We start from the raw sequence: 72,089 nt of genomic DNA on the forward strand, positions 1-72,089 counted from the left end.
GCCTGTAACTACTATAACATGATTTATATATCTAGCTCACCCTTGTTTGTGTGTTTGTGTTTGTTTGGGTATGCTTTTCTCTTGCAATGATCATCCATTTGGATGTGAGCAGAGGCGGATGAGGTGCCTCTAGAGCAGGCTTTGGAGGAAGACAATGTTGTTGCTTAGTTTCATTAGGAATTTAAGTGTTTCCTTATCTTTCAAAACACTCTAGTATATTAAGTTTTAAATTCTTACTCAATTTGAAATGACTGTAAGCTTATCAACTTCATTTACAGTCTACTTTAACTGTCCTCTTTTATTTGAATGTGGACTTGCTATATTATATGCTTCTATATAATCTGGGATGTTATTGTTGTGTTTTTATTTTTTAAATAATTTTAAATTTAAATTTTATTTCATTTTCACATTGAGTTGTTTATATATTTTTGCATAAATTTAGATTTTTTGATTATTTCTTGTGTATCTTCAATTTTTAATATATTATGTATTTTGTATACTTTAAATTTGATTTTGTTGTAATATTTTTAATAATTTGTTTAAAATTTCTATATGTTTTGAAATTGATTTTTATATATTTTTTTAATAAAATAATAAAATTGTCATATATTAAAAATTAAATAAAAAATAAAATAAAATATTTTAAAAAAATAAGGCATCTTAATCGATTTTTGAAAATCAATAAGTTCTTCACCAAAAAGTCGACTAAGGATTTAACCGTTGTAAAAAATCGTTAAAATCATAATTGGTTTTTGAAATTTAGTTAAAGTTTGTTGATTTTCATAAATCGATTAAAGTTTTAACGATTTTTGAATATTTTTAAAATTTTTCAAAATTGGGTTAAATATGTTTTTCGTCTCTTAAGTATCACACGATTTTGGTTTTAGTCCATACTCAAAACTTTGATGGTTTTTAGTCCTCGTAGTTTTGAAACTCTTAGTATTAGTCTTTAAAAATGAATGACATTAAGTTTTAGTAGATGTGGCAAATGGCGAGGCGAGGTTTGATGCCAGCTGTCGTGCCACGTTGATTGTTTTATTTTCCAAGTTAAACTTAACTTCGTCCTCTACCGCGACGTAGAAGCTTCCTGTTTCTACCCTCCACGCCCTCCAGCAGCACCGTGGCCAAACTTCCCCTCCATGGTCTATGCACTATTGAACCTTCACCCTTTTTTGGCTCTTCTTCTGGCAGAATCAGATTCACGGGTACAATTCCCACTTTGCTCCGTCACAATGTATTGGCACGTGCTGAAGATAAAGCCAGGGACCCTACATCTTCTTCGTTTCAAACTCAACAAAGTCCACAGTCACAGGTTTAGGCTTCTTTTTTGTATGACTGAGTAACCAAGTTTCTAGCAGTACCCTTTTAGCCACTGTTTTTATAGTTTACGATATTGGATATCTCCGATGCTGGGGTGCATAATCTGGGTCAATGGTGCCTCACTTTTCCATCAAAGATCGAAATTTGCAGTAGATTGATTGAATATTCAATTCCAATAGTCTTTATTTAAATTAGTTTCTTTCATGTGATGACTATTTTTTATCAAGGAGATAACTTCACCACTGTAGTGTTTAATGGATTGACCAGTTCTTTCAAAAAGTATAAATAAAAATGGTGGTGGGTGAACTTAAAAGAGAAAGTAAATGTAAAATCAAACGGTTAATTTTGGTGATTCAGTCAGTTTACATATGCATCTGCACATTAGTTCTGTTACAAGGTTAGAGAAACTGCTTCTATATGTTAATAATGCTCACACTGCTTTCACTTAAAAAATGGTATCAGAACTTGACACCGGAATCTGGAAGTTGCGATCCCCTCTGTAAAAAATGGTATCAGAACTTGACCACAATTTTAGGAAGGTGCGATTTTTTATTTTTGGAGGAGGGGTAGGGGGTTCAAAAGGTGCATAATTTTAGTAAACTACAGAGGTGATTGGATCAAAAGGTGCAGACCCTTCCTGGCCACGGTGCTGCTGGTGGGCGTGGAGGGCGAGGGGCAGAAACGGGAAGCTTCTCGATCGCCGTAGAGCCGAAGTTAGGTTCAACTTGGAAAATGAAACAATCAACGTGGCACGACAGTTGGCATCAAACCTGGCCTCGCCGTTTGCCACATCTACTAAAACTTAACGCCGTTCATTTTTAAGGACTAATATTAAGAGTTTCAAAACTACGAGGACTAAAAACCATCAAAGTTTTGAGTAGGGACTAAAACCAAAATCGTGTGATACTTAAGGGACGAAAAACATATTTAACCCTTCAAAATTTGATAAAAACTGGTTCACTTTCGAAAGCTGATTAAAGTTTTAATTTTTTTTAAATCTATTAGTTTTTAACGAGAAAGCCAAAAGTTCTTAAAACCTGGTTAAAAGTTGTGTTTTGGAAGAAAGCTTTGTGTGAGAAAAACTTACATGAACACTATAACACTGGACACCACAACTAACTGAACGAATGGGTCACCCAACCAAGGAATCCCACCAAGGACCGCAACGAAATCCAACCAAGGACCATCTTCACATCATGAAAGGAGCAAGGACAAGAATAAAACAAATCAACGAAAAGGACGAGACACAGAAACAGAAAATGAATGAAGGAGGGAATGAAAGTGGAATAGGGCCAAAATTGAAATTTTAGAGGTTGAGAAATTAAAAGTAGAGAAGTGCAGGGAAAAGCACTATTGAAATATTTACATATGGTGGATTTGCCAAGTTTAAAATACTACTTCTAGTTTATAAAAATAGAAATCATGATTTCAATAACCATTTCATAGTTGAATCATTTTTTATTAAAAGCTTAGAATTTGTGAATCAATAATTAGTACTTGACTTGTCTTTCTCTCTTTTATTAAAGTTATAGGAATTTGTTTTGTTTATTCCACTTATTCCTTTTATAAATACATCATAACAAAAAAAAATTATTATTATAATTGTAAAAATACATTTAAATAATTTTTATAATTATATTATAGACAATTAATGTTGTCAGAATGGTTGTAACCCACGAATCAATCTGGTTCATTATGTTTTTGGGTCGGATTAAATTTTAAAAAAAATATAAATTTTTTATGAGAGCTAATTTTCAACCCGCTCATCCGGGTTAAACTCATAGTGAGTCAATTTAATTAAATTATTTATTATTGTGTTTCAATATTATTAGTTAGTATTTTTTTTTATTATATTGAAGATGTTAATAAAAAAGATATCTAAGAAAAATATTATAAATTTATTTATTTAAAATTTTAATATTATAAAAATGAGTGATATAAAAATTATTAATATTAAAACTTATTTATTTACGTCTTTTAAATTTGTATAATTTAACAGAGGTTTATTTATTTCAAATTTTCATAATTAAAGATGTAACCGACAAAACGACCGAAACATTAAATATTTTTTATATATTAGATATTGGGACATCACTTCTTGATTTAACGCTGTCTAATCCTCTACAACTTGTCTATTCATGGAAAAAAAGTTATGTAAATTCAAAATTATTTTTGCCTATTTTAGTAAAAAAAATTCAGAAAGTCCGTACAAGTTCTTTGATTCCTAGAAATGCTTGCACAGACTTCCCTTTCCAGTGATAGTCGCAAGGTCACCCAACTCCTCCTTTCCTCTCACCAAACTCACCGTTTTTATGCAGAAAGAGTGACTCTTTCACTCTCTCGCAAATGCTTTTAGTGGATATGAAAGTAGGGTTAAGGTTGCCTCTTTAACCTTCGCGGTCACAATGGATATCTCTCCTAAGCTTACCCTAAAGCGGCCTTAAAGTTCCCTTTCTTCAATAATCCATGAAAAATATCAACGTTACATCTGAAATTATAGCGACAGTTGAGTTTGTTTGTGTTTTTTATATACTTTTTTTCTTTAAAAGGAAAGAAAGTGTTTTGCTTTATATATATATATTTTCTTTTTTTCTGCAAGAAAATTTAAGCCGCATATTCACATACATAAAGATACAGCGGCAGATAGGTGTGGGCAGATATGGCTTCTGACAAACTCATAAGAACCAGAATAAATAAATAAAAAGACAATAAATAGACGCTGAATCACAAAAAAGCGGTGCCCTGGTCATTTGTGTTTCATAGTCAAAACATTGAAACAGATGACGCCATTAACAAGAAAAGCAGAGAGTATGAGGTTCATGTTGAAGGTTTTTGCAGTTGTAGAATTAGTGCTTCTGATAGTTCACCCTGGTGCTCATGCCTTTAGCAGAGACCAGTTCCCTCGTGACTTCGTGTTTGGTGCATCAACCTCGGCTTACCAGGTTCTTCTGTCTCCCTCCCTCTCTGTTTTTCACACTCTTCACTGTCCTACTTTTGTGATTCTTTGCTGAATTTGTGATTGGCGTTATGTGAAAGGTTGAAGGTGCAGCAAATGAAGATGGCAGGAAGCCAAGCATATGGGACACATTCTCTCATGCTGGAAATGGTACTACCCTCTACTCACTACTCTCATATCTACACTATGCTTCATTTCTTTTCACATATTAAATCTATTTTTAAGCTTTATTGCTATTATCTTTTTCACGAAATTTAATGCAAAGATTTTTTCAGGGAATTTGTATGCTGGTGATGGAGATGTTGCATGTGATCATTATCACAAATATAAGGTTAGTGACCCTGCTGTGTAAGCATATATATACAAAGAACTAAAAGAAATTGTTGTATATACACAAAAGATGCAGATCTTTTATGATCCACTTGCTTTAAATTCGTGTTCAACTAAAAAGACTTCATAGTTTGTTTTGAGTTAATATCCAGCTTTGATTTTCCTGCAGGAAGATGTTAAGCTCATGGCCGACATGGACATAGAAGGATACAGATTTTCCATATCATGGTCAAGGCTTATTCTAGGTGATCATCAAACTGTTGTCAGGGTACTCTTAAACTAATGTCTAAATTAAAATGTGAGAAACTAAGTCGTATTAGATACACGCACTTGGTTTAATTTGGGGGGAATCAGTCTCTCGAAAATCAAAACGTTATTATTTCCATGTTCTGACCATGTTGTTTTCATCTATTACCAGATGGAAGAGGACAAGTGAATCCCAAGGGGCTACAGTTTTACAACAACCTTATTGATGAATTGATCGGCGATGGTTCTTGTGAAGACTAGATTTTAAATTTGATTATCACGTAAGAGGTTGTTCCAAGTTATCTAGTAAATGTATTTTTGTTCTATGATTATCTTAATGTAGGAATAGAAGCACATGTTACATTACACCATTGGGACCTGCCACAAGCACTTGAGGATGAATATGGAGGATGGGTTAGTCGAAGAATTGTGTATGGTTCCCAAACTTGAAGTCTCTAGTCGTGTTACAGTCTTGTCCTAGATAGAGATTGTGCAAATTAAATCTGGCATGATATTGAGAAATGGTATACCATATTTATATATGTATGTTTGTAGGAAAGACTTCACAAAATACGCAGAAGTGTGCTTTAGAGAATTTGGAGACAGAGTTAAGTATTGGACTACTGTGAATGAGGCCAATATGAATATACTAATGGGCTATGATGTAGGATTGGCACCACCTCAGAGGTGTTCTTCTAACCTTATAATGAAGTGTTCCAGAGGAAATTCCTCAACGGAGCCATATTTGGCTGCCCATCATATGTTGTTAGCACATGCTTCAGCTGCTAGGGTATATAAGAAGAAATACCAGGTAAAAATTATATATCAAATGGCCATTCAAGCCACTCTACTATATCATTCGTTAGGCCTTATATTTGCATTTTAAACCATAATCAGGAAAGGATAGAAGGAAAGGTCATCATCATGATGATGTCTTTTGGAAATGGTGATAAGATTTTATTCAGTAAACAATTTATTTTGGCTGCAGGGCATGCGGCATGGCTCAATTGGGTTTAGTCACCTTGTTCCTGGTTTTCTCCCACAACCAAATTCTACTGAAGATTTAATGGCCGTTCAAAAGGTCCAAGACTTCTTCATTGGTAATTTTGTGGACGCTGCGGTGAAGAGATGGAGACGACGACGGAGGCAAGATTAGAAGCACGGTGGAGGGAATGAAGGCAGAGTCGACGGCGGTACATCGCGATTTACAACAAATTATGAAAATGCTGGAAAAACAGGAAAATCACGCGGAGAGTAATTCGGAGGATAGCTCCGTGAATGATAACCGTCACAGAGGGAATGAGGAGACCGGAGGCGGTGGAAGTGGCGAAAGAAGTGGAGCGCAAAAGCCTTGGAGGAAAAGGGTTGAGTTACCCACCTTTGACGGGGACGAGCCACTCATTTGGCTCAATCGGGAAGAAAGGTTTTTCGATATACAAAGGGTGACGAACGATGAAGAAAAGGTGGAGGTCGCCTACGTAAGCATGGAGGGCAGCGCGGCGTACTGGTTCACTTTCTGGAAAGAGAAAGCGAGAAACCGGACGTGGAACGGGTTGAAAGAAGCCATGATTAATCGCTTCGGTGGTGGATTCAGGGGGACCGTATTCGAGCGACTGGCTACTCTGCGTTAGGAAGGAACAGTCGAGGAATTCGTGCGTCAGTTTGAAGTCTTGATGGGGCAGACGACGGGGATTCCAGAGGAACAGGTGATGGGCTACTTCTTAGCCGGTTTACGGGAGGACGTGAAGGGTCAGGTGCAGATCCATAACCCATCGGCGTTGATGGAGGCGATGAGGATTGCGCGTGACGTAGAAGATGCGATGATGAAAGCACAGGGAAGCCAGGCCAATGGACTCAAGATGAACCCACTCGGTGCGTGATCAATGGGTATCGTGACGCGATTGGAATCGGCGAAACCAACGACGAACCCGTTTGGAAGAACCGATGGTGGAGGACCCGCGAGGAGAGAGGGAGCGACGGATAACACTGTAGCGAGGGGGAGCGTTGCGATTGGGGTGAAGGTCGAGGCCTAATGGTTCGAAACTTACCCTACCCCGAGTTTCTTAAGAGAAAGGAGGAGGGGCGTTGCTTCCGATGTGGTAGCCCATTTGCACCAGGCCATTGATGCGTTGAAAGGAGCCTACGAGTGTTATTGATGGCAGAGGACGAAGACGAAGGGGAAGAGGGCGAGGTAAACAGCGACCAGGAGGAAAAAGTTATGGAGTTATCCGCGTGCTCGGTAGAAGGCTGGACCAACCCAGGAACCTTGAAGTTGATGGGGAAAATTGGTGAACGGAGGGTGGTGGTGCTCATAGACAGCGGAGCAAGCCACAACTATATCAGTAAGAGGACCACGGAGGAGTTGTGCTTGTCGGTGATCGATACGGTACCATACGTAGTGAGTTTGGGTGACGGGTGTCGACAGATTACCCAAGGACGATGTGAAGGGGTGATTATCCGACTGGAGGGGGTGTATGTGGAGGAAGAGTTCCATGTTTTTGAGTTGGGGGACGTCGACGTTATTCTGGGGGTTGCATGGTTAGCTAAATTGGGCGAAGTTTGGACGAATTGGGGTAGCATGACAATGGAATATATGGTGGGGGATAAAAAGATCACAATCAAGGGTGATCCAGCCCTATCGCGCCAGCTGGTGAAAGTGAGATCTTTGTGGAAGCTGGGAGATAACGCTGAGTCAGGAGCATTAGTGTGGGGTTTAAGTGCAATAGAGACAGCTGAAGACGGTGAATGGGGAACAGATGTGACAGGGCAGCAGTGATAATGCTAAATTTTACCATTATTTAAGCATCATTTTAGTAGCAAAATCAACTCCTTTCTAACTTATAACTTGTTAAATCCTCTTCTTTTGTCTTGTTTTCTAAATAATTGTGTTTTGGGCTACTTTGATGTAATTTCATCTATAATCCCCTATTTTGTAGCTAATAATGTGCTTGGAAGGGTCTTTAATAATGTCTAAAGTTGAACCAACCACTAGAAGCAAGCAGATCTGCGGAAAAAGTGAAAATGATGCAGTGCTGAAAAGTCAGGCTCGGGCCCCCCTAGGTCAGCGGCGCCTAGCGCCACTTGCACAGAAGCCAGTTTCTACGTGCTGGTCGCGCCCGGGCGTGAGAAATGGGGCGCCCGGGCGTGACTTTCCAGAGAGTCTCGCGCCCGGGCGCGACTGAGAGGGCGCCGGGCGCGACTTTTTTTGATGTGTCAGATCCAGCTTATTTAACCCTAAAATGCGAAGGGGTTTGGGTCTTTGGTTCGTTGGAGGCGCGATTTCACTGAGAGGAGAGCTTGGAGGGCTGCTAGGGTTCGTGGGAACACTCCCTTCTTCCTCTTGGGTTCTTCATCTTCTTCCATGGCCATTTTGTAAGCTTAAAGGCTCTCCATGGGAATGGAGAGCCAAACCCATCTTGTTGGGATTAGTTGTAGCCTTTGAATTCTTGTGTAATTGTTGAATGATTTGATTATATATATGCCTTTTCTATCAATTGCTAGTATTCTTGTTTCCGATCTTAAAGCTTGCATGTAATGGAGACGTTCATGACTTGATTTTGGGGTTTTATGGATTATGGGGACGTAAGATGAAACCTTGAACTGAAATAGGAGTCCTTGTGGGTCATTGATTCTAAGGATGGAAGATGATTCACATGTTGTCTTAGATCCTAGTTCTTAATGCGGGTTTTGCTTGTTAGATTGTCCAAGGGATTGGAGTTTGATAAGGAAAACCTAGGCTCTTTCACCTAAGGGATTAGGGCCAGAGTGTTTTAGTGGATTGACTTTAGTAAATTGATAGAGAGGAGATGAAATTGGTTATACACAAGAGTGCATTGGTGAAAACTAACCTTAGCAATGTCCTTTCACACCATTTCTAGTCTTTCCATTTCCAAGTGCCTTCAATACCAAAGTCCAACCTTGTAATTACTTGTTAATTTATGTTTCTGCACTTGTTTTGTAAATTGATGTTATGTTCTTGAGTCTACATGAGTTGTTAATCGCACAATTCTCTAGTATTACGAGTCTCTTGGGAAAACGATACTCGGTCTTACCGGTTTATTACTTGAACGATTCGGTACGCTTGCCGAAATCGAGCCCAACAAGTTTTTGGACTAACAAGTTTTTGGCGCCGTTGCCGGGGACTCGTGTCAATACTAGACTTTTGTGAGGTTTCTAACTTATGTAGACTTGATTTTGTATATAGAACTAACTCTTTCATTGTAAATAGATTTTCACTTTTATTTGGGCTAATTTGTGGCTTTAGCCTAGTTGTGTCTAAGTGTATGCAGGGAGATGTTATATAAGGAGGTCCGCAGCCTCAAAAGCATCATGAAGACCCTGAGCTTGAAGGAATTATAGGACACAAGGAGACAACTATGTTGAGCATCACAAGCTGTCCGAACTTCTTCCTTTGAAGATGCTCCAAATGCTAAGTGAAAGATGAAGAAAGGGAGAAGGAAAAGAGAAAGACTAGTCACCACCACCCTTTGATGAGAGACAAGGAGCTCAAGCCTAGCAAGCCAAAGTTGATCAAGAGGATTGAGTATTTAAAGATGTCAAGGTAGTGGAAGGGCTAAAAAGAAGAATTCAAGCTATGAGAGTTGATTTGGTGGCTAGAAAGTGGTTCAAGAAGAGTTGGTGGAAGGAGCACACCAACATCAACATTTGCGCTTCAATGAGTAATCCGTCAAGCTAATGACGTTAAACAAGCGCTTTTGGGAGGCAACCCAGTTTTCTTACTTTTTTTTTTAGTGTTTGTGTGATTTTTGTGTCATTTGCATTATTGGTTTATGTTTTGCATGTTTGTGTAGTTTTGCATTGTTGTCATTTTTGAGTTGTGATGTTATTTTTATGGTTTGTATAAGTGTATTAGGTTAGTTTTAGCTTGTTTGGTGTGTGAGTGCATTGAATGAAGGTCTAGAACCAAAAATCACATAGTGAGTGGCCAATTTCGCAGAAATCTGCATTATGCAGAAAACTAATATGGCGCCCAGGCCCCCCCTGCTGAGGGGCGCCCAGCGCGAGCTGCATCAGGGCCATCCTGCACCCAACTGACTGAGTGGCGCCCAGCGCCCCCTGCTGAGGGGCGCCCAGCGCGAGCTGCACCAGGGGCGCCCAACACCAAAAATTCTGGTTCTGCACTTTTGTTTTTCTTGATTTATGATGAGTTTCCCATTCTTTTGCACTCTTTCACACACTCCTTTTGTTGTGTTTTTAAACCTTTTTGTGTTGTGGTACCTTTGGGAAGCTTAATTTTAAGACTTCCCTCTATGTTTATGTACTTTTGTCTTTGTTTGTTTTGGCTTTCATTGTCTTGTTTCTTTGCTTTCTTTTGTGCATTTCTTTTAGTGTGTTTTTGGACCTTTCTCTTCAATTGACTATGAGATACTAATTTTACTTTGAGCTTTCTTGTTACAGGATAAGATCTTCCTTAGGAATTAAAGAGTTCAACACCACCATTTGGGAACCTTTGAGGCATGCGTGAGTTGAGCAACCTTATGACTTGAAGATTTTGCTGCTCGTGTAGCATGGCCTAGGGGCCAGGCCCCCACTGATGGGGGAGGTGGAGCAGTTGCGGAGTATAAGCTATTGCTGGAGGAAGATGTTTCAGATGGAAGTGAAGCTAGTGTTCTACAGTTGTGAAGTTGCAAAGAGTCCACCTAATTCGGTTTTTCAGCTTTAATTTCTAGTTCTGATTTACTTTCAGTTTTTGTGTTTTTGATTTCTTTTTGACTTGCCTTGTGGATAGTTCTTGTGCAATTGGTCTGGTGATTAGAGTGAATCATATGTTAAGCTTGAATTGAATGCAAATCTCTTGTGCTTGCTCTTTATCCATGAGAATTGTTTTGAAAATCTGATTGAGATTATGTGGTTGAGCTTGTTGAACAGAGATTGTGGTTGCTTGTATATGTTTAGATAGATGCTTGGTTTTAATTGTGATCAATATTCTTGGCATGATGTTTATCAAATTCTGGAACCCTGAGTAAACCTGTGAGATGTTGTGCCTCAGAGTTTATTGTTGAATGTTATTACTTTGGAATCACAATTGATTTTGCCTAAGTTTCTCTATTTGAACTAGTTACTTGCATGTTACAAATGATCAAGGTCATCTTGTTCTTCCACCTCTTCTACATTTTGAGCCTAAAAGCCAATGCTAAACCTTTGAACCTTAAAAAGAAAACTTTCTCATTCCCGAAACCTTAAGCTTATTGAAAAACCCTTAACCTCCTTACCTTGAGTAGAGATGAACATATATGTTAGAATGAGGAGAATGGTTTAAGTTTGGGGGAGTTCTTGTCAAAAGGGGAGCATTGAGAAAACAATAAGTTGAGTTAAAAAGAAAGAAAAAGAAGAAAGAAGAAGAAAAACAAAAACATGAATTCAATGAAAAAGAGTTGGGAAATAGGTTGAGAAGTGGGTTATTCAATTTTGGAGTAAAAGAGATACTATGCTATATCATGAATTAAATTGTTTGGTCTCTTATCTCAAGGTGCTTTGTTGTCCAGAAAAACCAATTTTTCTTCTTAGTCCAGCCACAATACAAGCTTCAAAAGGTCCTTGTGATGTAACTTGCTTGTTAATGTGTTTGATATTGTTGAAACGAAAGGCAAAGTTGATTTGTGTAACACTGTAATAGTTGAGAGATAGACACACATCCTTATACACCATTGTGCTTGAGTGAAACACTTTCCTTGGTGAGGATTGGTTCCATGCACTCATTGAAAACAACTTGCCATGTTTGTTGATCTATCATTTGCATCTATCTTGTGACTTTTAATTTGTGAGCACCATGGTTGAAGTTTAGCTTGCTAAGGCCATATTCTCTCTTGAATGTAATTTCTAAGTTGAGCAAGCATGATTGATTTTGTTTATTTGATTGAAAGTGTGCTTAAAGTTGCTAGACCATTGGACTGAATTGTTTGCTAGGTGAAGTACTTTTGCTTGAGGACAAGCAAAGTTGTAAGTTTGGGGGTATTTGATAATGCTAAATTTTACCATTATTTAAGCATCATTTTAGTAGCAAAATCAACTCCTTTCTAACTTATAACTTGTTAAATCCTCTTCTTTTGTCTTGTTTTCTAAATAATTGTGTTTTGGGCTACTTTGATGTAATTTCATCTATAATCCCCTATTTAGTAACTAATAATGTGCTTGGAAGGGTCTTTAATAATGTCTAAAGCTAAACCAACCACTAGAAGCAAGCAGATCTGCGGAAAAAGTGAAAATGATGCAGTGCTGAAAAGTCAGGCTCGGGCCCCCCTGGGTCAGGGGCGCCCAGCACCACTTGCACAGAAGCCAGTTTTTGCGTGCTGGTCGCGCCCGGGCGTGAGAAATGGGGCGCCCGGGCGTGAGAAATGGGGCGCCCGGGCGTGACTTTCCAGAGAGTCTCGCGCCCGGGCGCGACTGAGAGGGCGCCGGGCGCGACTTTTGCTGATGTGTCAGATCCAGCTTATTTAACCCTAAAATGCGAAGGGGTTTGGGTCTTTGGTTCGTTGGAGGCGCGATTTCACTGAGAGGAGAGCTTGGAGTGCTGCTAGGGTTCGTGGGAACACTCCCTTCTTCCTCTTGGGTTCTTCATCTTCTTCCATGGCCATTTTGTAAGCTTAAAGGCTCTCCATGGGAATGGGGAGCCAAACCCATCTTGTTGGGATTAGTTGTAGCCTTTGAATTCTTGTGTAATTGTTGAATGATTTGATTATATATATGCCTTTTCTATCAATTGCTAGTATTCTTGTTTCCGATCTTAAAGCTTGCATGTAATGGGGACGTTCATGACTTGATTTTGGGGTTTTATGGATTATGGGGACGTAAGATGAAACCTTGAACTGAAATAGGAGTCCTTGTGGGTCATTGATTCTAAGGATGGAAGATGATTCACATGTTGTCTTAGATCCTAGTTCTTAATGCGGGTTTTGCTTGTTAGATTGTCCAAGGGATTGGAGTTTGATAAGGAAAACCTAGGCTCTTTCACCTAAGGGATTAGGGCTAGAGTGTTTTAGTGGATTGACTTTAGTAAATTGATAAAGAGGAGATGAAATTGGTTATACACAAGAGTGCATTGGTGAAAACTAACCTTAGCAATGTCCTTTCACACCATTTCTAGTCTTTCCATTTCCAAGTGTCTTCAATACCAAAGTCCAACCTTGTAATTACTTGTTAATTTATGTTTCTGCACTTGTTTTGTAAATTGATGTTATGTTCTTGAGTCTACATGAGTTGTTAATCGCACAATTCTCTAGTATTACGAGTCTCTTGGGAAAACGATACTCGGTCTTACCGGTTTATTACTTGAACGATTCGGTACGCTTGCCGAAATCGAGCCCAACAAGTTTTTGGACTAACAAGCAGCAGGCTGAACTGGAAAAGCTGCTGCAAACCCACTATCGCTTATTCCAAGATGTGCACGGGCTGCCTCCAACACGTCACATACAACACCGAATCAAGTTGAAAGTGGGTGTAGACCCTATAAATGTGAGGCCATACCGCTATCCACACATTCTGAAAGGTGAGATCGAAAAACAGGTGGATGATATGTTGAAGGTCGGGATCATACGCTACAGTATGAGTCCGTTTTCCAGCCCAGTCATCCTCGTGAAGAAGAAGGATGGGAGTTGGCGCTTTTGTGTGGATTACAGAGCCCTGAACAAGGCCACTGTATCGGACAGATTCCCTATTCCGGTGATAAAGGAGCTGCTGGACGAATTAAGAGGGGCCAAGTACTTCTCAAAGATCGATTTGAAATCTGGGTACCACCAGATTAGGATGGAGGAAGAGGACGTAGCCAAGACCGCCTTCCGCACCCACCTAGGACATTTCGAGTTTCTCGTGATACCGTTCAGACTTACGAACGCGCCGGCCACTTTTCAGAGTACAATGAACCAGCTGTTACAACCGTATCTTAGGAAATGGGTGCTGGTGTTTTTTGCCAATATTCTCATATATAGTCCAAACTGCGTGGATCATTTAAAGCAGCTGGGTATGGTGATGCAGCTACTGGAATGAAATGGGTGGGTGGCCAACCGGAAAAAGTGTGACTTTGGAAGAAGGAAGATATGTTACTTGGGCCATCAAATTTTCGAACAAGGGGTGGAAATGGACGGTGATAAAATTAGAGCGGTGGTTGAATGGGAAGAACCCAGAAACTTAAAAGTGTTGAGAGGGTTCCTGGGGCTCACCGGTTACTATCGGAGGTTCGTAGCGGGCTATGGTAAAATAGCAAAACCATTGACAGAGTTACTCAAAAAGGGAAGATTCACGTGGAATGAGCAGGCGAAGCAAGCTATGGATGAATTAAAGGCAGCTATCACGTCGGGGCCCGTGTTGGAGTTACCCGATATCAACCAGGAGTTCCATATTGAGTGTGATGCCTCAGGAGGAGGAATAGGTGCCGTGCTGACCCAAAACAGGAGTCCCATCGCCTTCTACAGTAAGGCCTTGTCGGAGAACACCTTAAGTAAATCGATCTACGAGAAGGAGTTAATGGCTTTGGTGCCAGTCTAGGCAAGTCTTCACTATCACCATATTCAAATGTAACATGTTATTTAGTGGCAATTTAAACCGTCATTTTTTTTTCAGTTAATTAACTGTGTTAAAATTTAGAGTGTATTATAACGTCAATCTATTATATTCATAATTATAATTATTAAAGTGAATTTTAACCGTCTCTAAATTAATATCACCACAACATTTTTCTGGGTAAAATTTATATCTTTGACTGCACTAATAGTAATATCGGTAATAGCATCACCAACAGATATGTAAATGTATTCATTCAAGTTGTGCGTTGTTCCATCTGCATGTATGAAGATCGTGTGAAAGTAAGAAACTGAGAAATATATTCATTATATAAAGTGTATAATTGTGGCTTGCACTATTAATAACAGAGTATTCTTTCACAAAAACAACTACCGAATAGTTGTGTGATCCAATATTGAAAATTGATCCACAGGTTGCCTCGTTTAACTTTTCTTGTTAATAGAAAAATCTTGTCCATGCATGCTAATTACTTAATTCAACAACTTAAGTGACTTGGCGAAATTCACATTAACATGACACAACTAAGATATGTTTGGTTTGATAAAATATTTCCACTTTCTTTTGTGTTTTCAGTATTAATTACAAAATATGGCATACTGCTCTTTTTTCACCTGTTTTGAAATATGTTTTCAAATAAGCTTTCAAAGGTGCTTCCTGCGTTTCATATATTGTCTTTATTATGTGATATATAACATAATAATTTGTCATGTCAAAGCTAAACAAGTCCAGTTTCCTATAGAAATTTCGCAGTCATTACCTTATGCAACTATAGGCTCATGTGGAGGAGGTTCTTCGATACACTTTCCATCAAAATCTTTCATGTTTCTTCTATAGGATGCAAAACTACTAAGAAATATTGGAGCATGCACAACTCAGAATAATGAGATATCATGAGAAACAATTTCATATACTTCACTTTGATAAGCATCTACTCATCAATACCAACTATCAATACATTATTTCATCAACAAAATTGAGGGAACACCTAAAGAAAGCAAAGTTCATACATAAAGTTACATGTGACAAGTCGCAATATCATGGACAAACAAATTTTGACATGATATGAAATGTTTTTGAATCCTTAGAAAATGTTTTAAACATGATGTATGTTACATTAGTCTATAATATACATAATGTTTTTATTTCGAGCAAACACCTTAGAGATACCTAATATTGATGAGATTATTTTCATATGTTGTGTCTAGTAAAAGAACATGGTTTCAGTAAGGGCAGGAATAATGTCGTAAGATGCTGTAAACCATGATATTTAGTATGCAATTTCAGGCTTTCTTGGAGCAACCAATAGTTGTGAAAAATGATTCAACAAATGGACTCGGGAGCTCAAGAGAACTCTCATGAACTGAATGGTTATGAAAAATTGGAGAACAACGAGGAGGCCAAGGTATAAAAACATGGTTTGTGATGAGTATGCTCCAGCAAGTGTGATGGGTTAAATGTAGCGGAAGATGGAAACCAAAGTTTGGCAGCGGAAATGCAGAATGAAATCAGTGGTAGCAGAGGAGGTGCTTAGGGTTTAACAGTAATGTGCAGAGGTGAAACAGTGGTTGTTGATGGTGGAAGAAGAGCTTAAGGTAAAGTGGGTAAATTAGCTCAGGCAGCCTTCACTGGAAGAAAGCTAAGTGGAGGAGGGAAAGCTCAAGTAGAGTGACTTTTGGGCAGAGTTTGGTTGCTGGAAATGCTTCAGCATGATAAACTCTCATTTCATGTTAATAGAAAGACCAATGACAAGATCTTTAGACACTAGCTTGTTCAATTGACCCATGTTAGTATGAGTCAGTCTCTTGTGCCATAACCATGCATCATCTTCTTTTGGACATCAGGAAAACAATAAATTTGAAGGAGGTTTGTCTGAAATCGATTATGTAAATTTTGTTGTACCTTTTTTCTATTAATAATAACTCATCGGTAGAACCATTTCTAATTAAACAATATTTTGGTTCAAAAGTTATTTTTAGCCCTTTATCACACAATTGATTAATGCTGAGCAGATTAACAGACCAAGTTACCATCCATATCTCACAACTTTACTACCTAAAGCCTCATCTTTTCCTTCAAAACACTACCAAAACTTCTAAGTTTTATTACTCAATAAACCTTACAACACCTATTCCAAACATAATTGTAACACCTTAACATTCAATTTCAGGTCAAATAATCAACTCGTACACTTTTCAACAGCATTTTATCACCACATACACAAAAACACTCAATTAACTTGGTTACAACTAGCACTTCAAAGAATTCTCACCCAAAAAATTTAATACTCATATAGAACATCAAATTTACACCATAAACATCAATTAAAGAAAACTCTAGCTTCTCTTACCTCTAAACCAATTGCCCCAACTTCTCAAAACACTCCACCGATTGCTTGCAACACAAGAGATTTCTAAACGAACCTACAAAACACCAATTCTAAAACGAAACACCAATTCTGAAACGAATAGAGTCTTTAAAACTCTAAATCAACCAACAACCAAGAAAGAAGATAAATTGATACATGCAAAACAGTTTCTCTTTGCATGATCAAGGATCAAGAAAATACCAAGAAAAGGAATGAAAACTTACTTGCTCTAAACAACAAATTGATTAATTAGATAGGTAGTATTTGTCATAAGGATCGCCTAGACACCTCCTGATCGTCAAATAAATGATTCAAGAATTATAACTCTTAGAGATAAGGTATAGAACTCTAAAAAAGTGATTTCTAAAAAGATGATACGTTTTAAAATAATGAAACTCGTTTATAACAAAATTATTTTTAAATAAACTATTTAATATTAAAATAACCGAGTCTCACTATATTTAGACTATCATCACTTCTAAAATACCATTTTCTGGAATTTAACATATATTGACCACTATATCAAGTTCTTGCAAACAACTATACTTAAATCTTTTTTAAATATTTTCAAAAATTAAAATTAAAATTAATATCAATTTATTTTTATTCCCTCCCTTAACACTTCCTTCACACACATACGCAAGTAATAAAATAAAATAAAATAAAAATTATTTTATACGATTTTTACATAAAACCTTTTATTTTGTTAATAAAATAATAATAATATTTTCTTATTTATTGACATTTTTACTTATATTTAAACAACATATGAATATAATAATAAATTAATAAATTTACGTTTATTGTATTTTTTTTGCTTTTCATATCAAAATTTTAAAAATATAAATTTATATATTTTATATTACACTTTTTAATTTAGTGATAATATAAATTTTTAATAATTTTAGTATGGATTTGCTAATTTACATAAGGAGTTTTTTAGTTAGTATATTTTAACAAAATATACCAAGTTTTAATTACGAAAAAGTCCTTATTAAAAAAAACTAACTTTAAATTCAAGAGTATTTAATGATTTTAAAATTTAATTTAAAATAAAAATATAAATGGTAGTAAATTATTATCTTTTATTATATATTTTTTTTTATAAAAGTTAATTGTTTTTTAAAATAAAAAATAAAATAAAAGATAATTGTTTTTTAAAATAAAAAATAAAATAAAAGGTAGTTGTTTTCTAAAATAAAAAATAATAACTACTCATACACATGGATCAATCAAAATGATAAATAACTATCTTTTAATTTTTTAATTTTAAATTAAATTTTAAAATTGTTAAAATACCCTTAGATTTAAAGTTATTTTTTTAATAGAGACTTTTTTCTAACCTAAAACTTAGTACAGTTGGATAAAATATATCAACTAAACAAACTCCTTAGTTAAATTAGCAAACCCCTTTTAATATATATCAATTAAATTATTCAGATTTTCTTATAAAAAATTTAATTTTTAATTTTTCAATTTTAATTTAAGTTTTAGTAAATATAATATTTTAAAATAAGATAACAAAACTAATCTCACTTATAAAAATATAACCGTGTCCCATCCCAGCCATTCGAGTTACATCGAGCATAAACGATTTCCGTAGTTACTGTGAGTATAAGAGGGATTCCACATATTCCAGGAGTAACGCACACAGGGATTTCTTGTTACTCTTTATTACCTAATGTCATATCAACTTTAATTTTTCAAAAGATGTTTCATAATTACCGGTTGCTACAATAATCCGTGAGAAAATATCAATGTTACATCTGAAATCATACCCACAGTTGAGTTTGTTTGTTTTGTAGTACTTTTTTCTCTTGGAAAGGAAAGAAAGTGTATTTTATATATATAATTTTTTTTCTTTTTTTCTGCAAGAAAACTTCAGCAGCATTTTCACATACATAAAGATACAGCGGTAGATGGGTGTGGGCAGATATGGCTTCGGACAAACTCATAAGAATCAGAACAAATAAATAAAAAGACAACAAATAGACGCTGAATCACAAGAAAGCGGTCATTCGTGTTTCATAGTCAAAACATTAAAACAGATGACGCCATTAACAAGAAAAGCAGAGAGTATGAGGTTCATGTTGAAGGTTTTTGCAGTTGTAGAATTAGTGCTTCTGATAGCTCACCCTGGTGCTCATGCCTTGAGCAGAGACCAGTTCCCTCGTGACTTCGTGTTTGGTGCATCAACCTCGGCTTACCAGGTTCTTCTGTCTCCCTCCCTCTCTGTTTTTCACACTCTTCACTGTCCTACTTTTGTGATTCTTTGCTGAATTTGTGATTGGCGTTATGTGAAAGGTTGAAGGTGCAGCAAATGAAGATGGCAGGAAGCCAAGCATATGGGACACCTTCTCTCATGCTGGAAATGGTACTGCCCTCTACTCACTACTCTCATATCTACACTATGCTTTATTTCTTTTCACATATTAAATCTATTTTTAAGCTTTATTGCTATTATCTTTTTCTCGAAATTTAATGCAAAGATTTTTTCAGGGAATTTGTATGCTGGTGATGGAGATGTTGCATGTGATCATTATCACAAATATAAGGTTAGTGACCCTGCTGTGTAAGCATATATATACAAAGAACTAAAAGAAATTGTTGTATATACACAAAAGATGCAGATCTTTTATGATCCACTTGCTTTAAATTCTTGTTCAACTAAAAAGACTTCATAGTTTTTTTTGAGTTAATATCCAGCTTTGGTTTTCCTGAAGGAAGATGTTAAGCTCATGGCCGACATGGGCTTAGAAGGATACAGATTTTCCATATCATGGTCAAGGCTTATTCCAGGTGATCATCAAACTGTTGTCAGCCTACTCTTAAACTACTGTCTAAAATAAAATGTGAGAAACTAAGTCGTATTAGATACACGCACTTGGTTTAATTTGGGGGCAATCAGTCTCTCTAAAATCAAAACATTATTATTTCCATGTTCTGACCATGTTGTTTTCATGTATTACCAGATGGAAGAGGACAAGTGAATCCCAAGGGACTACAGTTTTACAACAACCTTATTGATGAATTGATCGGCAATGGTTCTTGTGAAGACTAGATTTTAAATTTGATTATCACGTAAGAGGTTATTCCAAGTTATCTAGTAAATGTATTTTTGATCTATGATTATCTTAATGTAGGAATAGAAGCACATGTTACATTACACCATTGGGACCTGCCACAAGCACTTGAGGATGAATATGGAGGATGGGTTAGTCGAAAAATTGTGTATGGTTCCCAAACTTGAAGTCTCTAGTCGTGTTACAGTCTTGTCCTAGATAGAAATTGTGCAAATTAAATCTCGCATGATATTGAGAAATGGTATACCATATTTATATATGTATGTTTGTAGGAAAGACTTCACAAAATACGCAGAAGTGTGCTTTAGAGAATTTGGAGACAGAGTTAAGTATTGGACTACTGTGAATGAGGCCAATATGAATATACTAATGGGCTATGATGTAGGATTGGCACCACCTCAGAGGTGTTCTTCTAACCTTATAATGAACTGTTCCAGAGGAAATTCCTCAACGGAGCCATATTTGGCTGCCCATCATATGTTGTTAGCACATGCTTCAGCTGCTAGGGTATATAAGAAGAAATACCAGGTAAAAATTATGTATCAAATGGCCCATTCAAGCCACTCTACTATGTCATTCGTTAGGCCTTATATTTGCATTTTAAACCATAATCAGGAAAGGATAGAAGGAAAGGTCATCATGATGATGTCTTTTGGAAATGGTGATAAGATAGTTTAATTTATTCAGTAAACAATTTATTTTGGATGCAGGGCATGCAGCATGGCTTAATTGGGTTTAGTCACCTTCTTCCCGGTTTTCTTCCTCAAACAAATTCTACTGAAGATTTAATGGCCGTTCAAAGGGTCCAAGACTTCTTCATTGGGTGGTAAGTAACAATCCAGGCATGGTATCTCTTTCCAATACCTGTTGACATTCACAAATTTGCATCTTGGAATCGCAAAGGAGAAACATTTCAAAAATAATTTAACTCAGGTGAAGAAACAGGATTTATGTATCTATAACATGCCCCTTCATATAAGAGTTCTTTAATATTAAATCGTGAAAATACACACACCTTGCAAGTCAAATATCACAAAAATGTGACGCGACAAGGAATAAACTCTTAAACCTCTTTGTTTATTTCCCACCTCAAGTCTATTGCTTGTGACACTTTGATCTCTAGGCACTGTGAAACTTTGTAGGTATACTCTAACAGTGGAGTTTATAAATTGTTCATGTACTGATATACTGGTTTTGTACCATTTATGAGATTCATGAATGGTTTTATATCTCAATGTTTTATACATTATACAGTTGGTTTTGTTATGATTTGTGAGCGCAGGTTTATGAATCCCTTTATATTTGGAGATTACCCGGATATAATGAAAAGGAATGCTGGCTCAAGGCTTCCTTCCTTCACTCAAAAGGAATCAAATCTAGTGAAGGGCTCACTCGATTTCTTTGGAATAAACTTTTACTACTCTGTTTATGTTAAGGACAGTCCAAACAATCTGAAGAAGGAGAACAGGGATTACGTAGCAGATCTATCAGCAAAATTTCAAGGTACGTCTCATAGGATATAATATGATAGGTTATAATGGGTAATAGGTGAAGGAGAGAGGAAACAATTTAGGAATTAGTTGTTAATTTGGTTAGTTGGTTGGGGGGCCTTTATAAGAAGACAGGAAACTCTTGTGTCAGGGAACGTTTTGATAATCTTATAGATTAAGCTTTACCTCTTTGTGAAGGGGAGAGACTGCTCGCCTATTCTTTGTGTTCTATATAGTCTATACAATAAAAAAATATTACTATTTTGTCTCTTTTCAACTCTGTGTTCCTATCAACGTCACAAGTCGTTTCTCTTATACATTTTTATTACATACACTAGTGCAGAAAAGGCTTTAGACGTCCGTTCTTTTGGCCTTTTGACGTCCGACCTCCCCCGACGTCGTTGTGGGTGACGTTACTCAGACGTCGGGGGTTCCACATCGGACGTCTATATAGACGTCCGATGTGTCAGGCCCGACGCCTATCCAGACATCCGGCGTACACCCTCGGACGTCCATATAGACGTCCCCACGTGCCCGTCTGACGTCCCCAGAGACGTCTGTCTCCTCCCTCCCCCGACGTCTACACAAACGTCCGAGGTGTATCCCCCGACGCCCACCTGCCTGAATTGTTTTGTGGTAGGGCTAGGGCTGGACGTCCGTTTGTGCACTACGTGACGTCTATAGACGTCCGACAGTGCACTAACCGACATCTACTGGGCGTATTTTTTTAAAAAATCAATTTATTTTTGCAATAAAACCACACCTGAAAAGCAGAAAATTGTCCCAGAATAATTTTGCAATAATATATATATATATACATATATATATATATATATACATATATATATATATATATATATGTGTGTGTGTGTTTCATATAAACAAAGTTCTACTTAATGTAAAATATAATCCACTACCAAAACTATCAAGATAAAACTTAAACTAAAACTAAGCAATGTTCAACAACAAATAAAACTATTCCTAACTCCATCTTTGCAGAAGATAAACGGTCCACTCCTGCCTTATCTGCCTAATTGTGTCCTCTGGTATAGGAGATGTACTCTTGAAGCGCTGCAAAATTCAAGAAAGATTCATTATGGTTTCATATATATGTTTGAAGATGAATTTGTTTTGTAATGTATTCAAGGTATACATCATTACCTCATTTCAGTCATCTGTAATGACAGCTCGAATGATGGTCTTAATCCAACACATCACATAGAAGCCACATTCCCATGAATCTAGCTGCTGGTTACACTAAAATGACAAACTAAATAGTTAAGAATTTAGATAATTCAATAACATAGAAAATGAATTAGAACTATAAATGACTTACAACCTTTGGATACAAAATTTGAACCAGTTGACCACGAGATTTACCAATAACTCTGTACAGATTGAAAACACAAAGTATAATTAATATGACTATATTTATCATAAAAGTTGAAGGTGAACATCAAATTCAAAGTCATTTTTGGAGAAACACTTACCCTTGAAGCATGGTTCTCAAGTCATTTTTCATCCTCCTGTGCAACAAACAAAACCATATAATTTTACATTGTTTGGGAATGATGACCATCAGCTGCCAGTGCGACCTATCACGAAGGACAAATAGTTATTCAACTAATTAAGGAAACTATAATAATGAACTGACCACATATAACAACACATACCCCTCAATGTATGACACAAGGTATACGTCTCTTTTTGACTCATCCATCCATGTTTGCAAATAATGTTGTCTGTTTTGAAGTGTGTTACCAAACGGTTGAATGGTCTGAGGTTCAACAAATCCGTACATGGAAGACCGACCTTGGTCTACAACGATTGTGTCCATGTACCTAAAACAACAAAGTCAAGTTGTTAGAAACTATAACAATGTAAATAAAAGTAATATGAAAGACCAAATTGACTATCTTACATGCACCACAGCTGAATGATGGAAATATTCAACATCCTGTCTCCCCCAATCACCTCCAATGCATCAGAGAATGTGATATAAACTGGCACATGTGGGGGAAGACCAAATACTCTCAAATCCCAGTATAGTTCTAATGATGCTTTCTTCAATCTGGGTAATTTTGTCATTAGCTTTGATAGAGGATCATCCTCCGCTTCAGCCATCTCATCATCTTCATGTATGAATGTATCATGAATTGACTGCTTTTGAGGACGTGTGAACTGAAGATAAGAATTTACGTCAAAGAGTTATCAACAATTATTTGAAGAATAAACATAGAAATACTAAGGAAAAAGACATTATACATGTGGAGTAGCGATGTGTGACATGATCAATGCTCTATGCCAAGCAATAAATGATCCTATGGCCTCCCCCACAAAGTTAATTTCTGGAGTAGGTACAGGCACTTGAGCCTGGGGATCCCGAACCTCGTCAATGGTCACACGCACGTGCTGGGGTAATATGGCAACACCATGAATAGTCTGCCCTCCCTCAAGCACTCGTCCGACAACCACAATGCGTGGGGGATCCCCATCAACCAACAGCTCATATTGACCGCTATACTGAGTGGGGTCTACAGCAGAGCATGATCCTCTAGTGCTGACACGAGGTGGTGTGGGAGTTTCAGCGGCCCCCATGTTGCCTTGCGTCATGGAATGCAGCTTTTCTTCAAGCGCTCTTTGTATTTATTTTTGTTCTTGTAGCTGCTCCATGAATCGTTGCTCCATTGATCTCATGCTTTCGTTGAGCCTTTCCTCCCACTGAAGATCCATCTGCCTCAGTGTCTCCTAACTCATTGATGAGGGGGTTTTCTGTGTAGGGCCAAAGTAGTTACGAAGACCAATCGCCCCAGGAACTCCACGTACACGTCCTGGGTGCTCGGGCCTTCCAATGGCCGTTGTTAGAATGTCGTCCCTACCTTGGCCATCAAATGTGCCCTGAGTCTGCTGCTCAACCAACTCATCCTGCACATAAAAAAACAAAGTTACTTAGAAGACATGCTGTGATAGATACACAATCACAAAACTGCTTATAATTTGAACTTACAATTCTCTATGAGATCAAGGCAGCTGAGGAAGATGTCATGTTCCCATCAGATTTAGTCCGAGCAGCCTTCCACAGCTCGTACCTAGCAGGTGCAGGTGCTAGGTCCGGCGACTCAAGTCCCAAGGCATCCGCTCTAGACTTTCTCAGTTTCTTCTCCAGTTTTGCATAACCAGCTCGTGATAACAAGTGGGGTGCATCGTTTAGCCTTTGTCTTTCTTGGGCGGCTAACCTTTTACCCTGTGAAACCATGTATATAAATAAGTGTAAAATCATAAAAACTCAATGAAAGACGATGTTAAGAAACATACCTTCCATTGCTCAAACTCTCTAGATGCACGAAACTGCATCCAATCCTCCTCTGTGAATGTATATTGCTGACAGGGATTTTCATGTTGCCTGTCTCCAAAGACATATAGTCGTGTCAGCCTTGTCTTGAAATCCCTCCATCTTATCGCTATATGCGATAACACTTTCTTTCTAATTTGTATTGTATTTGGAATATCAAAATGTTACTCTTTAAAACAAAAAACATGTTATTCCAAAAGAAAACATAAAAGATAAGTATATCACAAATTGAATGAAGTATAAACATACCTGAATATCTTGCCATAAGAGGTTCTTGTCGACCTCTAGGACGTCATCCCAACATGCATGAAGGATAAAGACATGACTTTTTGCTAACTTACCCAGATAACTCTTAAACCTATCAGCATTTGGCCCTGATGGATGACCTGATCTGGGGTCGATGTCAACATGTATCCTCTGACCATCCACGCGTCCGGATGTCACATCTGCCACTCTGGTGACGCCTCGTCCACGTCTGGTCTTTCCCGATCCTGAGTCTGAGGCCGACATACCTGAAAAATTATACAAGGTTAGTAATAATTCAATTATGATGAACATGCATATAAAGTCAATAAAAAACAAAATATCAACCTATTAAGATATTGTTTTTTCCCAAATCCCTTCATTGTGATCACTACGAATTGCTTGGATGACATCGACAACGTCATCAACTGGGTCTTCAGTTGGTCTAGATGCAACAGATGTTGTCTCAAGTATATCAAGAGAATCGTCATCATCATGTCCATGCATGTTTTTTTCCTTCTAAAACCACTGACCATTTGTTATTCGCTGGATCATTTACGTAGAATATCTGTCTTGCTTGACTAGCCATGATAAATGGTTCATCAGTGTAATTCATCTTGTTCAAGTCTACCAATGTGAAACCAAGGTCATCTATCATGACATCAGAATTTATATCAACCCATTTACACTTGAAAACTGGGACTCTAAAAGTGACGTAATCAACTTCCCATATTTCTTGTATTATTCCAAAATAACTGATGGATGTTGTGATTGGATTTTTGTCTTTAGAACTAGCAAAGTGCACAGCCTCAGCTTGTAGTGTGACGCCACTATTTTGAACTCTGTTTTTGTCATCTTCTACCTTTGTCTGAAAAGAAATATTGTTTATATAGTACCCACCATATGTAATGACATCTGTGTTTGGCCCAGGAGATAACCTCAATAAAGTTTCAGAAACATGTGGAGTTGCATAAATCTTTTTCTTAAACCATTGCAAGAAGGTTTTCACATGTTCATTAAGATGCCATTTTTCACTCATTTTTGGGTTTGCTGCCTTTATTTCATTAATGTGGTCAGAAATGTAAGGAATCACATCAACAATGTTGTTTAAGACGTACAAATGAGCTTGATCAATTTCTTTTCTGCTAACACTTTGAATTCTCACACCTCGAACACCCTTACCTTCACATTTTCCTTCATGTCTGCTCTTGGGAAGACCGACGGGTTCACAAGATGGCATATAACTTGAACAAAATTCAATGGCTTCTTCTGCAACGTATCGCTCTATGATTGAAGCTTCTAGTCTACACTGATTCTTGACATATCCCTTTAAGATCTTCATGTATCTTTCAACTGGGTACATCCACCTTAAGAAGACCGGCCCACATATTCGAATTTCTCTAACTAGATGAACAATAAAATGTACCATGATGTCAAAAAAGGAAGGTGGAAAATACATCTCCAATTGACATAGTAGTCTTATTCCCTCATTTTCCAATTCATCTAAACCTCGAGGGTCAACAACTTTCTTGCAAATGGCATTAAAGAAAAAACTCAGACGTGTCAGAATACCCCTAACAGAAGGAGGTAATATGCCTCGAATAACAACAGGTAACAATTGTTGCATCAATACATGACAATCGTGAGACTTTAAACCAACTAGCTTTAAGTCTTGCATAGACACAAGGTTACTAATATTTGAAGAATAACCTTGCGGAACCTTCACACTTCTTAAACAGTTACAAACACTTTGTTTTTCTTTTTTGGAAAGTGTGTGACAGGTTGGGGGCAGATAGGTGCGTCTTCCTATTATCTGTGGATGTAACTTAGACCGGATTCCCATGTCAGCCAAATCTTGTCTTGCTTTTATTCTGTCTTTGCTCTTCCCTTTGACGTTTAATAAAGTTCCGATGACACTGTCACAAACATTTTTTTCAACGTGCATCACATCAATACAATGTCTAACATCAAGTTCACACCAATATGGAAGCTTAAAAAATATTGATCGTTTCTTCCAAATGTTCTTTGCAGAGGTACTTTTATGATGTTTTCCAAACACAATGTCAATGTTTTTGACTTCGTTGTACACCTCTTCACCATTCCGGAGTCTGCACACAACCTCATCCTCAGCACTTCCATTAAATGCTTTTTTCAATCTACGATAAGGATGATTACGAGGAAGAAATTTTTGATGTCTTGTATATACCGTCTTTTGACCATGCTTCAACTGAAGGTAACTAGTGTTTTCTTCACATATGGGACATGCAAAATGACCTTTAACACTATAACCGCTCAAGTTTCCATACGCTGGAAAATCATTTATAGTGCAAAACAACATTGCACGCAAATGGAACTGTTGCTGAACATGTGAATCAAACACGTCGACCCCTTCTTCCCACAACAATTTCAAATCATCAATTAAAGGTGCTAAGTAAACATCAATGTCATTTCCAAGTTGTCTAGGATCCGATATCATCATGGACAACATCACATATTTTCTCTTCATGCACAACAAAGGAGAAAGATTGTAAATCATCAACATAACTGGCCACGAACTGTGTTTGCTACTTAAGTTTCCATAAGGATTCATACCATCAGTTGCAAGTGCAAGCCTTAAGTTTCTTGGATCTGCACCAAATTCAGGGAATTTGTCATCAATCTTTTTCCATTGTGGTGAATCAGCAGGGTGTCGAAGAAGTTTATCGCACTTTCTTTCGTCAAAGTGCCATTTAAGGTTCTTTGCATCTTCTTTAACAGAGAACATACGTTTGAACCTAGGTATTATAGGCAAATACCACATCACCTTAGCAGGTGCACCATCATTACCTTCATTACCAGTGACTCTGTCAGATTTCTTTTTAAAACGGGATAAACCACATGTTGGACAATACTTTAGCAAAGCAAACTCCTTTGTGTACAAAACACAATCATTAGGACAAGCATGTATCTTTTGATATTCAAGACCCATTGGACATAAAAAAATTTTGGCCTCGTAATTACGAATAGGTAGAGTATTATTTTCTGGAAGCATCTCCTTCAATAACTCCAACAACTCGGTGAAACTTTTATCGGTCCATCCATTCCTTACTTTTAAACTAAACAACTTTAAAGTTGAAGACAGACGTGTAAAGTTCGAGCATCCTGGGAACAACGGTTGCTCTGAATCATTAATAAGAGAATCATACAAATTAGCTCTTCCAAAATTATCTTCACCGACATCACTTATCATGTCCTCTAAATGGTCACTCATCCATTCTTCCACATAATCCGTTCCTCGTGACGTGGTAGGCTGGTCCAGTACTTCTACATGCCAAGTCCAAACGGTATAAGTCCTCATTATGTCATACATGAATAGATGGTCACACACATTCCCTAAGTCTTGCCGTATTTGATTAAGACAACGAACACAAGGACAAAAATATGTCCCGTTGACAGACTTAGCATTTTGTTCAACATATTGCAAGAACTTCGAAACACCCTTATCATATTCTTCACTGATGCGACGTTCGTTCATCCAGCTTCGATCCATACTATGTTCGTAAAATCATCAGTTGAAGTTTTTTAACTCTCACAAGGTTAGGCCCTACCCATTCAAAAAAATTAATTTTCATAATTTGCTCAGACACGTGCATTGAAGTCTACATCATAAAATTGATAAGATTTCGGCAGCATTTCGCATTGGTCTCCGAAATACACGAAATGAGAGTAGTCAACGATGACCACAATCAAATATGCATCCGGAGAACAACACAAATACTGAACCAAAATTTTATCAATCTTATCCATAAACTCCAATTGACATGTTATTGCAAATTATGAAAATTAATTTTCTCAAACTGTCCAATCGGACAATTCAAAATTTAACACAAACGATTAAAAGATTAGTCGTTTGTGTTAAATTTCAAATGGGAACGAAGTGTCACTCAATGATTTGATACTTATAATAACACAACTAATACATGCATATTCAAAAGCCAATAACACATGCATACCTTAGAGTAAAAAACATGCATACACAAAATCCAATTACATGCATACAAAAATTTATCAACGAACAAGCTAACCTGAAAAGTAGATTCCAAATGAAAGGGAGGGAAATCGAGGAGGGAACGACCTAAAACGTAGCCCAAATATAGTCAAAGAAGCCGCCCAAGAACACGCAAGAGACTGCACCAAAACGCACCGAAAACGATTTTTAATCGGTTCAAATCAAAGATATTTCATCCCAGAGCAATGTAATCGGATTGAAAGTAAATTTAAACGGTCCAAAAGAGAGAAAATGCACCTGGAAAAGCAATGGCGCAGATAGCGTTCGCGGACGTTTAGTAGGCTGACAGGGGAGTTGAAGCGTTCATTTCTTCAGCCTCTTAGACGTTCGTGCCCCTCCCACGGACGTCTATAATATTATAGACGTCCGTCCTCCCCCCCTCCCCCCCCCCCCCCCACAACGGACGTCTAGAGTTTCACTTATTTACGAATATGCCACCGGTCAACTATTTACGTTGGGGTTTTTGTGGACGGACGTCTATGGGGGGACGTTAAAAGCCAATTCTGCACTAGTGATAACCAATTCTATATCTATGTTGAACAAATGTTTCTTTATTGTGAGATGTACTATCCTACAGTTTAAGAATCAAATACTTGTCACGAATGGAATTGGACTTTATTCCAAGATCCATGGAATTAGACTTATTGACATGCTATTTTGAATTTGGGTTAAATATGTTTTTCGTCCCTTAAGTATCACACGATTTTGGGTTTAGTCCCTACTCGAAACTTTGATGGTTTTTAGTCCTCATAGTTTTGAAACTCTTACTATTAGTCCTTAAAATTGGACAGCGTTAACTTTTAGTAGATGTGGCAAACGGCGAGGCCACGTCTTATGCCAGCTTGCCTCTTCAATCTCTGCCACATTGCTTTTCTTTTTATCTGGCCAATAAGAATCTGACATGTGTCAGCTCCCTTCCACCCCAAATTAGGGTTTTCCAGATTGGGGAAACTTGCCCCTACACCTCCGCCATGGTAGAACGAATCCAGTATCAAACGAAAACCTGCAAATTTAATGGAATCCCGAATTGTAATTGTTGTTTAGGGGGTGGACAGGCAAGCATTATTATAATGTAATGGTCTGTTAGTAGCAGGTGGAGTTGGTGCTGGTGCTGGTGCGCGAAGATACATTAATTCTTCCGGGAGGTTTCGAGGTACCTGATTAAGTTAGGAGGTGAATAAGGAAAGGAAGTCAGTTAATGATGGATGGGATAAATGTGGAGTGGAATGGGAAGAATCGGACCGCGAAAGGAGATGGCGATCTGAGAGTTGCAGTAGACTTAGCAGAGTTCCTGGAGAGAGATAGAGGCGGGGGAGCAGTGCAGCCAAAACCTAGATCTTCGTCGTCGTCGTCGTCGGCAGTCTGAGAAGCCATGACCTGAGCGAGGCGCTGAGCAGCGGCTTTGGCAGCAACATTCTGAGTCCTTTTGACGGTTGAAATTCTAGTTGTAGTGAGGGTGAGGAAGGAAGAACGAGAATGACCATGTGAGTGTCAGATTCTTATTGGCCAGCAACGTGGCAGAGAGTGCAGAGCGCAGCTGGCATCAAACCTGGCATCACTGTTTGCCACATCTACTAAAACTTAACGCCGTCCATTTTTAAGGACTAATACTAATAGTTTCAAAACTACGAGGACTAAAACCAATCAAAGTTTTGAGTAGGGACTAAAACCAAAATCGTGTGATACTTAAGGGACGAAAAACATATTTAACCCTTTATATTTTTCAGCGACTGATAAAGGGTTTGCCCTTCCATATTGATTTTGTCTCCTGTTTATCATAGAATATAAGGGTTGTTTTGGTTAAATAGTGTTTAACTTTTCTAATTCATCAGGCCAGGAAATCTAATTCTCAATCAATGTCTCTTGCCCTTTATCAATTCAAATCTTCAATAAATAAACTTCCTAATCCATGCCAACAAACGTTAAAAATCCTGTGTAAAAAACTTTAATATTGCCTTGTTATTGATAAGAACTTGTTCAGATAGTAAACTTCGGTCTGTGTTGTCATCCATCTTCCTCTAATTTTGTGGAAATTAAACAGCTGATTATTGTTCTTTCTGGTTGCAGCATATCTTCCAAATGATAGAACTAAATATAAGGTAATAGCAGGAACACGGTGCTATTCCACTCTATGTATTCCTTTATTCCCTTAAAGATTTAGGTTCAATACTTTTTTCCCCTAATCAGCTGATGGGTTTAGGTGCCAATTACTCCCAATATTCTCCTAAGGATGTTGCACTCACTAAGGAACGCTTATGGCAATATACCAATATTCATACAGGAAAATGGTATGTCAATTTTCCAACTTAGAATTCAGAAGTTCCATGATTCTTTTTTCAACATATTCAACTGTCCTATTATGTAGTTGTATAGTAAGCCTTTTTAGCTTTGCAGGCCAAGAAACACCTCATAATTCATCGTTAGATGACTGGTCGAGGGTGAATTACTTGCATGCATACATAGGGAGCATGATTGATGCACTCAGGTACTTGTACTTTTATTTTCATTTTCAAGTGTGAAGGAAAGTTAAAAGGGATTACAAAAGCTGATTTTTGTTTATTCTTTTTCCTTTCTTTTGGACACACAGGAGTGGATTAAACGTAAAGGGTTATTTTGTATGGTCCTTCATGGATTTATTCGAAATAGTGGGTGGATATGAATCAAGTTACGGTCTATACTACGTAGATATGAATGATCCAAACTTGGGGAGGCAACCTAAGCTCTCTGCTAAATGGTACTCAAATTTTCTGAAAGGGAAGCCTTCTATGGACCCAAAGATCACCAATGAAACTCAGAACAATGCAAGTGCTACATGAACTAATCAGAGCAAGTTTAAAATTCAGAGCGAATAATAAAAGGTTTTTGAGGTCAAAATGATAATATGTAATGACTAAATATTTTTTATTAGTTTTCATTTTCCCAATAAATGACAGATATTGGACTATTTGTTTTAAGGACTTAATGTAAAATAGGGCTCTTTATTCTGCTTTAATTTATCTTTGAAATATTATTTTCTTTTTCTTTTGTTTTCGCAATTTATATTTATGTCATAATAAAGACTTTGCATTTATAATTCTAATAATTAACAAGGATACGTACATTACAGTTAGTTAATGTATATTATTTTAATATACTAAGTGGGACATGTGACATGTATTATATTTATATTATTTATATTTTTAAGTTTTTAAAATCTCAAGTTTCTTTTTTATGACGTAGAGTTTTATTCCAACACTAGTACACTAAGAGCATACTGCACCGGTTATTTTTGCTTTTAGGCACCGGTTCTACAACCGAGGCATATACCGGCGAGGTAAAAAGATTAAACTTTATGCCTCGGTTATAAACCGGGATAAAATGAGACAAGAATATGCCTCGGTTCTTAGATAACCGAGGCAGTAGAGTGTATTTTTTTTTATTTTTCGTACTGACTCTCGTTCACGGTTCATTGTTCATTCATTTCTCAGTCATTCTCTCATTCACGGTTCATTTCTCAGTCATTCTCAGTTCATTCATTTCTCAGTTCATTCTTCCAATTTCAGCTCCCAAAATTTCTTTCAATTTCAGCTCAAAAATTTAAAACAAAGAAGAAAACTGTAACAGGAATCAATCAGCAACACAGTATCATCAATGTCCAAAACCAGAGAACCAAAATGCACAAAGCAAAGGGCAACACAGTATCTTCCCTTCCCTTTCCTTTCTCAGTTCTAATCAATCTATTTCCCTCTCCTCTCTCAGATCCCACTCGCAGTCCAACAATCACCCATGTAATCCACCTGCGCCGCCGCAAGACCCTCCGCATGTTCCTCGCCCGACGCCGATTCCATCCCCCGCCGCAAGATCCCGCGCCCCTCCCCGAGGCCCGCGTCCGCCACAAGCTCAAAGACCTCTTCGTCTCCTCACCTCCGCCACCCCTTAACGAAGACAAAACAATCTTCCATCAGCAACAACAGCAAAGAAAAGAAGAAGAAGAAGAAGAAAACAAAGATCTACCTGTCGAACTCATCCCTAACCGCCCTGAGCCTCCGCCTCCGCACCGGATCTCCCTTCCGGGGCACTCCGCCGCAGCTCTCCGCCTGGTATCCTTCGTCTTCCGCTACCGGTTGCTGAGAAGAGCGTGGCGCCGCAAGATCCCCCGCTCCTCCCCTCGCCGCAGCCACGTCCTCGCCGCAGCCTCGTCCTCGCCGCCGCGCGTCCTCGCCGCCGCGCGTCCTCGCTGCGTCCTCGCGTCCACTATCGTCGACGTTGTAGGAGAAGAGGAAGGAAGAAGAGGTGGTCGCAGCAGGAGAAGAGAAGAGAAGAGGGGAAGAGGAGGATTTGGGGAAAACTTTTGATAAATCTCAGATTTAAGGCCCAGTAATATGCCCCGGTTCTATTTTCAACCGAGTCCGTAGGCCCAGTAATATGCCCCGGTTCTATTTTCAACCGAGTCCGTATGTTTCGCATGTGAGCATTACGCTTCGGTTCAGTCTGGAAACCGAATTAGTATCTTTTTTAGACACCGGTTATCTAATAACCGAGGCATATAATGCTTTTAAAATTATCAGAGTGCCACCGCGTTTTGATAGACTTCGGTTCCGTAGAAACCGAGGCATAATGTCCGAGTTTAAAACGTCATTTTTTACTAGTGCAAACTCAAACTCTTCACTTCCAGTTTAGGCAAAGTCTTCACTATCACCATATTCAAATAGAATATCTCTACTAAAATTTAAAATTTTGAATTTTAACGTCATTGTAACATGTTATTTAGTGGCAATTTAAACCGTCATTTTTTTTCAGTTAATTAATTGTGATAAAATTTAGAGTGTATTATAACGTCAATTTATTATATTCATAATTATAATTATTAAAGTGAATTTTAACCGTCTCTAAATTAATATCACCACAACATTTTTCTGGGTAAAAATTATATCTTTGACTGCACTAATAGTAATATCGGTAATAGCATCACCAAGATATGTAAATGTATTCATTCAAGTTGTGCGCTGTTCCATCTGCATGTATGAAGATCGTGTGAAAGTAAGAAACAGAGAAATATATTCATTATATAAAGTGTATAACTTCGGCTTGTGCTATTAATAACAGAGTATTCTTTCACAAAAACAACTACCGAATAACTGTGTGATCCAATATTGAAAATTGATCCCCAGGTTGCCCCGTTTAACTTTTCTTTTTAATAGAAAAATCTTGTCCATGCATGCTAATTACTTAATTCAACAACTTAAGTGACTTGGCGAAATTCACATTAACATTACACAACTATAAGATATGTTCGGTTTGATAAAATATTTCCACTTTCTTTTGTGTTTTCAATATTAATTACAAAATATGGCATACTTGTTTTAACCTGTTTTGAAATATGTTTTCAAATAAGCTTTCAAAGGTGCTTTCTGTGTTTCATATATTTCTCTTTATTATGTGATAAATAACATAATGATATGTCATGTCAAAGCCATACAAGTCCAGTTTCCTATAGAAATTTCCCAGTCATTACCTTATGCAACCATAGGTTCATGTGGAGGTTCTTCAATCCACTTTCCACCAAAATCTTTCATGTTTCTTTTATCGGATGCAAAACTACGAAGAAATATTGGAGCATGCACAACTCTGAATAATATGAAATATCATGAGAAACAATTTCATATACTTCACTTTGATAAGCAACTACTTATCAATGCGGATGATCAATACATTATTTCATCAACAAAATTGAGGGAACACCTAAAGAAAGCAAAGTTCATAAATAAAGTTATAGGTGACAAGTCGCAATATCATGGACAAACAATATCGTAAGATGCTGTAAACCATGATATTGAGTACGCAATTTCAGGCTTTCTTAGAACAACCAATAGTTGTGAAAATTGATTCAACATATGGACTCGGGAGACCAAGAGAACTCTCATGAACTGAAATGGTTATTAAAAATTGGAGAACAACGAGGAGGCCAAGGTATAAAAACATGGTTTGTGGGCGGAACCGGCCAATAGAAATGCCGCATAAAAGATTACCAACAACTCCTACAGAGCAAGCTATCCAAACAAATGTTGGGTAACAGCGGTACTTGTTCCTTATTTGTGAATGCAAAATAGACACTAAGCGGAAACGTAGAAATGAAAGAGTAATGAAAATGATAGCACCGTAAATTTTTACATGGAAAACTTTTTGAAATATCTCCATTATAAAAGTAGGATTACAAAGTGTTCTCTTAATATCTGAGGATCTCTTTATAGAATCTCACTAACGAGTGTATATTTATGTCCACATTTATGTTTTAAAATTCAAATTTTTGATGGGATAATTGTGTTTAAATGATTGATTTTAAGTGAATTTGTGATGATTTAAATTGTTGGGTTTGAGAATTAGAGAGACGTAAAAAGTGAGTTTTAGTGCATAAATTATTCTTGGATGTTCTAATGTTTATTTGTACAGTTGAAATTAAAGCTTAATTGGTCCAAATTACAAATTAAGGCCCAAAATCAGGTTTTATTTGAAAAATAATGTACATATGGGCTAAACAGGCAGTCTTTACCTTGCATCTACCAAATTTCCCTACATACACCCTTCTTTTCTTAACCAAGCCCAAACACTAAGCCTTTTTTCCTACACCCCTAAATTTTCCTACCCATACCCCTCCTACCACTAACTAGTCAAACTTCACCAGATTACACCATGTGGCAATCCATCACCAACATATCAAACCGTCCTGATGATGTCACATCACTCATCCTTCAACTAATCAGTAAGCCAATCAGGTTTTGCCACATCACCACCCCTGACACATTTCACACATCATCACCATCTCCAAACAGAAACCCTAATTCCCAATCCAAACCCTAAGCGTCGTCAGCCACCAGCAACCACCTTGTCGTCGCGCCACTACAAGCCACCACAGATTCTCGCCGTTAGCCGCCTGGTCCCATCGCCATCTTCAACCTTCACCGTCCATTCCACGCTAGCAGGGTCATCACAGTCAAGCCGCCACCATCGCGAGTCCTTCACGCCACCGCACCGCCAGCCGCTAGTCACTTCCACCGCGACGCAAATCGCAACCTTCAACGTATATCACCATCTTCCTCGCGAGTTCCGTCGTGCCTTCTGATAACAATTAAAAAAATGTTATTTTCATGCTTAAAATTGATACTAAAAGCAACCTTTAACACTTAGAAACTAGCTTGAAATCATGCTTTTGGTCATATTTTTAGAAATAAGAGAGCTGGACAGGTTTATGCTTGATTTAAGTGATTTTGTGCAGGTTTTAAGGTGAATTTGGTGAAAGAAGTGAAGAAGGACAGAGATGGAATCAGAAAAGACATCAAAAAGTGCAAAAGGAGAAGCCGCAACTGCCGCTCAGCGGCAGTTTACCGTTGAGCGGCACTCAGGCAGTCACGTTGGATCCGCTGAGGGGTGAAAAGGCCGCTGAGGGGAGAAAAACAACTCACGCACTTACCACTGAGTGGTAGTTTACCGCTGAGTGGCACTATTTTTGGGCTTGGGCCTAATTTTCTGTATTTTTAGAATAGTATATAAGCTTTAGGACGTCCTAGGGTTTGTATCTTTGGCTGAGAGGAAGCAGAAACACACTTTTCACCCCTTGGGGGTAGATTGGGAGATGGTGACGGCTCTCCTCTTCTCTTTCTAGGGTTTTTCTATCTCTTTCATTCTTCCATTATTGTTCATCTAGTTTCACCATGAATATGGTGAACTAAACCTTGTATTGTTGTTGGGGAATCAATGTAGTCTTGTGAAACTCTCATATATGGAATTTGGTTTAACATCTTATTTTAAGACTTATGCTTTCTTTCATCATTAGTTAGGATTTTTCCTCTTTGCTTAAAGCTCGCTTTGTTTAACTCATTCATTGCCATGATTATTGATTTTGTCGATATGGGAACGTACGGGGAAATCTAGATCCGGGGAATTTCTCCCAATAGCATATTGGTTGCCGTTAAGTTTCTGCACTTTAGAATTAATTAATAGGAATGCTAGGAATTGTATGAACTCGTAATTAAGGATAGACCTTCTTGCAAGGTGATTTAGAGAGTGGCATTAACATTGATGAAAAGAATGATGAATTCCTAAAAGTATATGAGAGTGGATAAGATGAAATTGATAACCCCAACAACATACTCATCCATCTAATTCATTAAAGTGTTTGTATTCCTCTTTTCCATTGATCAAATTCATGCATACATGTTCAATTACTGTCTTTTGCATTTAGAACCTACAATCAATTGTTCACAAGTCTCAAATAATCAGCAAATCATATAACTAACTAGGCCGTGAGTCCTTTGGGAGAACGATACTTGGTCTTACCGAGTTTATTACTTGATACGATTCAGTCACACTTGCCGAGGGTTAAACAAGTTTGTGGAGCCGTTTTTCGGTGTTCATAAATTTGTCATCACCATCCTCCATCACCGCATCAAAACCTGCATCAAAACCAGACCTGCAATAAACCCAGCAATCACCGAAACAGAAATCAAAACTGTTGCCGCCACCGCAGAAGACATGGAAATCACGGATCCCCTTCTTCTTCCTCCATGGCCGCCACCATCCATCATCTTCACCACAGCACCACCACGAACAACATCCACGTCACCTTCATCGTCCTCCACCGTCAAAGCCACCGTTGCCGGCATCATCAGCAACCTGTAGAAAAATCCCAGGCAAAGCAGCCGCCGCAGGAGCAAAGGGGAAGCCCTTTCCCCAATCTGAAAACCTAATTGGGAAGGAAGAGGGCTGCCACATGGCAGACCTTCATTGGTGCGTCCTTCTCTGGTCAAACAGGGGTTCTGTTGCAATTTTGGAAAATTCAGTTGGGGCTAAAGCGCAAATAGAGGAAATTTTAGGGCATTTGTGTAATTTTGGAAAGTTAGAAAAGCTAAAAGATAAAATTCAGTTGTTGAATTAATTTAATTTAGGAATATCAACAGAAAATATCTTCCAAATAATGTTATAATTATCTAAATCTTTTAGTTATTTGGAAGAAAGATAAAAGATTTGGGCAACATATTCAGAGTCCAAACCCAATCAAGCCCTATATAAAGAGACCCAGGGAATGCAGAAAATGGGACTTGACTTCATTCATTCATTCACCACTTCTCTCTCTTATTTCATAATGTATTCAACTCCATTCATGGAGAGCTAAGCGTCTAGGGCTATTCTGCTGTAATATCATTATGGATTCTAAGGTTAGATTGAGTTAATGCAATTGTTTATTTTGATTATTAAAAAAAAATAGGGAACAAAATTAATTGTTTCCCCACTCACCCTTTGGGATGGTATACTAAAACTCTTTCTTGTGTAGACTCACATAGTTTTTGCTACACTATGTCTTCACCTCTTGGTGGTATTTCTCTCCTTCACAGTGGCTCTCTCTCCTCTCTTCTATTGCGTTGTATTTAAGTCTCAGTTGTGTTTTTTTCTTGCACCCTTTAATTTCCTATTTATAATTGTAGAAAGAAGCAAGAGTCCAAAATAAGAGGTTGGTGAGGTGGCCTTAATTTCCAGAAAGCATGCAATAGTGGGAGACAATGCCAATTAGTAGTGGCTACTTTCAGTGCATTATTTTTCATAAGCAAACTTTGCTCAATATGTGGTGGGTCCATTTTATTATTCAACAAAACTCCCCCGTAAACTTAAAATGAACCTTCTATCTTTCTTTGCATTTTGACTTAGTGGGAGGTACCATGACACCATCACCTTGGCAACAATCTTCAACCTTCTTTGTTGGTATTGACTTAGTCATCATATCAGGCCAATTCAATTCTCTATGAATTTTCTCTATCTTCAATCTCTTCTCATCCAAAGCTTCTCATATCTAATTATACTGAATGTCAATGTGCTTTGAGTGTGAATGGAACATGGGGTTCTTGGTTATATGAGTAGTACTTTGATTATCACAGTTCACGACATAATCATCCTAATCATGTTCTAATTCGCTTAGAAAATTCTTCATCCATAACATCTCTTTAGAGGCTTTAGTGACTACTACATACTCTGCTTCAGCAATAGACAAAGTCACACATTTTTGAAGCTTTGTTGCTAAGAAACAGCTTCCCCTACAAAAGTAATAAGATAACTTGATGTTGACTTCCTTGAATCGACATCTTCAGCCATATTTGAGTTTGAATATTCGATTAGGTTTAGATCTCCATTGCTAAAACAAGCTTCTTTTGGCAGATCCTCTAAGATACCTTAGTATCCACTTAACAACTTCTCAATGCTCATTTCTTGGATTTGACAAGAACTTGCTCACAACTCCTATAACGTAGCCAATATCTAACCTTGCATAAACCACTGCATACATAAGGCTACCCACGACAGAAGAGTAGGGTACCTTGTTCATTTCTTCTTTTTCTTCTTCATTTTTTGGACATTGACACTTGTTGAGTTTGAAATATCCAACAATTAGAAGCAGATTTGGCATTGTGCATGTTGAACCTTTTGAGAATCTTCTCGATGTAATCTTATTGAGATACCGACAACATTCTTTTAGAATAAAAATATGGAGATTTTCATTCCTAGTATCCTCTTCACTGCACCCAGGTCTTTCATGGCAAAAAACTTACTCAATGCCTTCTTGAGAACAGTTATTTTAATTTTATCCTTTTTCACAATCAACATATCATTAACATATAAGAGAAGTATGATGGACTCACCATTTTCATAATTCTTCACAAATACACAGTGGTTTGCAGAGGTCTTCTTAAAATTATGTTGGATCATGAAAGAATTAAATTTCTTATACCGTTGTCTTGGAACTTGCTTCAGACCATAGAGACTTTTCTTCAGACAACACACCAAGTGTTCTTTGCATGGTTCTTCAAAACCCTCTGGTTGCTTCATGTAAATTTCCTCTTCTAGGTCTCCGTGTAAGAATGTTGTTTTGACATCCAATTGTTCAATATACATGTCTTGTTTTGCGGCAAAACCTAGAATCACTCTAATAGATGTCATCTTCACCATTGGTGAAAATATGTCATCAAAGTCTATTTTTATATTGTGGTTGCACCCCTTGACGACAATTCGTGCTTTCTACCTTGGGTTTGGATTGTTCTCTTCATTCTTGAGCTTGAACACTCATTTGTTCTACCATGCTCTTCTTTCTTTTGGTGATTCTACCAAATCATATGGTTGATTTTCCTTTAAGGATTGAATCTCTTCTTTATGTATCATAAGTTGGCTTGATATTGATCGAGCTAGTGATCTCAAGTCGAGAAAGATACAAATCTAAGTATGATTACAAAATAGTGGGTCAAGAAATGCTTATGGTTCAGGTCAGTGAATTAACAAAGTGAAGATGGAGTGCTCAAATTTGTTTTTTTGTTGCAATGGAAGAGTGTTTTACTTTGGTAATGCGATAGCATAGTTGGAAACTATGTTACTCAAGAGTGGAGATCAGTAAAGCAATATGAAGTTCCCATAATGGGTGTGGTTAAAGGTGATCAAGAGCATACTAGGTGGTTGTTAAAACAGAAGTTGTAGTGATCAAGTCAATTATATAGTGCTTCTTAAAAAGGATTAATAGAAAGTCAAAGGAGATCAGTCAAGGGTTGCTCAGAAGTCAACCATATTAGAAGTTTTAGAGGAAATTCACAAGAGACAGTGAAGAATAGATGAAAGAAATAGGTGATTGGTTATGTGAAAGAAAGATCCTTAAAAGCTAAGGTTTAGAGGTTGAGAATTTGTGTTGAGAGTAATGGTTAGACCAATTTAAGTTATTGAACATTAGAACATTTTAGCATAGAGGCAAAGTTTTTCATGTCAATAAAGTTGTTGGGGAGTAATATCTTTGTCAAATAGGTGGTTGTGATAGAGAATGAGATGAGAATAGGTTGTTTCTCCAATCCGATAAGTGAATTTTCGAGGACGAAAAGTTTTCTTATTAGGGAGAATGTAATTCCCTAGAAAATGATATTTTAGAAGTGATGATAGTTTAAAAATAGTGAGACTCTCTTATTTTAATATTAAATGATTTAGTTATAAATAGTTTTGTTATAAACTTGTTTCATTATTTTAAAACTTACCATCTCTCTATAAACCACTTTTCTAGAGCTCTTTATCTTCTCTCGAAGAGTTCTGACTCTTGAGTCATCTATTTGATGATTAGGAGGTGTCTAATCGCTCATGGTGACGAGGTCTACATTTCTAGCCGATCAATTTCTACCATAGAATAACTAAGTTTCTACCCTTATTTTTGTTAGATTTCAATCTATGATTTTTTCCAAGAATCCTCCTTTGCATGTGGCTTTTCTGTTTTCCCTTTTATTCTTGGTTAAATTGAAGTCCTAAGGACTCTGTCCGCTTTCAATTTGGTGTTTTGTAGGTCCGTCTAAAAATTCCTTGCATTTCAAGCAATCAGCGGAACATTCTTTATAGTTGGACTGTTCTTTGTGAGGTAAAGGAAGCTAGTGTTATGTTTTGATAGTATGATGTTTAGTAATTGTTGGAAATTGATATGAATTGTGGTTGTGAAATTGTGTTTGATCACATGATTGTTGGTGGACTTATTTGATTTTGTGGTGAACTTCAAATTTTATGTTGGATTGTGTTATTGAGATGTGTGATTGTGTTGTTTTGGGTTAAATGTGGAGGGGAATTGAACTAAGTTGAATGGTAAGTGTTTTTAGTAAAAAAATGGAGGGATTTGGTATGTCAGTTTTTGTGATAGGGGTTAGAATGGGTAAATTCAGTTTTAGAGTATGTTTATAGGTGAATTAAGACTTGTTGGAGTAGTTAGTAGTACTTTAATGGTGTCTTGGTTGGTTTTGAGTTCAAATGATGGGGTTTTGAGGAGTGAAACTTTGAATTAATGATCAAATGAGAGAAATTGTGTTTTTGGGGATATTTTATGGTCATTTGAAACTTGTCTAGAGTCTTAGTTACGAGAAATCTAAGATAAAATGAATTAGTAGTTGAAATGTTGAGTTGTGTATGGTTTTAGTTTCCATTTTAGGGATTTTTAACTATGAGATTTTAAATTTGAAATTATGGGTTATAGGTGATTATTTGTAATATGTTATTGAGTCAATTAGAACTTGTTCAAATGGGTTAGGCTATAGAAATTTAGTGTAGAAGGTGAAAATCTGAGTTAGGTGCTTTTGGATTGTCAAAAAATGGTTTGATGCACTAGTCTTCAGTCTAATGATCAAATGGATTCTTACTTCTACTTATAAATATGTTTTCCCATCAATTATAATGTTTAGAGAACCCCTTTGATAAATAGAACCAGTCTCAAGTGCATCAAAAGTAAATTTTGAAGTGTTTTGTGTGATGGCCCGAGCACCCCTTGTTCCAGTGCGGCTCGTGCTTGGGTGCCCTCGAGCGCCCCTACACCAGTTTTGGAAGGTTTTCAAGGTTCTGGAAATCTCTTTTGGACATTCTTTAGGTTGTTTTAGGGGTTTTGAACCCTTCCGGAGCTGTTGGTGAAGGTTTCAAAGTTGTTTTCCTTGCTTAAGTATGAGTTTAAAGGGGTTTTGTGTTGTTTAGTGGTTCTTCTTGGACTATTCTTGTGTATTAATGTATATGGAATGGTTTCATGTGATTTTTTATGACTTGTTGGTTTGTTTATGGTCCTTTGAAGTATAATTAGTGTTATATATGTTTGTATGGAATGTAAAAGTGAAAGGTTATATGTATATGGTTTCATATGGATTCAATTGGTTTCATGATTGGTAAAATGGGTTCCACAGAAGGACTCCTTCAGTGTGGTTTCAAGTATCTTTAGAATGAATAGGGAGCTCAATATTGAGGGTTATCCTAACACTTTAATGATCTTTCATTCTCAAATAGATAAGATTGACTCATTTGGTCATAGTAGTAGGAGGTCTTAGCCTAGGTGCTTTTTGGAGGCCTACGACGCGATAACAGACTAACCTTGTGAGGGTGGTAGGGTGAAACCCATTGACAATGACTTTGCAAAACAGTAGAGGTCACCACAAGTGCACAACCTATCATAACTCGACATTCATTCTAAGTCTGGACAGTCGGTGTAGGTCTTTACATATTAAGATGTTTGGATGGGTGAATGTTACATATTTGATTTAAGGATGGTAGGTTATAAATGATATATGACATGTTTTGTATTCTAGCTTACCCTTGCTTTTGTGTTGTCTGTCTTTGTGTATGTTTTCTCTTTTGCGATGATCACCCTAATGGTGTGAGCTTAGGAAAACATTCTTTACAGTTGCTCTAGCGAGAGGTGAGAGTGAAACAATTGGGAAGTCAGATGATTCTACATGTGTAGATCTTGTCTTTTATAGGTAGGTTTATTTTCTTATAGTAGTTCCATTATCGTCTATGTAATATTAGTTTTAATAAACCCAATAATCACCAAAACAGAAATCAAAACTGTTGCCGCCACCATAGAAGACATGGAAATCGCGGATCCCCTTCTTCTTCCTCCATGGCCGCCACCATCCATCATCTTCACCATAACACCACCACGAACAACATCCACGTCACCTTCATCGTCCTCCACCGTCAAAGCCACCGTTGCCGGCATCATCAGCAACCTGTAGAAAAATCCTAGGCAAAGTAGCCGCCGCAGGAGCAAAGGGGAAGCCCTTTCCCCAATCTGAAAACCTAATTGGGAAGGAAGAGGGTTGTCACGTGGCAGACCTTCATTGGTGCGTCCTTCTCTAGTCAAACAGGGGTTCTGTTGCAATTTTGGAAAATTCAGTTGGAGCTAAAGCGCAGATAGAAGAAATTTCAGGACATTTGTGTAATTTTGAAAACTTAGAAAAGCTAAAAGATAAAATTCAGTTGTTGGAAAGTTAGAAAAACACGAATACTTGTAAAACAAAATAGTATGAAATGAATTTAAAATATTTGTGTATTAAATTATTATTTCTAAAAATAAAACTATCACTTTTCTCGTATATCTTTTTTAAGTCTTTGTGATCTTTACTTGGAATAATTATCAATTCAAAGTTATCAACATTTCCTTTTATGTTTTCATTTTGATGTATAAATATGTATAATTAACTTATTCTTTTTATTAAAAAATGTAATATATAATTTTATGCAAGAAAAATATAATTTAATTATATATAAAGTATTACTAAACAATGAGTTATAGGGTTTCATTGATAAATCATTTCAACCATTCAAAAATTACTGTCAATCAAATAAATAATTAAATAAACAAGGTAAGTTTGACATACCTTGCCTAATTATAGGGTTTCATTGATACGAGTTTAAAATCTATTATAACTCAGAAGTAACTGCCTAGATAGTGTTTTTTATAATATTTCAACCAGATTTTAAAAACATAACTACTACATTCTAAATCACTACCATCAAGCCAACACTTCACATTGAGAATATTAGACATCACAAATTTAACAACCATACAATAACATGTGTTGCACTAATATCAAGAAAATAAATAACATAGAACTTTATGTTCTACTCAAGACTTGCACCAACTAAGCTACACAACACTTTATGAACTCATGCAGATTCTAATAAAACATACTCAAGTCTTATTTATAAGGTCTACATTTTCTCAGGTCTTACATATAACATCTCAATTTTCATATTGTTCAACTACTAAAGGATTCATCATATTCTTAATATAGTACAAAATAGTTCACTCGAGGAAAACATATAAACTGGTATTACAATTATCCAGATATAACATATAATAGGAAAATATATATACACGGTCCTACACTAGAAGGAGATATACTACATTAAACCAAAAGTGTAATATAGTCTATACAAAACAAAAAAGAAATAATGAAATGTCTGACTTTAAGCCTCAGCTTCACCATCAGCTAGCACCTGCTCACCAAAGACATTCTTCTCTACTCACACCATTAAGTTGATCATTGCCAAAGAGAAAGGAGCACACACATATAAACAAAAACAAAAGGGTAAGTTAAAGTATCAAAGAACATTCATACAATTTAAATCAATAATATCTTCTTAATAATTGTTCAAATCAAACAATACAAAAATAAACTTATCAACTCTAGACTTCGATCATCCAAATACATGTATTAATGTCTACTCATGGAGGACATGTCCAGTGTATGGTGAAACAACCCTTCCACATCAAACTATCACACACGAAGGTTAATCCATCAAACATCCATGGCCAATAGATGATCAGCCTAAGGACCTCCTGTTACTCTTCACGACATAATCATCCTTCTCTACTTGACATTGGAAGTTATTAAAAGTGTCAGAATCATTATCCAATCTCGCAGTCCCTTCATCAATACATCACACTACAAAACAACAAGGATTTTCCCGTTGATTCCCTTTCAATATCGACTTAATTCACACTTTCCATTTCATTTGAACATAATCAAACATATAACATATACATTAGTACTATTATCCATTCCAACTAAAAACTAAACATGAATCAGATCAATTTACATCAGTTTAAGCCAAATCAAGAACCAAAAAAACATAGAAAACAAACATTACTACGAAACATAGAGCGTTCAACACTCAACCCCTCGTACAGTGAGTCGGACCTCTCTCACAACTAATTATAGGAAAAAAAAGGTTTAGACCTGTAACGAAAACCTGGCGCTCAGCGTCCCAGATTACCGCTCAACACTCAGAAACCAATGGCCCATTGACTTGGGCAGCGCTCAACACTCTAAAGCACTACTCAACACCCAAGAACCAGAGGCTCACTATTTTTCTATAGCTTCATTTCTATGAATTGGGGAATTGAGGAACTATTCAGATGACCAAATTGGTATTCTTAACTCAATGGAAAGTTCTAAAATATGTTTTGATTCCATATTGAACACAAGTTAGCTCAATTGATTTAGAATCTCCTATTCTCTAATTCAAAACTAAACCAAAAACTCATATATAGCAGATTTCACATATTTCAGATCAGATTTTAATGAACTAAATGGTTAACCAAGTCCTAATTGACTCAAAAATAGACTTCAAACATCATGTTCCCTCTTAAATCAACTCCTCTATAATTTTACCTATTAAAACCCAAAATTTTAAACCAAAAATGAGTCATTTCTCTAACCTATTGTCAAACTAAAGTTCAACAACTAATTGATCAACCAAAACAACAACCTATTGTCCACATATCATCAATAATTAAGCAAAATTTTGCAAGAAATCATAGCAAGTCTCTTCCAATATTAGACAACAAACATTTAGATCAAGTTAAAGCAATTATACCACACCACAAGAAAAGCTCAAACAAGTTTAATCTCTAAATCAAACTCAAGCATACCAACTCAAATTATCAAAGCACTAAAACAATAAAAAAGAGGTATTTAGCTTCCCTTACCTTATAGATGATCAAGCCGCCTTAAAAGGCCTAAAAAAGTACCAAATGCATAAAAAGCCTCATCTTCTCCTACGAATAGCAGAAACATAATCAGGGCACACCGTTAGGACCAATGATCAACATAGAGTTGTATTGAAGACTCAAACATCACATGCAATAACAGAAAGCTTACATACAAAAAGGAAAACGAAATTGACCAAAGAAAGGAGTAGAAACCAACTTACTCTATCAAAGACACTGATTGGTTAAACTTGAAGATCTCGCCACGAGAATCACTCAAGCGGTCTCAGATCTTCAAACAGATGAACAGGGAGCGAGAACCCTTAGAAATAAGTTAGAAAACTCTAGAAAAGTGATTTTCTAGGGTGCATTTTAAAATAATGAAAATCGTTCATAACGAAACTATTTATATTAAAACCATTTAATATTAAAATAATTGAGTCTCGATATTTTAAACCAATCATCACTTCTGAAATGTCATTTGGGATTTTACGCACACTATTAATAAAGAATAATTTATAACAATTTTATGTGCATGTTAATCATTAAAATTATATTTAATTTCAATATATATCTTCTATTTAGGAATGGTAATATTGGTCACATGGTATGAGTTGTTCTGCAAGTCCTTTTAGAAAAGTGTAGAATGCATGAGTTTAACTTTATTGGTTTGTTCTACATAACTTCCAACTTATGCGAGCCAACAATGGGACAAGACGAGACGGGATGGATCCGCCTCCATAAATTTAAATTGTAAAAAATAATTATATGTGTTTAATATTAAAGGGAGAGACAAATACTCCATCATGCAACAATATTGATTTGTAGTCATTAAGTGTATGTAAATATAAGATTTATTAATTAAGCACTCAGATAAATACATTAACCAAAACATTATGATTAATAATGCACATAATTTCAATAAAAATATCATAATAGCTACAACTTGAAAAAAATCAAGATTCAAAAAGTATAATTATTATTTTGTTTTAATCAAATATTTTATTGGTTATGTTTAAACTATGTTTCTTTACTTCTTTGGACAAAATGCATTATGTTTGTTAATTCAAAATAAAAAATTTTAAAAATAAATAATTTTTATGTGACTCATCCTACAGGTCAGATGTTTTGTGAGAGAAAAAAAAAATTAACTCATTTTTATGTGAGACGGGTCAATTTGAATCGTTTTAACAGACCAAATGTAGAGTAAGTCAAAACAAGCAAACCCATATTGTCACCCCTACTTATATTGAGTGAATAAAGGAGGAAATTAGAAATAAAACAATAAAGATTAAATAGTGATTTTAAAAGTTACAGGGATGAGGAGAATGAAGCATAAAGTTCACTTATTTTATACAAAAAACATAGGAAAAATGAAAAAAATATAAAAACACAATAATTATAACGTCCTTTCTAGATAATCCAGTCAATTTGGCCTCCCTCGCATGGTTTGGCCTGACCCACATGAAGTAGGGTCAGAAAAACTCACAAGACCAAAAATCCCCATTGAAAAGGCTCACAAGACCAAAATATCCACAAAAACCTATGGGACAGGGCTAGCTCATAGGTCTTCTTTTTGGAAAGGATATTCATTTTGAATACAAAAAAAAATGCAATTAACTCCTAATCTGTAACAAATCTAAGTGATTTTAATTTGTCAAAGAACTATCTATAAATATTTTAATCACACTAACATAGACTTTGTAAGAGGTTTCATAAACTTGATTGCTTGCTTATACAGATAAATTATGCACCAACATAGGATGTTCAAATCATTGATGGGATAAACATATGTAATTTTCCTTGACTCGCTAAACATATTTTTAAAGTATATCAGATAGTCATTTAATTTTGTTACGTGAAAAATTCATTTAGATCTAAATCAAAACTAAATAAGACATATCAATTTGAAAGTTTAAATAATGAATTTATGAATAATAAAGATTTTTTATTATGTATTTTTTTCTTTTTTTAAGTGTACGACTTAAATTCTATCAATTATTTATTTCTTTTTAATAATAAATAAATAAATATATATATATATATATATATATATATAATATTTAGTGAATGTATAAAAAACTTTAGTATGAATTTTAATTATTAGAATTAATTCAATATGGTTAGACTCCATGTTTTTTTAGAACTTTAACATAATGTACTACGTAATGCTCTATTAAAATTGTTATAATTTTTCTTCTTTAAAAAATTGATAAAATTAATAAATAAATTATAGTTAATAATTGTATTAAAATATAAATTATATATTTTATTTAATAATATAATAATAAGTATGATACAAAATATTAATTTAAATATAATAAAATATATATGATTTGACCGTATTACTATTCCTAAATAGAAGGTATATATTTAAATTAAATATAATTTTAATGATTAACATACATATAAAATTGTTATAATTCATTCTTTATTAATAGTGTGTATATAATTATTTATATTATCTTCCATATAATTATATATTATATTTTTTAAAGAGAAAGAATAAGTTAATTGTGCATATTTATCCATCACATTGAAATTACAAAAAGAAATGTTGATAATTTTGAATTGATAATTAATCCAAACACTAAAGATAAAGAACACAAATACTTAAACAAGATATATAATGAAAGTGATAGTTTCATTTTAAGAAATGATATTTTGGTATACACATAAATTTTTAACATTTGACATTATTTTTTTATTTTTTATTCTTTTTATTTAAAATTATTAAAATTTATTTTTTTATAACTATTTTATCATTATAATTCAAATGAATATAAAGGAGCATTTCTTATCATTACTCTTTTATTTTTTAAAAGTAACATAGAATATGATAGTTTAATTTTTAGTACAACAACACATAGGAAAACAGGATCCACCATGAAATCCCCTCTTAATGCATTCTTTCGCGCAATCGCCGTTGCATGACCCTATGCAAAGGCCACTCGGCGGTAGGACAATACGCCCTACACATGTTGTTGGCCCTACAATAATAACAACAAATTTAAACATATATAAATCACCATTTTCAATAATATAAGATTAATTACCTATTATTTTCGAAAACCCTATGTATTACAATTTATTTTTTTTAAATGTTTTTGTGAATATATTGGTAGGAAAAAGTGTCAAAATTAAAAAGCTCACTCCAAAGGTAGTAACAATATATTCGTACATCTGTTTTTCAATTGGTACATTTTAGCGATGTGTATTTTTAGTAGACAAAAATACTCTTATATATTATATATTATAGATTCTAAGTTTTAAGGTCAAAGATATTTGAATAATTTTCATTCTCAAAACTATAAAAAAAAAAAAAACAAAAAAACAAGAAACCTCCAAATGCTTACTTACCTCTCTCATTTCTCTCAACCCTTTTTCTTTCATCTCTCACTCCAACTTTTTCTCTGTCATCCCTACTGTATCCCTAAGTGAAAAAAATCAGAAACACTCGCCTAACCCTAATCCACCTTCCTCACTTATCCAATTTGTTTCTCTCTCATTTCCATACTCTCTCACACCCACACAATTCCAATTGAAGTGAAATCTTTTGGATAAATAAATGTAATTAGGAGGATTCCATGAAAGGACATCAATTCAAATCCTGGATTTTCAAATTGAGAGAGATATTAAGAGAAATCAAGAATTATCGCTATTTCTTAAATTCATAAATAAGTTGGGGCAACAATATTATAAAAATACTTAAAAAAACTAAAATACTGGAAATTTGAAACGAAATATAATTCTAGATCCATGTATTCTTTTTGTACTATCTTTTTTGTACTAGATTCAATTAAATTGGAACGAAATCCTTCATCATTTTTCGAATTCTTCTTTTTTATCTTAGTTGTTTTCATCTTTTTCTTAGATTCGAATCTGAAAAGAGTTATAAGTTAATTAAAAACAACTCGCGATTTGTTATTAAAGTGGAAAACAAATAAATAAACAGAGCAAGAACAACAAATTACAGTGTCGCGTTGCTGTGTATGGGTGAGAGGGAGTATGGAGATGAGAGAGAGAAACAAATTGGATAAGTGAGGAAGGTGGATTAGAGTTTGGCGAGTGTTTTTTATTTTTTCAGGTTGAGAGGAACGAGGGAGATGAGTAAAGGTTTGGGAGTTTTTTGTTTTTTTTTTGTTTAATCATTTAGGACATCCTTATTTCCATGGAAATTTTCACTACGAAAATTCACACCAACATGTTGTGTCACTCTTTTTTTAAACCCTTATTGGTATATTTAAATAACATAATTAACATTTATATGATAAGTAAATATAAATATAATTAAGCTTAATCTTGTTAAATATATTTAATAAAAATATCAATTTTAATAAAAATATTTGTTAAGATTTATATACAATTTAAATTTTGTTTGAATTTGAGGAGGGACAAAATTGTTTAATTTTTAAAGTTAAGACTAAATTGAGACAAAATAAAAATACATGGATCAAATTGAGACACAATAAAAAATACAGGGACCAAAATTGAGACTAATGTAATGACACGTGGCCTGACAATGACATATGGCACTGTCATTGTCATCTCACACTGTCATTGCCACGTGGCACAATATCAGTTTGACACGTGACATTTTTTTTATTTTATTTAAAAAAAATTAAAAATAAATACAAAATAAAAATAAAAATAATAATAAAATAATTCAAAAATTCAAAAACAACCACAAACTAACACGTGTTACCTCCTTTAATGGTGTTAGTATGGAACTAACGGCGAGGTCTAAATTGATTCAATTTTTCACAGTAAGGGACCTAATCGAGAGCATTTACAATACGAGGACTTATTTTAGACGATCCTGCAAAAATAGGGATGTCCGAAATGATTAAACCTCCTTTTTTTAGTTTTGAAAATGAAAATTATTAACCTTAAAACTTAGAATCCATAATATATGACGGTATTTTTGTCTACTAAAACCTGAAAAACAGACATACGCAAGTTAACAAACCATATATATATATATACAATGTTAGGTATTATTTTTTAAAAGATATTAATTTTAATACACTCAAATTTAATGTATTAGAAATTAATTTAACTCTGGTTTAATTTGTAAATTTTGGAGTTATACAATGCAATATTTAGAAAAAAAAAAACACTTTCATTCCCAAATATTTGTTCTCTGTTTTTATTTTAAAACATTCTTCACAATAAATTAAGTGGAGAATTTTTTATGAGACTAATGAAATATCTCAATTGACTATAATATATCTTTTATATGTTATTTGTAAGAGACAATACTTTATATTACTTTCATAAAATATTGAAACAAAATGTATAAAAATTATAAATTGATTTAAAACCAAAATACAGTTTTTAAAAATAGCTTAAATGAAATATATAATATTTTTTAACCATTAAAAAAATTGAACGAATTTATTTACAAGTTATAAGAAATCAATTTTGAACCAAATCATTGGTAAACTTATTCTAAAATCCGAAGTAATTATATGATCCATTTTAAAAACCAAATTAGCTTTTTTACATATTTCATTTCTTCAAAAGAAACCAAAGAAAAAGATTAATATATATTTTTTACCTGAAGCAATTAGGACAAAGGCAATGCATAGAATTCCAATGAACAAACTCCTCATCTTCTGAAACTTCCTTTCAAATTTGATATTTTTCTGTGTAATGTGAGTATGTTGGTTTATATCATGATCCTTGTATATATACAAATTATTTTCCTCCATAATTTTATCCAACAATAAACTCAATAAGGAAAAAATAAATTATGCATTAATTTTTAAATTTTAATCTTAATATTTTCATTAAAAGCAAATATACTTAATTTTTTAATTCAAAATGCAATAGCATAAATATTTTACTATACAAAAAACCTCTGCAAAAAATAATTAAATATAAAAATTAAATTAAATATATTACATATTTACAGATATTTCCTCTTTAAATACTTTCCTTAACAAAATCGTAATAAACTCAACAATATATAGAAAACAATTTTATTTTTATCATACAAAGAAAAACACAGCAAATCAAATACACCATATAATTAATTGTTTCCTCAAAATCAAGATAACTAATTTCTTAATTTAATACATTGTTTCCTTAAAGAACAATTAATTTCTTAATTAAATATATAACATATAATATATATAATTCATTTTTTCATTAAAGAACAATTAATTCATTGTCTCATTAAAGAACAATTAATTTCTTAATTAAAAGAATATAATAAAATAAATATAAATGTAACATCCCATTTTTAATAATAAAATACTAATTTCAGCACAGATAGTTTTAGTTTTAAAAATAATACTTTAATACACAAATATTTTAAATTCATTTCATACTATTTTGTTTTACAAGTATTAAAATTTATTTTTTTATAACTATTTTATCTTTATAATATCAAATGAATGTAAAATCACTCTACCATTATTACTCTTTCATTATGTAATAGTTTATGATTAAATACAACAACACATGGGATACATAAATCTAACCTGAACAGTACATGATCCACTAAAATATCCACTTATAAGACAATCTTTGGCGCAATTACCATTGCATAACAAACCTTAATCAGATCTATATATATATATATATATATATATATATATATATATATATATATATATATATATATATATATATATATATATACACACACACACACGCCCTATACACATTGTTGGCCCTACAATAATAACAAATTTATACACATATAAATTACCATTTTCAATAATAATAGATTATTTACCTATTATTTTCGAATAACCTATGTGCATTACATTTTATTTTATTTTTGTAATATTTTTATTCTAAACAAAGGGGTTTCTGGAAAGTCAAAATGAAAAGTTGTTTTATTATCATTTTTTTCTCAACTTAAATATAGGACCTTCAAAATTCTTTAACATTTTATTATTTAATATTTAATAAATATAGTAAATTGGTGAAATATTATTCAATTAATAATACAAATACGAAATCATCCATGTTAGGATATTTTGTGAATATGTTGGTACGAAAAAGTGTCAAAATTCAAAAGTTAACTACCATCAAGTAAGATAGTAACGTTATTTTATATATAGAGAGAGAATGTTTGGTACTATTTTTTAAAAGATATTAATTTTAATACACTCTAATTTAATGTATTAGAAATTAATTTAACTCCAATTTAATTTGAAAATTTAGGAGTTTATACAATGCCGTATTTATTTAGAAAAAAGAAAGAAAGAAACATTTTCATTTCCATATTATAATAAAGTTGTCTTTCATCCTTAAATTAAATTATAAAATATGTATTATCTGTTTTTATTTTGAAAAATTCTTCACAATAAATTACATGGAGAATTTCTTATGAGACAAATGAAATATCTCAATAGACTATAATATATCTTTTATATGTTATTTGTAAGAGACAATACTTTATATTACTTTCATAAAATATTGAAACAAAATGTATAAAAATTATAAATTGATTTAAAACCAAAATACAGTTTTTTAAAATAGGTTAAATGAAAGATATTAATATTATTTAACCATTAAATAAACTAAAGAAAAATATTAATATATATTTTTTACCTGAAGCAATTAGGATAAAGGCAATGCATAGAATTCCAATGAACAAACTCCTCATCTTCTGAAACTTCCTTTCAAATTTGATAATTTTCTTTGTAATGTGGGTATGTTGGTATAAATCATGACCCTTGTACATATACAAATTATTTTCCTCCAGAATTTTATCCAACAATAAACTCAATAAGAAAAAAAGTAAATTATGCATTAATTTTTTAAATTTTAATCTTAATATTTCCCCTAAAAGTAAATATAATTAATTTTTTAATTCAAAATACAATAGCATAAATATTTTACTATACAAAAAACCTCTGAAAAAAATAATTAAAATATATAAATTAAATTAAATATATTACATATTTACAGATATTTTCTCTTTAAATTATTGCCTTAACAAAATCGTAATGAACTCAACAATATACATATTAAATAGTAAATAATTTTATTTTTAACATAAAAAAAACACAGCAAAGTTAAATACACTAGAATGGTCAAAACGGGTAACCCGGCTCGACCCGGCTCGGTCCACCATGGGTTAGGCCTTAGTGAGTCAACCCAACCCGGCTCACTTATTAGCGAGCTAAAAAAATTCAAACCTGGCTCGATCCACCACAGGTGGGTTAAACGGGTTGACTCACTGACTCATTTAATTATAAGTTCTTTTTTTAAATAAAAATAAATATTTTTTTTAATTCAAATCTAAATAAATGTCACTCTAAAACGATGTTAAACTAGAAAGACAATTCAAAAACAAAAGAAAAAGTATCATACAATCTAAGCGTAATCCAAAAACATGTACAAAATGCGAACAAATAAGTTTTTAATATTGTTAATTTTTGTCTCACTTGTCCATTTATAATATTACAGTCTTAAATAAATAAATCTATAATATTTCTCTCACTTAAAACATCTTTTTTATCACTATGTACAATATAATAAAAAATGTTAACTAATAATATTAAAAAACAAAATAATAAATAACTAAATTAAATTAGGTGGGTTGGTGAGCCGGTTGGCTCACCACGGGTTCAACCCGGTGAGCCGGGTTCTGAGTGAGCCGGGTTAAATACTAGCCCGCATAAAAAATTACATTTTTGTAAACCTAACCCAAATCAAACCCGTGGTGAGTCGGGTTGACTCGTGGGTTACAACTCATTTTAACAGCACTAAAATACACCATATAATTAATTCTTTAATCAAAATCACGATAATTAATTTCTTAATTTAACATATAATAAATAAATTTAAAATATATAATACTTAAAGTTAATACATATTCTATAAATATTTCTTCTCTAAATAATTTCTTTAATAAAATCCTAATAAATAATAATATATACAATAAATAGTAAATGATTGTGTTTTAACCATAAAAAACAAATACAACATAATCAAATATATAATATAATTCATTGTTTCCTTAAAATTAAGAACAATTAATTTGTTAATTAAATGAATATCATAACCTAAATAATCTTACAAAATTAATAAATGTTGTAAAAAACTTCCTACCTTTATACAAACTTAATTTAATATTTAAAATTCTAATTTTATTTGTAGTTTTAATAATTATTATTGTTTTTAAATATATATGTGGTTGCATCATTGACTTGAACACTATTCTATGTTAAACTACGAACATGAATTTGGATCAAAGATGTATTGCATGATTAGTTGGTTGATGAATATGGACATGGTCTCGTAGAGAGATTTTGTGTTTAAATGGATTAGTGTATATGTTGATGTCAGGAGACCTGTTGTTGGAGGTTATCCTGATACTCTAATAATCATTCAGTCTCAAGTAAAGAAGGATGAGTTATGTGGTGAAAGGGGGATGAGGTCATAGTCTATGTGCCGATTTTGGACATAGGTGTTAATAGGCTAATCTTGTGGATGACATGGAGTATTGCATTGGCAATGTCTTTGTAAAGAGCAGTGGAGGCCCCCTCAAGTGTACGACCTTCCGTGATTTTGCATCAACGTTTCATCCAGATGGTCGAGTCTAGTATGATTATTATATGACGAGATGATCGAGTCTAGTATGATTATTGTATGATGGGATGATTGAGTCTAGTATGATTGTTGCATGATAATATAATTATCGTTATGTGTAGTAAAATATTTATGCATGTTTTATGAATGATCTTTTGCATGTTAACTTATCCCTACTTGTTTGTGTTTGTGTTTGTGCGATGATCGTATAACGTATGTGTTATACGAGAGTAGATTTTCATACAAATATAGTTGAAGACGTATAAGTGTAAGGAGACATGTTGGGGGATCTTTTTGAGAGTTTTTGGAAAGCATTTGAAAATGTTTTAAGTTGTAATATTTAAAATTCGTTCTAATTTTTAGATAGGAATGACATTTCGAATAAACAAGGCTTCTATTCTTAAATTTCATATTTCTTTTGGTAAAAATGGGATGCTACATATACTGTATGTGATGAGTATCCTTCGGTCATTCTAATATTGGACTTGTCCTTGGACGATGCACACATATTATAATCAAATACATTCTAAGTGTCTATAACTAAATATGTCATATCCGCATAATACATGATTACTACTAGACGACCTAATCAATTACATGTCGGTTTACCAGAATCGATACCTATGGTGCACCGTGTACTAGTTGTTATTTGGATATGGTTAAACATTGTCCCTCTACTAACATAAATGGGTCACTAAGCCCAAGCTCAGACCTATTCAAACAACCGACAATAGAATATGAAATTGTTCAAAGTAGAGGGCCTTATGGCCAAATTACATTAATCCTAGAATTAACAGAACTAAAACTAATCCAACTAAGTTCACTATATCATATCCCTAAGTAAGATATCATCACTTTCATCAGGAATACTCTCCTCCTCATCATCAGCTATAACCTCATCATTTTCTTCTTCATCATTATCTAACCTTTGGATGCCAAGGTTCTCTTGGATAAAAGCTATGTCATTGTTGAGCTTGTCAAACTGAGATGTGTAGAGGGTATGGAGTAGGGATGGAAATAAAACCCGTACCCGCGGGCAAAATCTGTTGTGGGTATTTAGTATCTGCGGGTAAAAGGTACCCGCGGGTAGTGGGTAGCAGGTAATTTAATACCTGCTCGTTAACGGGTCGGGTACAGATATCACACTATCCGTATCTGCGGGTATCTGTTACCCGTTTAAAAAAGGAAGTTTCAATTTTACCCATTACTCTTTTATGAAATTACAAAATAAATTAAAATATTTGTTTTTAATTTTGCCTCTGTTACAGTGCAGAGGAAGTAAAGGGTCCCTTCTTCATCTTTCTTCTTCTCTCTCAAACTTCCTTCCCTTCTTCTTTCTTATTCTTTCTCAAACTTCCTTTCCCTTCTTCTTTCTTCTTCTTTCTCAAACTTCCCTTCCCTTCTTCTTTCTGCCACCTACCAACAACAAGAATCACCGTTCCCAACAACACTGTGAGAACCTCACGTTGCCGCTGTGCAACATTTGCAGCTTCTTCTTCCATCATTCACGGCTCCGGCTAGCGTTGGAGCCAACCAGCAACAAGTGATCCCGTTCGTAGAGCTAGAAAGGCTGACCGCATCGGGAGCGACGACGAGAGGCAGATCTGAGATGCTTTGGTGTAGATTTGAGAATCTTTAGTGCATATCTGAGATTCTTTGGGGCAGATCTGAGATCCTTAAGTGCAGATCTGAGATGTTTTAATGCAGATCTGAAATATTTTGGTGTAGATCTGAGTTTTGAAGTGAAGATCTGGGTTTATAAGTTTTGAAAAAGAAAGGAAAATAGAGTTTAGGTTAGAACTTGGGCTTGGATAATAATACAAGCAATGTTAACGGGTATCCAACAGATATCCGCGAGTTGGAAAAAATCCGCGGGTTTTTTTTATGCGGGTACTCGACGGGTAGCGGGGCGGGTAACAGGTACACTTTTTTACATGCAGGTCGAGTTCGGGTATCACACTATCCGTGCCCGACCCGACCCGTTGTCATCCCTAGTATGGAGAGAATGCATCTGACTGACCATAAATTTCTCAAATTCTGACTTAGGTCGGAAATTTGCAGTAGATGATCCAGTAGAGGCCTCTTCTTCATCTAGATTTTCATCTTTGAATGTCCATCTATCTGGTCCATGTCGAAGATTCATATGATGCAAGGCAGTTTTATCAATGATGTTCCTCTTACTGTATGTTTTGCATGAAACTTCAACTCTCTCAAAGTCACACTTCCTCAACATTACCCATCAAACCTCCTTACAATGGCCTCTACTTCTTCTCAGTACAAAAGGAAGAAATCAATGGCACACAGGTCAAGGGGTACAAATCTGGATGTGTGATTCTAGATGAAAGTTTGATGAACACTTTAACAAATTAGGGTTTTACCTTAATGGATTAAGCTTAGAGGGAAACCCAATTACAAATCATAAAAGCCCAAACTTCCTAACTTAACCGATTAGCAAAATCCTGTAATCGATTATCTTATTTCAATACACAAAATCATCAATCATAGCAATCAATGAAAAATATAATTGATTATATTAGTTTCTTAACCGATTAAAGTGCGACAGATCTTAGGTTTTGAAAAACATAGAAAATACTGAAAAAATCTAATCGATTACATTACTTATATAACATTTCACAATATTATATTACGTGGAATTATTTTTAGGTGAACAGAGGCACAAAATTTAATTAGAAATGTTAAGGGATTGGGATTCCTCTATCGTGTTCATCACCCTCCATCGTCTTCATCACCCTCCATCGTCTTCATCACCCTCCATCGTCTTCATCATCCTCTATCGTCTTCATCACCCTCCATCGTCAATTCCGGATTGGGATTCCGGCCTAGGGCGATAGCTCCATCGAATTCCGCCACCAACCAAAATTTGTATCTGAACCCGCGTCTGCAGCAGCGATTTTACTCTTCAATTGGACCAAAAATCACAAACAAAGATGCAAAACAAATCACCATAAATGAAAGGGCAGAAAAATAAAAGAGAACCCTGCTTTAGTAAAATCAAGCATCAACACTCAAAAGGATCAAATAACTTTGCCAAAAGAAATTTAAAAGGAAGAATTTTTCTTTTTCAAAACATAATCTTAGGATCATACATTCAACGAAATACCTAGGAACATTCACACATTAATAGCAACAGGGGTCACGAGAAAGTTAAGAAAAGTCTTCATCTGCAATTTTGACCACAAAATCAAGGTTTTTAAAATCATTGTAGCCACAATTGTGTCACCTTTACGAGCAATCCCCCCATAACATCAAGAATAACGGATTTAAAATTTTGGACACAAAAACAGAGAAAAACAACCTATGAACACAACTACTGAAGAAAAAAAAAGCTTGCCATAGTCCGTGAAGGTGGTTGTTGACCACTTGAAATCCCCATTTTAGGGTTGTCCCATAATTGGGAGTTGGGGCTTTCTTGAATGCTCACGTGATTCATTTGGAGAAGGAGCTTCCTTCTGATAAGGCATAGATACCTACAAGATTGAAGGAGTTGGGGGATTTGATTGAAGCAGTTACTCTCCTAATTCACTTGCGATAGTTCATCAGCGTCAACTTTCCTTCGCCGGCATTGTCCTGAAACTCCATTTCCAAACCCATGTTCGTGGTTTCAAACTGGGTCATACGAGATCCGACTCTAGATCCACGTCAATGCCGCTGATATACTCCAGCCATACTGTTACTTCGCTAGCGATGAATGTTTTTCTCACCAGGAACATCTGCCCCTCCAGGAAGATCTTGAAGACGGGATGGGGATGGTGTCCAATCGGAGTAGTAGAAGCGATGTTTTGGGATACGACATGGGGAACTACGACCACAAGAGCATAATGTGCGGCGACGAAAACTCATGCAGCGATGGCGCCACTACCAAACCTGCACTAAGAAAAACCAGAAATAGCAGGAACCCCAAATCAATTTCATCGTCTTCTTCGTGCAATGCCTCCATGGCCGTTGCGATTCGCAAATCTCTATGAGCCTCCTTCATGGCAATAACAAGAATCCCAAACTTGCAGAGTAGGGGAACCCTTCCGCCATAAAATCAATCTCCTTCGCGCCTCCAATACGTGTGTGACGGCACAACCTTTTCCTCCCCTCTGCAGAATGAAAAACCCTAATTTTCCTAATTCATTTATTTAAATAAAAATTCCACCTAATCAAATCATGCACATTAGCATAAACACGTCATCAAAGTTTAACACCGTTTGTGACAACTTAATGGATATGGAAAAATTGGCTCAATTTTACAAATATTATGACTGAATTAAGACAGTTGCAAAAATGAGGACCCACTTGAGATTTCCTTAAAAATATGAGGACCATTCGAGGTTTCCACTTAAAGCACATTCTTAATTAATTTGAGGGCGACTATGAAATTAACCAAAGTAGATTCTCAATCAAATGCAAGACCTTTCTAGATTATTCACAATGAATTCAACAAGTACATTCTCAATCAAATCCTATTGTGTTTAATCATGTATGTTCTTAAATCTCCTAACCAAATTAAAAGCTAATTAATCAAAGTATATTCTCAATTAATTATAGTTGAAATTGTTACCACCAATCAAAGGACATTCTCAATAAATAGCAAAAATTCGTTTAATCATATGAAAGTTCCTAAATTCAATCAAAGTAGATTCTCAATCAAACCGAGAAACCCTTGAACTCATATCATTAATATGCATGTAGGTTCAAACACCTTATGATGCAAAAATCATTACTTTTAATATGATTGAGAGATGAAAGACATAGAAGAAGAATAACTCAAATTAATAATCAAAAGAAACAATTGCATTAATTCAACTTAACCTTAGAATCCATAATGATATTACAGTGGAATAGCCCTAGGAGCTTAGCCCTCCATGAATGGAGTAGAATACATGATGAAATAAAAGTGAGAGGAGTGGTGAATGACGGCTTCCAATGGTGGATGATGGCTTCCAGTGTGGGAGTTTGAGAATGAATGAGTTCTGATTTTTGCCTCCCCTAGGTCTCTTTATATAGGCTTGATTGGGCTTGGACTCTACATCTTCTGTTGATAAGATCTTTTATCTAATATCTTCCAAATATTCAACATATTTAATCGGTTTTTGAGAATATTTGATAATATCTTTTTTAGATTCAAAAAGATTTGGCAAATATTATCTTTTGATATTTATTGATATAGTTAAATACGGTAATTATTTAACAATATCAAATAAAATATCTTAAGATATATTTTCTCCAAATTATCTTTTAAAATATCTAACAGATTTGAACTTGCCCAAAATTACAATTCAACCCTTTTTATTTTATTCAAAATTGCACTAAAGTCCAGAAATTTCCTCCAATTGCACTTTATCCTTTTCTTTCTTTTGAAAATTGCAATTCAAACTTTAATTCTAGCTGCATCAACAAACATTAGACTCTCCAAAATAATTTATGTAACTATTATCACATTTTAAGTCTCTTTAATTCTCAAACCCGATAAAGCCAATCATGCAAAATCGTACTCAAATCAATCATTTAAGCACAATTATTCCACTAAACTTTTGAAACTAAATCTAAAATGTGGGAATAAATATGAATTCATCACACCCCCACACTTATCCTTTTGCACTCCTGGGCAAAATTGATTAATTCCAAGACTTTGTTCTGGGTCATTTTATTCTATATTTGCATCTGGATCACAAGAATGAATAGCACTAAATATAGATCAATCATTTATAAATGAATTTGTCATGGACATGCAAATGAAATCACTTTATTCTCCACATATGTGTTGACCTTTATGAATTCCCAAGAAAATCAAATATGAAAGATAACACTCAAGTCAAAATGTATTTATTTCTCTTCATCTCTCTCAACTGTTTTTGGCTTGTGTTTACGCTCAAAATACCCATGTAAATAGACACCCTTGATATTTAGCAAGACTCTAACATTCACATACCTCAGAAAACATGCAATTATTGACTATGAGGGCTTTTTAAAGGTTCTATTGAGGCCAAGGTAAAGGTAGGAAATTTTTTTGGAATTTCTGAGTTTTTGAAATTGATATAGAAAGAGTAATGACACTTGATTTCAAAAACACCTTTATTATTTGCTGCTATTTTAAGGAAGATTTTTTCCTTTTCCTTTTTCCTTCTTTTTTTTCTCAAAATTATGACTTTTCATCTTCCTTTTTGCCAATCTTATTATTTTGTGGGTGAGGCACTCACCCACACACTTATTTATCACTTACTTCTAACACAATCCATTACTCCTTCTTTCCTAAGGTAAGGAACATATGATTTTTCTTCTTTTCTCATTTGACAATGACTGAAAACAAGGAAAATAGTCTTAAGGCTCAAAGGGTTTTCCAACGGATTAATGTTAGAACAAGTTTGTTTGGCAAAGTAGCTAAAACAAGAAATGTCTCAATCATATCAAGTCATGCATATTCACCTCAGTTGCACAACACAAAATCAAGCAAAATATTAGAGTATCAACAAAGCACGGGCAAATCACTCAAGAAAAGTAGGTATGGCACATGATGGTCCATCCTTAACATTAGGCACAAAACTCACATGGTCCAAATTTCTTTCACAAAAGATTTAATCAAGAAATTCTCAAGTCAACTCAATTACAAATCATAGAAGCAATCCACTCATATCAACATGACTCGTTTTTTCCTTCTCTTGAATTCATGATCATTCTAGTTACTGATTCAAACTCTCAAATCCATTGCAAATATTTTTTTAAAAAAAATGAAATAGGGAACAAATCAAATTATTTCCCCACACCCCCACATTTAAACTATGCATTGTCCTTAATGTATGCCTTATATAGAATGCAAAGAGAAAGTATGAGGGTACTTACCTCCTTTATGGTGAAAGGAGTGTTGGAGTGGTCAAATTCACCTCATTCATTGTCTTGTTCCGCATGTCTTGATTTTCATTGAATGTCCGCAGACGATGGTCATTAACTTTAAAGATTCTATCAGAAGATTCTTCCTTGATTTCCACTGCTCGATAGGGAAATACTTGTGTTACAATGAATGAGCCTTCCCATTTGGATTGTAATTTACCACTTATAAGCCCCATCCTAGACTTGTACAACAACATTTTGATCTATGTTGAAATCCATTTTGGTCACAAGCTTTTGGTCATGGAATTTCTTGGTTTTATCTTTGTAGAAATTGAAGTTTTCATAGGCTGTAAGCCTAATCTCCTCTAGTTCTTGCAATTGGAGCTTTCGCTCTTTCCCTGCTCCATCCATGTCCAAGTTACAAGCTTTCATAGCCTAGTAGGTCCGATGTTAAATCTCCACAAGTATATTACAAGCCTTTCCAAAAACAACCCTGAAAGGTGACAGTGCTTTGTAGGTCGTCCAATGTGCCCAAAGTGCATCATCCAATCTTGTGGCCCAATCCTTCTTATTTGGCTTCACCAACTTTTACAATATCTTCTTGATCTCTCTATTACATACCTCAGCTTGTCAATTAGTTTGGGATTGATATGGTATAGCAATGCGATGCGTCACCCCATACGTTTTCAACATATTCTCTAACAACTTATTGCAAAAGTTGGTCCCTTGATCAATAACGATGGCTCGTGGTATCCCAAACCTACAGAAAATGTTAGACCTAAAAAAACTCATAACAACTTGAGACACATTAGTCCTTGTAGCTATGGCTTCCACCCACTTGGAAACATAGTCTATAATAAGTAAAATATAAGTAAACCCAGAAGAGGAAGGAAATAAACCCATGAAGTCAATACCCCAAATATCAAACACCTCACAATATAGCATGGGTTGTTGAGGCATCTCTTCCCTTCTGGTGATGGATCTGGCTGCCCTCTAACATTGCTCACAATTTTATATATCCTTCGTGCATCTTTAAAGATGGTAGGCCAATATAATCAACAATCCAACACCTTCGTAGATGTCCTTTGTGTGCCATAGTGTCTTTCAAAAGGTGATGAATGACAAAATTCAAGCACATAAGGTATCTCTATGTCAAGAACACACCTCCTTATGACTTGGTCACTACCAATGCGCCATAAGAATGGTTCATCCCATACATAGTACTTCGCCTCACTTTTCAGTTTGGCCTTCTCAGATTTGGAGAAAGATGGAGGAATAACTGAAACAGCCAAATAGTTAACAATGTGAGCAAACCAAGGTTCAAGATACATACCTTTTACAATAGTCAATGCTAGTAGAATTTCATCAGGAAAATCATCCTGAATAGGAATTTCATCATCTTCTTTTTCAATCCTACTAAGATGGTCTGCTACTATATTATGAGCTCCACTTCTGTCTCGAATCTTAATGTCAAACTCTTGGAGTAGTAGCATCCATCTTATCAACCTTTGTTGGGAATCTGCTTTCTTTAGAAGGAATTTCAATGCAGCATTATTTGTATAAACAATTACCTTGGATACAACAACTAGTAATTCCTTCTCAGTTGTGATATAATTTTCATGTGCAATATCCAATGTCCGAGAAGCATAGTATATCACATGTGGTAACTTCCCATCTCTTTGTGCAAGTACCGCTCTTACTGCAAAGTTTGATGCATCACACATCAACTCAAATGGTAATGTCCAATCGGGTGGTTGAATGATAGGAGTGGTAGTGAGTGCCTTTTTCAAGGAATAAAAAACGGCTTTGTGCCTCTCTCCAAAGTCAAATGGTACGTCCTTCTGAAGTAAGTTGGAGAGAGGATTAGTTATCTTGCTAAAGTCCTGTATAAACCTCTTGTAAAACCCTACATGTCCAAGAAAAGATCGAACCTCTCATACAAAAGAGGGTTAAGGCAACTGTGAAATAACATCACTTTTAGTTGGGCTTACAGATATATCATTCCTGGAAACGACATGACCTACAACTATACCTTATTCCACCATAAAATGACACTTTTCAAAATTCAAGACATGGTTAGTTTCCTTACATCTCTACAAAACTCTTGTAAGGTTAGCTAAACAATTATCAAAAGATGAACCATACACACTTGAAATCATCCATAAAAACCTCTATACAATGCTCCAATAAGTTTGTAAGAATACTCAGCATACATCGTTGAAATGTACCAAGAGCATTGCAAAGGTCAAATGGCATTTTCCGATAAGCATATGTGCCAAAAGGACAAGTAAATGTCCTTTCGAGTGAATTGATTCAATCTCTTATAGTCAATAAAAACCCTCCAACTATTCTGAATACAAGTACGAATTAACTCATCCTTCTCGTTCCTTACCACTATGGTTCCAGATTTCTTGGGAACCACATGTATAGGACTCACCCAAGTGTTGTCAGAAATGGGATATATAACACCTTCTTGTAGCAACTTGGTGACCTCTTTCTTCACAACCTCCATTAGTTGAGGATTCAGTCTTCTTTGAGGTTGTCTCACTAGTTTAGCATCATCCTCCAAAAGAATTATGTGCATACAAAAAGAAGGGCTAATACCAGGAATATCTGCCAAAGTCCAGCCTATTGCTTTCTTGTGATCTCTAAGAACCTATAATAGCTGTTTTTCCTACTCATCAGTAAGCAATGCAGATATAATAACAGGGAGTTTCCCATCCTTCTCAAGATAAACATATTTCAAATGGGATGGTAAATGTTTCAACTCCAAAACGGGTGGTTGTACCACAAAAGGTAACATTTTACTGCCTAAGGTAACCTCAGCCACCTCAACGTCACACTCGGACGCCATAGAGGTATCATCTATTAACATCGCATCCACGATATCACCTACTTTATAATTTTCTTCGTCGTCCATAGTTAGGCACGACATATTTGAAAAAGAAAAAACCAAAGATGGAGAAAAAGTTGAAAAAACGTCTAGGAAACTAAAAGAAAGATTGTTTACAACATCACTTAATAAATCGATACAAAACAGAGAATGATCTTCCATTGGGTGCTTCATGGCTTCCAATACGTTAAAATGCACCTTCTCGTCTCTTATCTCCATGGTTAGTGTTCCTGCATGTGCATCTATCTTTGTTCGTGTTATCATCATTAAAGGTCTTCCCAAGATAATAGTTGATGATTTTATTCCTTCCTCATCCTTCATATCCAATACGTATAAATCTACAGGAAAAATTAACTTGTCTACTCGAACAAGGATGTCCTCAAGCACACTTGCAGGGTTAACTATGCTACGATTGGCCAGTTGAATGACCACACCAGTAGTCTTAAGAGATCCTAGAGATAGGGAAGTAAACACTGATAAAGGCATTATATTTATAGAAGCTCCTAAATCTAACATGGCATTGTCAAACCTTGAACTTCTAATAACACAAGGAACAGAAAACATACCTAGATCCTTGCATTTCTGTGGTATCTCAATATGTTTCTTAACCAAGCTAGACACATTTTGTCCCAAATTCACAACCTCGTTATCCCTAAAACGCCTTTTATTTATGCAAAGTTCTTTCAAAAACTTGGCATAATTAGGGTTTGCTTAACAACATCTAGCAAGGGAATGTTGATCTCCACCTTTTTTGAAAGTATTTAAGATCCCTTAGTCTAATTCCTCCATTTTTTTATTTCTCGGCTTCAACCGATTTAGATATGAAGGAGGTGAAGAATAAGATGAAGAAGAATTTTTAGAAAAAGAGTTAGATGATACTAACCTGCATTTATCAGTGGTAGTCTCAGGTGGTGGTTCACTTGGTCCTCCATTGTCGTTAATTTTGGTGTCTTCTTTCTCTTTATCTTCATCCTCTTGGGCTCCCTCAAAGCCTTGTACTTGCTTCCCCGTTCTTAAAGTAATGGTATTTGCATTTCGCGGGTTGATAACTGTTTGTGCAGACAACTTATTTGACTCCTTAGCCTCTAACTTATCCACCCTCTGAGTCAACTCTGCAATTGATTTCTTCATTTCTGAATTTTTCTCAACTATCGTCTTCATGAAGTCTTCTAGTGACATTTCAGTTTGGAATTGTTGCCTTTGCTGAGGTAGAACATAAGGTTGTTTGTGTTGCTGATATGGCTTGTTGCCTCCAAACATGTACTTGGATCCTTGCATTTTCGCGGTATTTCAATATGCTTCTTAATCAAACTTGACACATTTCTTCTCAAATTCACAACCTCATTATCCCTAAAACACCTTCTATTTGTGCAAATTTCTTTCAAAAACTTGACATATTTAGGAATTTGCTTAACAACATCTAGCAAAGGAATATTGATCTCCACCTTTTTGAAAATATTTAAAATCTCTTGGTCTAATTCCTCCATTTTTTGTTTCTCGGCTTCAACCGATTTGGATATGGAGGAGGTGGAGAATAAGAAGAAGAAGAAGTTTTAGAAGAAGAGTTAGAGGATACTAACCTGGATTTATCAGTGGTAGTCTCAGGTGATGGTTCACTTGATCCTCTATTGTCATCAATTTGCGCTCCTTCTTTCTCCTTATCTTCATCCTCTTGGGCTCCTTCAGGGCCTTCTACTTGCTTACCCATTCTCAAAATAATAGCACTTAAATTTTGCGGGTTGATCACTGTTTGTGCAGGTAATTTATTTGACTCCTTAGCCTCTAATTTTTCCACCCTCTGAGTCAACTCTACAATTGATTTCTTGATTTCTGAATTTTGCTCAAGTATTGTCTTCATGAAATCTTGCATTGACATTTCAGGCTCAGATTGTTGCCTTCGTTGAGGTGGAACATAAGGTTGTTTGTTTTGCTGATATCTATTGGAGGACGAATCATGATAATTTTGGTATGGTCTATTTCCTTCAATCATGTTTGTAGCAAAAGCTTGAGATGGGTTTTCCACAGTGGTTTCCACCAAGCTAGGACATTTATCAATATAATGGTTAGTTGAAATGCAAATTCCACACTTCTTAGCAATTTGTGGAGTTGAGGTTTTAAACAAACTTGCAATCTCGTCAAGTTTGCTTTCTAGCTTATTCAATCTTTCATCTATCCTCTTTCCATCAACTGCACCATTATCAATTTCCTGCACTCCCTTCAACAAACTCACTGAATTTTCTCTTGTGTCATACTATTGATTGTCTACTGTTTTCCGTTCTATTAGATCTATACCATCTTCTGGTGACCTGTCTAAGAAAGATCCTCCACTTGCAGCATCTGCCCATGTCCTATTAGTAGGACTTCAGCCTTCATAAAAGCTTAGAATAAAATCTTCCATTTGGAGTTGAGGGCATGAAGAACATAGTTTCTTGAATCTTTCCCAATATTCACTAAGATTATCTCTATCTCTTTGTCTTATATCTTGAATTTCTCTACGGATAGCTGATAATCTAGATGCAGGAAAATACTTCTCAAGAAAGAGTCTTTCAATAGTTTCCCAATTTGTAATACGTGTAGAGAGATAATACCACCAATCTTGAGCTGCGCCTTGAAGAGTAAAAGGAAAAGCTCTCATTTTAAGCCTCTCTATTGTGATCCTTGGAGATCTAAAGTTTTCACACAACATGTGAAATTGTCTCAAGTACTTGTGTGGATTCTCCCTTGATAACCCATTGAACTTTGGTAAGGCATTTAACAGGTCAGGTCTCAACTCCCACTCCTCATTAGGATATTCAATGTTACTTCGGATAGCTGTATTGTGGGAGGTGGCTAACTGTCTTATGGTTCTTTGTGCCATATTGTTTGGGCTAGGATCAGGTAAAGGATTTGATGGTATGTTTGTGATGAGAGATAACGAAGGTGGTATGACTTCAGATGTAGGAAGTGTTCCCTCAGTAGAACACCCAAATTTCAAACTTCTTCGCAGCTTACGTAAATTCCTTTCGACTTCTGGGTTAATTTGATAAAATTCTCCTGGGTTAGCTCTGGTCATGCACTACGCAATCTGCTTAGAGTTGTTTCTTTGTTTCTTCTCTTTTTCTTTTGTTCTTGCTTTAGAGAAAGATTTCAAATAAGAGATAAGAGAAACTTATTGGGTCCACTCCCAGGAAAGAGAGGTGTGTCACAACGGACAACTTAAGTACCAAGTCTTTCCTAGCCAGAGTGTATTCAACTAGCCTCAAGTATTTCTCAAGAGAAATTCTTAATTAAAACAAGAACAAAGATTTTTGCTAAAACAAGAATGACTAAAGACTACAAAATAACTCAAATTAAATTAAATGCATGTGTGTTAAATAAATAAAAAATAAAATAAAATAAAATAAAAATAAAAATAAAAGTAAAAATAAGAATCAAAATATTCAAAATACTAACCGTATTCCCCGGCAGCGGCGCCAAATTTGATACGCTGTCGTTGAAGCTATCAAATTAATACTACTTTTCAAGCCAACTTCAGTATTGCCAAGTAGTATCCAAGAAAGTAGATAGGGTTAAAGTAACCCTGAGTCGTCTCCCTACGAACACGGAATTGCTTTTGAATATCTGACTCTTATGAATGTTATGCAATGCTTAAAAGTAATGGTTGAAGAATGTTTAAAGAATATATAAGAAACTTAAAAACAGTTACGATGAAATAGGATAATTCCACTGCTTTTCCAAGATAGATTCATCATCGGTTATTCACGGATAATTGTTCAATTGATTATTGTTTAAGTTTCAAATTAATTAAAGTACATTCTTAATTAATTTGAGGGCAATTATGCATTTAACCAAAGTAAATTCTCAATCAAATGCAAAACCTTTCTAGATTATTCACAATAAATTCAACCAAAGTACATTCTCAATCAAATTTTATTGTGTTTAATCATGTCTATTCTTAAATCTCCTAACCAAATTAAAAGCTAATCAATCAAAGTAAATTCTCAATTGATTATAGTTGAAATTATTACTAATCAACCAAAGTACATTCTCAATTGATAGTAAAAATCATTTAATCATATGAAAGTTCTTAAATTAAATCAAAGTAAATTCTCAATTAAACCTAGAAACCCTAGAACTCATATAATTAATATGCATGTAGATTCAAACACATTATGATGCAAAAATCTTTACTTTTAACAACATAGAGAGATGAAAGACATAGAGAGAACAACTTAAATCAATAATCAAAGTAAACAATTGCATTAACTGAACGTAACCTCAGAATCCGTCATGGAATTATAGCAAAATAGCCCTAGATGCTTAGCTCTCCATGAATGGAGTTGAATACAAGATGAAAGAAAAGTGAGAGGAGTATGAGAGAATGAATGAATTAAGTGAAGTCCCCCTTTCTGCCTCCCTTGGGTCTCTTTATATAGGCTTGATTGGGCTTGGACTCTGAATAGTTTGTTGATAAGATATTTTCTATTGATATATTATATCTTTCAAATATTCATTAGATTAAATCAGTTTTAAAGAATATTTGATAGATATTAACTCAATTATCTTATATCCTATATCTTCCAAATAACTAAAAGATTTAGATAATGATAAAATTATTTGGAAGATATTTTATGTTGATATTCCCAAATTAAATTCAACAACTGAATTTTATCTTTTAGATTTTCTGACTTTCCAAAATTGCACAAATACCCTGAAATTTCCTCTATCTGCACTTTAGCCCCTTCTGAATTTTCCAAATAAAATCTGATTTTGGGCCTTGAATTGCCATTTGGACCAATAAAACTTATATTCTCAGCTGCACAAATAAACATTAGAACATCCAAGAATAATTTATGCACTAAAACTCACTTTCTACGTCTCTTTATTTCCCAAACCCAACAATTCCAATCATCACAAATTCACTTAAAATCAACCATTTAAGCACAATTATCCCATCAAAAATTTGAATTTTAAAGCATAAATGTGGGCATAAATATGCACTCATCACTTATATATCAAACCAAGGGGGTTGAATTGGGTTTAGCCTTAAAAATTGTTCTTTTTAAAATCTTTGTGAAATCTTTGGCTTTCTTGAAATCAATAAACAATAAGTGATGAATAAATAATAAAAGAGAAAGAGTAAAGAGTAAAGAGAAAGATCAACACAAACAATCTATACTGGTTCGGATAATCCCAAGCCTAGATCTAGTCCTCCTTCAACAACCCTTGAGAACACTCACAACTCTCAACACCTGACCAACATGCACAGGTAGACAATTGCAAATTTTCAATGATAATCTTGATCTTCCAGTCACACTCCTCTTGGTGCAGATAATACCAGAATAGTGCAACCCACCTTCTTGAAAGAATCTTGATAAGCAAATCACCTGTAACATCCCAAATTCTCACATTGGATAATTCATAATTTATATATTGTAACATTACATTTACGGTAACATCCCGTAATCTCACCCTTTAAAATTTCCTAGTTGATATAAGTCTATACATGTAAAAATGTTCTAATTATAGTTCTTCTACTTCTCCCTTCCTTGGCACTGAGTGAGGCAACATTCCTTCATCTGCTCCCGTATAACGAATTATACGATCATCGCACATACCCAAACACAAACAAGTAGGGTGAGCTAACATGCAACCAATCATTTATGAAACATGCATGCAAACCTCATATAATAATTATGTCATACATACTCATACCATCATACAACAATCACATCATACAAACACAAACAAGTAGGGTGAGCTAACATGCAACAAATCATTTATAAAACATATATAATTACCTTGATATAAACATCATATAATAATTATGTTCGACACTCTCATACCACAATTCCTATTAGACACTCGTCTCACAATACCCAATAGACACCACAATACCCAATAGACACTCATCCGGATGATAAGTTGATGAGCGGTCACGGGAGGTTATGCACTTGTAATGACTTCTACTTCTTTTTTTTTCTTTCTCTCTTCTTTTTTTTTTTATATACAAATACACTTTCAAAATACTTCATACCATTCACAAGGTTAATCCCCTCACTATGTCCAAAACCGGCACATAGACCAGGACCTCCTGCTCCTCTCACCACATAATTCATCCCTCTCTACTTGAGAATAGATGATTATTAGAGTATCAGGATAACCTCCAACTACGGGACCCTCAACATCAACATATACACAAATACCATAACATTTACTTAATCTCTCCACAAGACTCATACCATACTAATATTCCTCAACTCACATTATACCCCTACAAAATCTCCCCATACTACTCATAACATGTTCAGATGCATAAATTCAAATGCAGTATAATAAAATGCAATTATCACAATTATAATTCATAATTCCATATCTACCACAATAACATGAATTAATCAAACATTTTCATTCCAACAACATATATTGCACAATATTTTAATAGTACAAAATCTGTTCAATAAGATTTAAGTTAAAAACTTGTCGAGTAGACTTCCAGGAAAGAGAGGTGCGTCACAATGGACAACTTAAGTACCAAATCTTTCCTTAGCCAAAGTGTTCCTCAACTAGTTTT

At 35.1% G+C, this 72,089-nt stretch overlaps 2 protein-coding genes and 1 long non-coding RNA gene across 4 annotated transcripts; 2 read left to right on the top strand and 1 right to left on the bottom strand.

The window, feature by feature from the left end:
* Positions 1-3,599: 3,599 nt before the first annotated feature.
* LOC124847952 (beta-glucosidase 10-like) lies at positions 3,600-12,594 on the top strand. The gene is made up of 8 exons (XM_047325546.2): positions 3,600-4,262; positions 4,357-4,426; positions 4,552-4,607; positions 4,776-4,851; positions 5,025-5,096; positions 5,196-5,283; positions 5,408-5,663; positions 5,841-12,594. Exons 1-8 carry the CDS (start codon positions 4,101-4,103, stop codon positions 6,006-6,008), a joined length of 948 nt encoding a protein of 315 aa, XP_047181502.2. The 5' UTR covers positions 3,600-4,100; the 3' UTR covers positions 6,009-12,594.
* A 6,011-nt stretch (positions 12,595-18,605) lies between these two features.
* LOC124848685 (beta-glucosidase 11-like) lies at positions 18,606-31,986 on the top strand. 2 transcript variants are annotated; one of them, XM_088109404.1, is made up of 13 exons: positions 18,606-18,964; positions 19,059-19,128; positions 19,254-19,309; positions 19,478-19,553; positions 19,727-19,798; positions 19,898-19,985; positions 20,110-20,365; positions 20,548-20,663; positions 21,120-21,340; positions 31,038-31,069; positions 31,171-31,258; positions 31,365-31,455; positions 31,558-31,986. In XM_088109404.1, the coding sequence occupies exons 1-13, from the start codon at positions 18,803-18,805 to the stop codon at positions 31,784-31,786; spliced, it is 1,557 nt and encodes a 518-aa protein (XP_087965530.1). In that variant the 5' UTR covers positions 18,606-18,802; the 3' UTR covers positions 31,787-31,986. The 2 variants fall into 2 exon arrangements, with proteins under 2 accessions (XP_087965530.1, XP_087965531.1); XM_088109405.1 differs by lacking the exon at positions 18,606-18,964 and having other exon boundaries at positions 19,482-19,553.
* A 581-nt stretch (positions 31,987-32,567) lies between these two features.
* LOC148202162 (uncharacterized) lies at positions 32,568-33,046 on the bottom strand. Its single transcript, XR_015784637.1, has 2 exons — positions 32,964-33,046; positions 32,568-32,884 (listed from the first exon to the last, which is right to left on the bottom strand). It is a non-coding gene; the product is annotated as an uncharacterized LOC148202162 (long non-coding RNA).
* Between the last annotated feature and the right edge of the window lie 39,043 nt (positions 33,047-72,089).

This window comes from Vigna umbellata, chromosome 3 (assembly GCF_029865625.1).
Source record: "Vigna umbellata cultivar VRB3 chromosome 3, Vumbellata_1.0, whole genome shotgun sequence".
NCBI classification, from domain to species: Eukaryota; Viridiplantae; Streptophyta; class Magnoliopsida; order Fabales; family Fabaceae; genus Vigna; species Vigna umbellata.

Excerpts from the sequence above, each read along its gene's own strand:
- LOC124847952 (XM_047325546.2), top strand. The coding sequence starts at position 4,101 with ATGACGCCATTAACAAGAAAAGCAGAGAGTATGAGGTTCATGTTGAAG. Across the intron at positions 4,263-4,356 it reads CATCAACCTCGGCTTACCAG|GTTGAAGGTGCAGCAAATGA; the intron begins GTTCTTCTGTCT and ends GTTATGTGAAAG. Across the intron at positions 4,427-4,551 it reads ATTCTCTCATGCTGGAAATG|GGAATTTGTATGCTGGTGAT; the intron begins GTACTACCCTCT and ends AGATTTTTTCAG.
- LOC124848685 (XM_088109404.1), top strand. The coding sequence starts at position 18,803 with ATGACGCCATTAACAAGAAAAGCAGAGAGTATGAGGTTCATGTTGAAG. Across the intron at positions 18,965-19,058 it reads CATCAACCTCGGCTTACCAG|GTTGAAGGTGCAGCAAATGA; the intron begins GTTCTTCTGTCT and ends GTTATGTGAAAG. Across the intron at positions 19,554-19,726 it reads ATGGTCAAGGCTTATTCCAG|ATGGAAGAGGACAAGTGAAT; the intron begins GTGATCATCAAA and ends ATGTATTACCAG.